Consider the following 72,089-nt stretch of genomic DNA (forward strand, 5'->3'; position numbering starts at 1 on the left):
AAATATTTTTAAAAACAAACTTAATTTTTTTTTGGAGTCGAGGGTCGCTGGTAGGGATGGGGTGAAAAAATAAAAATTTAAAATTGGAAATATTTTTTAAAAATAAACTTTGATTTTTTTAGGGGTGTGGGGGATGGTAGGGGGCCGGCGAGGGGAGGGGGTTAAAAAATAAAAAAATTGAAGTTGAAAAATATTTGTTAAGAATAAGCTTTAAATTTATTTTTTCAACAAAAAAATTGTAATTTGAAGTTGGAGGAAAGTTTTGGAAAATGTTTTCCTTAATTTTTGAAGGGAAGTCATTTTCCTTAAATTTGTGGAAAGTAAGTTGGAAAATATTTTCCAAAACATTCAGCCCAACCAAACATGAGAAAATTGGAAAATATTTTCCTTCATACCAAACACACCCTAAAATAAGAAATTGAAATGTTTAGCTTCTTTCAACAATAAAAAACAACTTTTGCTTCTATCTAAAAATAATTGTATTGATTAGCTAAACCCCTTCATTTGCCAAAAAAAAAAAATACTTTTTTTTATTTCAAATTAAATGCTTGTGGCCTCCCGCAATAATAATGTCAAACAAACTGTTAGTAGTTACTCGTATATAATGTACTATTTTTTTTTGTTGCATAAATCGTAATGTAGGATTTGATAAGATATTTATAATTAAGTTTTTAAATAATTTCATCAAATTTAGTGGATAGAATTCAATATTGACGAGAGGGAGTTACTCGAATGGTAAGCACCCTTTACTTCCAATTCGAAGATTGCGAGTTCGCGTTATCAAGGGAGCAAAAAAGGTGAGAGTTCAATATATATTTTTTTTATTCCCAGAGATTCAAATAGTATTAAATTGAAAGGATCAAAAATGTCTGTAGAGATTATTTTGAGGTTATCCTCACATAAAAGAGCACTTTTGTTAAAGTGCTTATTTTCTAAAAATAAAGCCCTAAACCCTAACCAAAACCTTTCATCTTCCATAGCCTTGTCAATGGAGCATAATCAGCAGCATAACAAACGGAATCAGCCGGAGGACATGACAACGACGACGGCGACGGCGACCCAGAAGAGAAAACGAAAAGAAGTTGCTGTCTTTGGCAACTACAGAAACTACTATGGCTATAGAGTAAGCTTTTCTCTGCTTTCTCATTAATTGTTGGATTTATTGGTGCTAATGGATCATTTTTGCATCTAATATAAGGAAATGAATGTGTATTGGGTTGTGGATTGAGGTACCCTGTATATGATAATGAGCATGATAGGCGGACTTACCCCTTAGGTCGCCGGTTGGGGGGTCACGGCCACCCGGTAACCCTGGAAAAATGTATATAGGAACTGGTTGATTTAGTGGGCTCACCCGTCTTTAGCATTTTCCCAAAGTTTTAATTTTTTGATATTTAGTAGTTACAAAAGTTCTTTTTTTTTTTGGATTGCTTTTTTTGGTTTTAGTTTTAAGAGAGTTTCACTCCAAACTTTGTAGTAGTAAGTAATTGACATATGTATGTTATTGAAGAGAAAGAATTAACCTCTATATATTAAAGATGATAGTGGTGTGGCACTTTCAATTCTTGGGTTCGCCTCTGCAGGGTTGGAATAGTTAAGGTGGTTATAACTATTAGGTAATGGTTGATGTGATTATGTCTCATGACTATAGGGAAGGGAGCTTTTCTTGAACCGAGGGTCTTTTGGAAACAACCTCTTTGCCTCCACGAGGTAGTAGTAAGGTCTGCGTACATTCTACCCTCCCCAGACCACACTTGTGGGATTTCTCTGGGTGTGTTGTTGTTGATTATAGGGCAGGAAGAATGCAATGCACTCGTGATTTTGTGTACTGAAAGTAGAGTAAAGTATATAGGATACAAGCAAGGTAATAATACTTGGGGCTGATGAAGAGATTGAAAGCTGAAATGAACAATAAGGAGCTTAATTCTAAAGAGAAGATAATACTTATTCGAAGAAAAGTTAGTTTTTCTCCTCTTTTACCAACTGATCCTCTCTTTATCAGAAGGATGGAAGTTATTCCGAAGTATCTAGAGTCTCTTACAAGTGAAGAATGAGAAGGTTAAAGTCAATTAGGGGCAAAATTGTTAAGTTACCCTTATCTCAAAAAAAAATTAGGGGCAAAATTGTTTTACAAAAAAATAGAACAATAGTGAAAGTTACATTGGGTATGTTGTTGTACGTAGGAGCAGGGGGAAGGGGATGCTATCTATGGGATTAGAATCCTCCAATTACAAGGTGAAGTGTGCTCATCAAGCGAGTTGATCCTCATGAGAAGTTTGCATTCTTTGCATAGGCCATAGGGGCTGCACTTCTCTCTAAATCCTTGTATGAGTAGAGTTAGCCGGTTTTTAGACTCCAAATCTCTATTTCAGTGTCCTATCAAATCCCATTTATAGTGTTTTGAATTTTGTTGTATAACTTTTGTGGTCTTTTTGATCCAATTATTCTGTTACTCGGGATATTCGTTTGTGTTACCTTTAGTTAGAATATTCATCTCCTCCATCTGCCGCTATATTTTAAAATCAAATATCAGCAGTGTAAACAATTAATCACAGTTTATTTAAACAGAAATAATGAATCAAGTTTTCCTCACACAGTAATTTTTTGGTGGTGGGAGACTGAAGATCTTATCTATTTTTTTGTTCACTTCCTACATATTATTACATATTATTTCACTGGGTATGTTGTTGTTGTTGTTGTTCCTCTATATTATTATATGGAAGAACATCTGTAAGAATTGTATGGATGTATTAATGGAAATGATGTTGTCTCCAGAAATATTTAGGATAGCCTCCCATGTTCTCAAGAAAATCTTACTGCTCCCAAGTTGAAACACTCTTGGGAGCAGGGCAGCTCAGAATTTCATTTTGTTTTGTTCCCCCCCTTTAGATGGACTCTCACTGTTTGGTATCTCTTGTGCACAGATAGGTCAGAATTTGGAGGAAGATCCAAGATTAAAAGCTATGAAGAAGGAGTGGTTTGAAGGCAAGGATTGTCTTGACATTGGCTGTAACAGTGGAGTGATCACAATCGCTATCGGTACAACTTTTTGTTAATTACATAGCTGATTAATTCGGATATCTGTTTTAAATGGGATCTGAATTAGGATTTCACCTTATTTTTACTCGCATGCGGAACTTTTGCTTTGATAATCCCTGAAACATTGTCCACCAATAGATATTAGGCCTTTCCCTTTTCTTATCTTTTGTTAATATCAGTTACTTTTTTTCTTCCAGCACAAAAGTTTAACTGTCGAAGCATCCTTGGAGTCGATATTGATGATGGTAAGTATTTGAACTTTTCATTCGTCTATATATGTGTTTCACATTAGTTGATTCTGGCATGAAGAAATGAGGAACTGATTATGATGCTATAAATTTTCATGCAACTTGTGATCTGCATAAATTACTTTCACGGAGAAGTCATATTAGAAACTAATAATAAAAAAAAAGAAACTGTTATTGGGTTTTGAACACAGTGCATTTTGTTGATTTTTTTCTATAAAATTGGCTGGATCAAACAATTGTTTTTTCCAGGATAACAATGTGTGGTTGGATTATGTCATACTGTTTTGCATAAACTTGGTCTCTGGATCTCTTTTTGCTACTTATTGTCATAGTTGCTGATAATTTCATATTTTGTTATCCAAATAGTCATCTTAAGTAATACATGATGATGAATCTATCATTTGACCAAGAGTTGCTAGAATGTAGTTTATAACTTTGATTATCTCTGCTCACCTTTTAGCAAGAATCCAGGATGCCTATTGGACTCTCAGGAAAGCAGTGAGGAGTACTGGAGCTGTGCCAGCAGGGGTTGCCAAGTCGACTGAGTCAAAGAATGTTACTGGTATTGAAAACCATGAAGCCGAGTCACCTAAGAAGCCTGCAGGCATTGATTGTACAGAATCTCATCATGTGCAAGAGGCAAATTTGTCTGACATAGTCTCTTTCAGGAAGGGAAATTTTGTTCAGAATTGGCATCCAGGGGAAAATACATCTTATGATACGATTATTTGGTAAGTTCTCTTTTCCTTGAGCGTCATCTTATTTGTATGGTTACAGATATATGAAGAAATCCTTCTTGTTGATTGCTATCATTTTATGAAAATGGTAGCGAAGATATGATATGGTTAGAAATTGTGATTCCTTGCCAAAATCACCCAAAATAAACTAAAAGTTCACCTCTCCTTTTAGTGGTTTAGGCAAGTCATCTGAGTAGAAACAATAATACAAGAAAGGTGCAGGGTTCTCAATCTTTGGCTTTCCCGAAAATTGAGCGCACGAATGAACTCCAGAGGTTACTCACAGAGAAGATTAGACCTGGTTTTCTGCTTTTCTGTATCGCATAAGTCATATAATCTTAAGCAATGTAATATTAATATAAAGTATGTTTGCCTTTACTATTGTGAATTTCTGTAGTATTAGTGCTAGAAGATTTTGTTTTAATTCTATATGTATGTGTGCATGATCAATTGAATTTCTGTTGATGCAGTTTAAGCGTGTCAAAATGGGTGCAATTAAACTGGGGTGATGAGGGACTTATAACTTTATTTTCAAAAGTCTGGAGGCTTCTTTCACCGGTAAATATGTTACGTATTATACGAGAAGCATCTTTTTGGTTCTGGAAATAATTTGCTGAATAACACTTTTTGTCTGTATTTTTTTTGTAACAGGGTGGTGTCTTTATTTTGGAGCCTCAGCCTTGGAGTTCATACTACAGTAATCGTCTTGTATCTGAGGTATTCCCTTCCGTATTGTTGCTAGATTCAGATACGCTTTTTTTAACTTATAATTTGTACAGCCAATACCATATTTTGGGTTCTTTTCCTTAAAGCTCGAGCGTGTGGACAAAATTTTCATTTGGAGCATATTAATGTTTTCCTCGTTATGCAGACAACAAGAATTAATTATCAAGAAATTAAGATTCGTCCAGAAGATTTTCAAGATATACTTTTGGACAAGGTACGTAGCAGAGAATCTTTAGCTTATGAAACTTGGAAGATAAATATTTTATGATGCGTTAATTTTTAATCTGAATGCAGATTGGATTTAGAATGGTAGAGGACATAACATCCAGTGCGTCTGGTCGCAAACCTGGGTTTAATAGACCAATTTTTGCATTCTGGAAGTGATGCATTAAGGTTATGAAATTGCTTTATATATTTTATATCAACAACATATGCAATGTGATTCCACAAGTAGGGTTTGAGGAGGATATGATGTATACAAATCTTACTTTCTACCTTTGTGGGGTGTAGAGGTTGTTTCCGCAAGACCAGCAGCTCAAAAGGGATGTTATCGAAGCAAGATATCGAGCTATTGAATATATTCCAAATCTTTCTTCGTGTACTGGGGGTGATAATTTATTTCACCTCATTTGTAATTGGATGTATATGTATATTTTGTCTAACTGATAATTAGCCATGCCATGGTTTAGTCAAAATTTTGAAACAACAGGTCATCAAATACAGGTAGGTATAGAAACTTATGAATGTTCTATTCTAAGCATATAAAATACTATTCCAGGAAAAAAAAGAGTATGCTCAGAAAAAAATTGGAAATTCAAACTTGCACATGTTACAGAATTGGTATAAAAGAATCGAGAAAACGGCTTTTACATTGATGTTTAACTTTCTTCAAATCTTTTACAATCATTATTTAGTAAATTTTCAAGTATTTTCTGGTAGAATAGCAATAGTTTGATAAGATTGATCAACAAAGAAAAGAAATATAAAGATATCGACTCCACGTTAAGTTATTCTATTTTTTTAGCATACTATATATTTTTGGGTTTAGTGGTTTGAGTTTGGGACTTTTAAACTCAAGTTTGAAATTCCTTGCCAGTGTAAATAAATGGTTTGCCTTTTGGATTGAGCTCATCGCACAGAGTTTTGTCTGTGCGGTTATCTCTCCTATGTGGTTTGCAAACTATTGCATAAGAGCGGAAATTTTATCTTGTGCACACTCAAAGAATATCAACTGCGAATTTTCCTTATCATAAAAAAAAAATTTAAAAATCCTAAATATTTTTCGTGTTTTATCCCAACTCCCCACACAAAAACAAACAAACTATACGTAGTCTTTGATGTGGACCGTGGAGTATAATTTTGACCAATTATGTAAATGAAGAACAATCTCTAAATAATAATAATCCACAATGACGACATGCAGCTAAGATGACCTCATCTACCCAATTGGACTTTAAAAAAGATATACTAATGGAATAATCCCTATATTCGAGATTTAACTCAATTTATGGGACAATGAACACTTCTAAGAAAATATTTATGGACATAATTTAAATTATATTTTTTATTATTATTCTTTGTAAAATTATAAATTAACTTTGTAAGTAGCGTAATTCCCTCATCTTCCCTCTTCCCCTACCCTAATCATGACTCCAAAAGATTTTGTCAAACAATGGTAGTTACAAAGTTTTTTGGTCACATTATCCAAGCATCAAATTTCTTTAATCATTTAAATCACAATTAGCATTTCAATCAAAATTGTGTCACAAACTACAAACTAATTTCCTCCAAAAGATAAGAGATGGTTATACTCTTTTGCACAATTTCCTTTGTCGCCAAATGCCGTCCAATTTTTTGTGTTGATGTTGAGTGATGCAGAAAGTATAAATATATACATGAATTTCATTTATTTCTTTTGTATTTTGAATTAGCTTACCAAAAAAATTGATTTTGTCACTAAAATATTATATTTTTCCTATCTCAATTTAAGGAGTGTCTAGGACCTATTTGGCCATAGATATTGCAAGTACGTTTTTGAAAAATCTTTTGACAATTTGTTTGCCCATAAAATTTGTCAAGTTTTGGATTATTTATTTTTTTGGGCAAAAAACTCAAAATCAAAAATCTAAGAAAATGTACTTTTTGCCCAAAATTGTTTAGTTTTCCAAACAAAACTTTGAATTCTCACAAATCACATTGAAGTACTTTCTGAAAAAAAATAAATCAAATGTATATTACAAAAATATTACACAAATGCTTTACATCAAAAGGAAAAATCAAAGACTAACATAATAAAACAAAAAAAATTAATAATTCAATTTGCATATATAGATTTCTATTTTTTGATCCTCTATTTTCTATTAATATGTTATTTCAGAAACATACAAACAAATAAGTTAAGGAAGATTATTTGTGTGGCTAGGTTAGGTTCCAATGGTAGACCACCCAAAGTGAGATGTTACATAAAAAACACATCAAGGTATTATTTGGTTCACTCAACTAGCTATAATATATATACTATAAAATATATAGGAATTGTTTATGTGGTGAAAAAATTTTACCCAAAATTTTATGTTGATTCCTCAAATCATTTTTGACTTGTTGGTAAAATTATCTACAAAATTCTTTTATTGGTTAATTCTTAATTAGATTCGTTGGTAATCTGTTAATAAATTACACTCTACATTTTTTTTTTATCATATTTATCAATCAATATACACTCCATTGGTAATATTACCAATGAAGGTGTTTATTAGTAATATTTTTATCGGTAATTCATTAATAGAAAGTTGATAAATTAAGCGGTATAAGTAGTCAACATTTTTTATTAAGATTTTTGCCATACATGCAAACAACAACCTCCTATAGTAATACTTTATTCTTGTATTGATCCTACTATTTTGTATTCTATTTTTTTCCTAACATATTTACCAACTACATTATTTAGTTAGTAAAATTTTAGTTGGCATTTCATTAGGAATCCATTGCTAAATTCTGAAATATATTATAGTAATTTGTTACTAATATACTAACAAATTTGGATTGTTGGAAGAATTCGTTGGCAATTCATTTTCATATTTATGCAATATTTGCTAGCAAATTATTCTTAACTTTTTCATTGTATTTTATTTTTTTTCATTCGATATTTGATATCTCTAGAATTCAATAATTTGAATTCACATACACATCGAGTAAGATTCATTAAAATGAGAAACATTTTTTATTATGAATATTTTTTGTATCAAAGACAAAATTTAACACCTCTAATTAAAGATATATAAATTTATATTCATCTCATCACTATGATGGTTGGTACTTTTTCACTTCATCTCATCCCAAGTAATATCAACACAATCATGTGAGTTGGAAAACACAAGAATTGATTCAAACTTCAAGTATCACAATCACATAAGTAACACAAAAGAAATTCTTATTGAATACTCTCTATACACAATATGTAATATACTTGACTTTGAAGGTACAAAAACTTAAAAGGATAATATTGTCTATTCACAAAATCTCTTCTACATTTATATTCTTGAAAGTTAGTCTTGGATTCATATATTATAAAATAGGATAAACCATGACCAACAAGATGTTTGTACACTATATATACATACATAACATAGTAGCACATTAAAATATTCCAAGTGATGACAAAGTGACCTTCAACAAGCTCTTTATCGCTTCGATTCGTAATTTTTCTTTTTAGCAAATGACACATGCATTAGGATTCTCTTCAATGCTATGATGATGGACTTGGTAATATGTGTGCATAGGAGGAGGATGATAATAAGGTCTATATGGCATTACCATACCTATTGGTACCATTGGCTTCTTCTCTTCTTCTTCCTTTTTTGTTTCTTCTTTCTTGTCTTCTTTTTCTCCTTCTTTTTTAGGCTCTTCTTTCTTTGTTTCTTCTTCTTTCTTTGGTTCCTCTTTTGGTCCTACTAACATCATTTCTACTGCCCAAAACTTGCGCAATTTGCTCACTACGCTCACCGGATCAACCGTCCCTATTATTGTTAACGTCTTACCTTTCATATCTATCGTAATTTCATCAATCCCTACAAAATTTCAAAAGTGTCAATTTCTTTATACAGAGACGGATTCAAAATGTAAATTATTTAACTAGGTTAGATCTTTAAAGTTTCTAAAATGACCTTGTCATATAATAGAAGTATTTGTTACTTAAATTCTTGGTGAATTTTTACATATAAATTTATAAAGAGTTACATTTGTAACAACATTTTCATTTATTTTGTTCCAAATTAGTTACTATATTTCGATGAGGCCCTTCGCCAAGGAAGAATTGACAATACTAAGAAATTATATAGCACCATTAATAAAATATACTTTTAATTAAAATTTTCTTTAAAAATATGTCAAATTAATAAAGGTTAAGTAATATGATACGAGGAGCTTTATATTAGGGCAAAATGAGTTGCTGACGTTTAGAGAAGGACAACTTGGTAAGTTGTAATTATGGAGGACCCATTTGACGTGGCATCATTCAAGAATCGACGTGTACAAATTATTTCCCTATTTTATCCGTTTCAATTTGTTTGACATATTTTGACTCAACACAAAATTTAATAAAGTAAAGAGGGTTTGCATTTAGTCTCAAATTAAAAACGGGTAATGCTAAATAGCCAGAAAATTTGGCCAGTATTTGGTCAGAAATTTAAAAAGCCTATAATATCCTTTTTATTTTAAAATAAACTGATCGTTTTTCCATTTTTTAATTAAAGTTATTAAAGTTAAAAGGACAAAAATGTTCAAAAAGATAAAATTACATAGTGTGAAATATGTTATTTTACCATTATATTTTGGCCAAATTTTCTGGCTAAAATAAATTTTCCATTAAAAACATATGAAGTATACTAAAATGCTGTTAAATTTTATGATTTTAAATATGTTATATGAAAAGTTGAAATTAACAAATTGTTAAAAAAAAACACTTTTGAAACATGCTTAAAAAAAAGTATGACAATCAAACTGAAAGAAACGAATTTTTTTTTTCTTCTTTTATCCAAAAAGCCAAAAACATATCAATAAATTCAACCTAGTTGCCATATTAAATTAATATTTCCACATCAAGTTTACAAATAATATTCACTACTTGATTCTCCTAACCCGTTAACAGTTGGACACTAATAATAAGCTATATGTAGAACTAGGATATTGTAAATTTTAACTTGTAATAGAAAATTAATTATTTTTTCTGCTTAGAGTTATTTATCATAATTACTATTTAAATAGTAAAAAAATAATTTCTAAATGAGTAATTTTTATTGCAAAAATATTAAAAATTTAATATTTAAATTTACACCATACTTTAGTTAATTTGATAATTGTATTTCGAATCAAATCAAACAAATTGAAACCGTGGAAGTATTAATTACCTGGAAGAGCAGCCACTATCTTCAAGGCCTTCCTTTTTTCTCTGTCATCTCCCAAATCCAATTTCAAGATAAATTTCTACACAAATCAAAGTTAAAGAAAGAAAGCTTAAAATAAGGAACCAACAAAATTTTACTAAATAGATAAAATTTCATGTTAATTCTATTTAACTAGATTAACAACTAATAATATGAAAATTCAATTAGTTGAGAACATTTTAATGATAAATTAGCTAGATAGAGATTATCGATAAATTTCATAACTGAGTCTACGTTTTTTTAGTAGTAATCCAATAAGAATCTAGGAAAGAAATGTTAAGGCACTGATTCAGTAAACTCAGTAATTTTGGTTTCTATACCGAAAGTAGAAAAAGTAAAACACATGTGCAGTCCAAAGCCACATGTAAGTTACCGATTTAGTGAATTCAGTAACTTTAATTCAGATTTTATATTTATAATAAAAAAAGAATTTATTTGATTTATATAAATAGAACCCCGTAAATAAAAATTAATGATTTAAAATTCATAAACTAAAAATACTGACTCGATCAAACCATGTATATGGATGTACAAAAGAATAAAAGAAATGAAACAAGATGAATGAAGAATATCATACCTTCATTGTACAATAAGAGTGAATGGAATAAGAAGAAACAACAACTAACAAAAAGTGGAAAATATAATGGCAAAGTAGTAGAGGATGAGAAAGAGACAGAAATTTGTACAATTTTATAATATATGGTTTGTAGTGACGAGTGGAAATAAAAAGACATTGTACTTTTGAAGTTGTATTTCTTGTAAGAAGCTTTATTTCTAGCCAAGCAAGTTTTCTGCCTAATTGCTAATGCATCGTGGCATACAACAGGACCCCCCACCCCCACCCCCACCCCCACCCAGGTAGTTGGTCAGTATTTCCTTCATCTCAATTTATGTATCATTATTCGAATTTTGAGATACATAGAAAAACAAAGAAATTTCGATAAAAGAAATGACACTTAAAATAGTAGTTGTGCCACATAAATTAAGGCATGTGGAGTCTTATTTTACAAAACGTTCATATTTGTTAATGAAATAAGTGAAATTGCCTAAATTTATCTTCTTCTGTCATATTTTTGTATAACAGTCATTTTTCGTATAGCAATATTCATTTTATTATAACAGTTAAGTTCTAATTAAGTTATATTATATGTTTTCTGTAATAACATGTCTTTATAGCAATCAGAAAATATTTAGACAGACGAGCTTTCTGTTCCAATTTCCAATATAAGAAGCTTCACAAACCTTAAGCCAAAACAATGTACTAAACAACCTTATAAGAAGACGTCAAGCATAGGCATATATAGGTATTCACACGAATTCTAAACAACCTATAGATCAGAAGTATAATTCAAATTTCATGTTTGTTTCATCTATTTATTATTTTATTTAGAACATTAATATTCTTATGAAATTTTGTATTATTTAATTTCTTGTTTGATAGTATTTTCAACTTATATATGCATAACTAATACACGCTCTACCTATTTGTAACGATCTGATTCCATCGTTAGGGAAAAGCCAATGGGAAAAGAATTGAACCGGAAAAACTTTTTGTAGTAATTTGGGATTTTCTAGCCTAGTCCAGATTTGGACGAAATCTGAGTCAATAAGGTCTAGGGAGGTGAGTAGAACTCTCGAAACTGATCTTAGCATGAACGGATATTTTTCGAGTGTCTTGGGATGAAGGTGTGTTGTGAAATGGCGGTTTGGAATTCTTAATTTTGCTCACTGTTTCCGTGCATGCCGCTGTGGCGGGATTACTTCCGCCAGGGCGGGACCGCTGCAGCGGGGTGAGGACTGCTGTGGCGGGACAATCGCTATATAAGTCAAATAAACCCCAAATCGCTTTATTCTGCACTTTTCGACTTTGAGAGATAAATAATGACCCTAGGTGTTTTCTTAACGGTTTTCCACCATTAGCTTGACATAACTGTATATCTTGAGAATTATGAATTTGTGCGTTGTTTGTAAGTGATGACTAATATTGTATATATATATTCGGTAAATGCATGTTCATTATTGTTGTAATAACTTATATATGTTTCACCTTTTGGGATAGCCGCGTGATCCTACCAGTACACGGTGGTTGTGTACTGATACTGCACTTGCTTGTTCTTTGTTGAGTACAGGACATCTTCAGGCGGCTATTGATAGACCTCAACTAGGTGACTATTGAGCGTGACCGGATTCAAGAGTGAACCAGTTCTTTCAGGCTGTCATGGATCTTTCTTGTTTAAGTCCACTCTTTTCAGACTCAGACTATTTGCTTAAGGGGTTTGTTTAGTTTCGGGGTTGTACCCCTTGCTCTTAGACTTGTCGTTCGTAGAGTTTTGGTACAATGACTTTCAGGTTCTAGGGGTTGAATTTCCACATTAGTTTGGTTAGTTAATTGTTTAAACCTTTGGAGTTCATGAGGACTCCATTGTTATTGTCATTTAAACCTGCTTCCGTATCTTTAAATGCCTTAGTTTTTAGTTAAGTTGTTAGTTAGGTTGTAGTAATGATTCTCCCACTGGAGGGTTAGTGTGGGTGTCAATTACGACGGTCTGGGTCGTGACACTATTCATGGTATTTAAAGCGTACATAACTGAAAATTAAGCTAAAGAATGTGGAGAGTATTTTTTATAAGAAAATAACTTTTTTAGAAAATATGTCAGACGTGTTATTGTTAATAGACTAATTCAAAATAATAATAATAATAATAATAATACACTGTATTTCAATTTAATCCCTTAATATTCTACACTATAAACTTGATTATATATTTCTAGTCCTTTAATTGCCTTTTTTAATTCTACACTATAAACTTAACAATTTTATCCACTTTGTAAATTATTAGTATAAAATTCTAAATTCTAAATTCTAAATTCAAATTCATAATTTGAACTTCAAATTATGAATTCATGTGTATAATTGTAACTAATTAATGACATATGAATTTTTTTCCAACACGTGATAAACCGAAATGTACTTTAATTATTTGGTCCCCAGGCTTGCGGCTATTAATGACTACTGAGTAGCACAAAAAGTGTTATTTATATCAGCTATAAATTAATTATAAATAAAGTTCTTATGATAAACATTAATTAGTACCTAACATGCTAGTTAAATTACTCTAATTGTCTCTCCTTGTGTGTATATAATTATTAAAAACAATAATTTTTCAGGCTAACATTTCGATTTTGCATGTTTATATGATTATGATTAGGGTGTTATGATAGTCAAGTGATTCATTTGCTTTATTGCTTACACTTGTCATTAGTTTAAAAAAGAACAACTACTTGACATAAAATTTAAGATGATAAAGAAGATTTTTTAATTTTATGATCATACATTAAAGTTATGTTAAATAAATATTTTTTAATTTTATAACTTTAAATATATAGCATGAAAAAATTGAAATTAAAATATTATAATGTAAACTATAGGAGAGGAGAGTGTTATAGAGCTAAACCTCGAGGAAGATCTCTGAAATTATCCTTAATTTTTTTTAAAAAGGAAGGAGTATTATATATTGCATGTGGGGGTCGGGTATACACGTAAACTACCTTTTTTGAACAATAGTTTTCTGTGGTTTGTTGTATTTGGTGGCTGACAAACCTTCACCCAATTGGTGTCACACCACTTCACTATAAAGTTTACTTATACTACTCCCATATTTTAATTTATGTGACACTTTTCGTTTTTCAAGAGTCAAATAATTTAAGTTTGATTGAAATTTTGCTCACAAAATCTTTAATTTTTTTAAAATGAAATTTATATATATTTGTAAACTACATAAAAAGTAATATAAGGCACAATAATTGATAATTTAAAATGTTTAAAAAATTTATGAAAAACTTAAGGTCAAAGACAGACTTGTTTGAATCTCGAAATTCAAAAAGTGTCACATAAAATGGGACGAAGAGATTAGTAACTATTTAGACATAAAATAACATGAAAAAAATAATATACTAGTATTGGTTAAACTAAATATAATAAATGACACTTGTTAGATTGATAGGTCGAACAAAAACGAAAATCCATTATAGTGATTTTGAATTTCGTATGAAAAGGCTTTCGCTCAACGAATCAAAGGTACATTAATCAGGAATCATTGGTTGCGACGAGAAGCTATTGGATATATTCTTTTGGATCGCGGAATCTTAGTAAACTCATTTTTCATTTTTAATACATAGTTAGCCTTTTAAATTTATCATTAAATTTAATTTAGATAATAGAATTACGATTTGTTTCTATTGAGCACATAAACACACAATAAAACATTCCTATTGAAACACTTTCGATTCAAATTTTGAAAAACTTTTGTGTGTATTCTTAAATGACCATTATATAGATAACTTAACTATTTAAAATATGTCACCTTGTTTAATTATATGTATTAGCCTCAATAACTATACAACCTCATCTTGTTCCAATTGAAGTTGATGTGTAGATAATATAATTTATGTAGTTAACTCGTCTACCGGCCTATTATAGATATTTGAGAACACGCACAAAAATTCTTTCAAAATATTGAACGAAAATTAAATATCTAACAAAAATATTTTATTATATATTCAGGTGTTCAATTAGAACAAGTCATAAGTACTTCAAAAAAATTTGATGTGGAAGACGAAAATGATGACAATATTATATATATTTATATATAGAGGTACTTGCTCTAGGGTCATCAATAATCTTTTTTTTCTTGAAGAATCAACATCATATTTGTCTATCCCTAACAAATTTACGTGTAAAGTGCACCTTGCCATTTTGATAAGGGACTTCATTATATATATGCGTTCCTTTCATATGACTAATTGTGTGGTTTGTGTTACCAAGAAAATTTAAAAAGACAAGCAATCATTATATATTAAATTTTGGGGTAGCAAAGGGAAAATTGCCCGGGGGGGGGGGGGNCACGTAAGTTACCGATTCAATGAATTCATTAACTTTAATTCAAATTTTATATTTATAATAATAAAAAAAAATTATTTGATTTATATAAATAGAACCCCATAAACAAAAACTAATGATTTAAAATTCATAAACTAAAAATATTGACTCGATCAAACCATGTATATGGATGTACAAAAGAAGAAAAGAAATGAAACAAGATGAATGAAGAATATCATACCTTCATTGTACAATAAGAGTGAATGGAATAAGAAGAAACAACAACTAACAAAAAGTGGAAAATATAATGGCAAAGTAGTAGAGGATGAGAAAGAGACAGAAATTTGTACAATTTTATAATATATGGTTTGTAGTGACGAGTGGAAATAAAAAGACATTGTACTTTTGAAGTTGTATTTCTTGTAAGAAGCTTTATTTCTAGCCAAGCAAGTTTTCTGCCTAATTGCTAATGCATCGTGGCATACAACAGGACCCCCCACCCCCACCCCCACCCCCACCCAGGTAGTTGGTCAGTATTTCCTTCATCTCAATTTATGTATCATTATTCGAATTTTGAGATACATAGAAAAACAAAGAAATTTCGATAAAAGAAATGACACTTAAAATAGTAGTTGTGCCACATAAATTAAGGCATGTGGAGTCTTATTTTACAAAACGTTCATATTTGTTAATGAAATAAGTGAAATTGCCTAAATTTATCTTCTTCTGTCATATTTTTGTATAACAGTCATTTTTCGTATAGCAATATTCATTTTATTATAACAGTTAAGTTCTAATTAAGTTATATTATATGTTTTCTGTAATAACATGTCTTTATAGCAATCAGAAAATATTTAGACAGACGAGCTTTCTGTTCCAATTTCCAATATAAGAAGCTTCACAAACCTTAAGCCAAAACAATGTACTAAACAACCTTATAAGAAGACGTCAAGCATAGGCATATATAGGTATTCACACGAATTCTAAACAACCTATAGATCAGAAGTATAATTCAAATTTCATGTTTGTTTCATCTATTTATTATTTTATTTAGAACATTAATATTCTTATGAAATTTTGTATTATTTAATTTCTTGTTTGATAGTATTTTCAACTTATATATGCATAACTAATACACACTCTACCTATTTGTAACGACCTGATTCCATCGTTAGGGAAAAGCCAATGGGGAAAGAATTGGTCCGGAAAATTTTTTTGTAGTAACTCGGAAAATATCCGTTCACGCTAAGATCAGTTTCGGGAGTTCTACTCACCTCCCGAAACTGATCTTAGCGTGAACGGATATTTTCCGAGTGTCTTGGGATGAAGGTGTGTTGTGAAATGGCGGTTTGAAATTCTTAATTTTGCTCATTGTTTCTGTGCAAGCCGCTGTGGCAGGATTACTTCCGCCAGGGCGGGGCCGCTGCAGCGGGGTGAGGACTGCTGTGGCGGGACAGTCGTGATTTAAGTTAGAAATAAATCCCAAATCGCTTTATTCTGCACTTTTCGACTTTGAGAGCTAAAGAATGACCCCAGGTGTTTCCTTAACGGTTTTCCACCATTGGCTTGACATAACTGTATATCTTAAGAATTGTGAATTTGTGTGTTGTTCGTAAATGATGACTAATATTGTATACGTTCGGTATATGCATGTTCATTATTGTTGTAATAACTTAAATATGTTTCACCTTTTGGGATAGCCGTGTGATCCTACCAGTACACGGTGGTTGTGTACTGATACTACACTTACTTGTTCTTTGTTGAGTACAGGGCATCTTCAGGCGGCTATTGATAGACCTCAACTAGGTGACTATTGAGCGTGACCGGATTCAAGGGTGAACCAGTTCTTTCAGGCTGCCATGGATCTTTCTTGTTTAAGTCCACTCTTTTCAGACTCAGACTATTTGCTTAAGGGGTTTGTTTAGTTTCGGAGTTGTACCCCTTGTTCTTAGACTTGTCGTTCGTAGAGTTTTGGTACAATGACTTTCAGGTTCTAGGGGTTGAATTTCTACATTAGTTTGGTTAGTTAATTGTTTAAACCTTTGAAGTTTATGAGGACTCCATTTTTATTGTCATTTAAACCTGAATCTGTACCTTTAAATGCCTTAGTCTTTAGTTAAGTTGTTAGTTGGGTTGTAGTAATGATTCTCCCACTGGAAGGTTAGTGTGGGTGTCAACTACGACGGTCTGGATCGTGACACTATTTATGATAATTAAAGACGTACATAACTGAAAATTAAGCTAAAGAATGTGGAGAGTTTTTTTTATAAGAAAATAACTTTTTTAGAAAATATGTCAGACGTGTTATTGTTAATAGACTAATTCAAACAATGACTACGAAATAATAATAATAATAATAATGATGATGATGAACAATGACTACGAAATAATGATGATGATGATGATGATGATGATGATAATAATAATAAGGGCTAACCCATCGGTGGCCCCCTAAACTTGGCACCAACTTTCACTTAGACACCTTAATTAGACTTTGTCCATTTTAGACACCTCAGGTAAGTTTTCGTTGTGTCATTTTGACACTTTTTGCATACACATCATAGAGAGTGTGATACACTCATTTATAGCGCGTGAAAAGCTTATTTAATCAATTTTTAATTATTTTTTCTTCTTCTTCTTCCCTATTTTCAGCCTCCATTTTTCAAGCTTAACTCTATCCATGGTGAATATTTTAATTTTTTTTAAAAAGACCTATTTTCAAGATTTAAATTTGAAATAATCATGAAATTCTTTTTTGGAGAAATATTGTAATGGAGAAGTAGATTTGATTTTTCTTCTTCCTTCACACGGACTTTCAAACTTTTCTTTCACTGTAAGCACTCTCTTAATTTTTTTTTTCCAGTTAATTTTAATGATTTCCGTTCAATTTAACTGCTTTTTATTGATTAAGAAGAATTTGAATCCATGATTTAGTTTTATTCTTCTATAATAAAAGGATTGGTGTGTGATTGAGAAGGTCGGGGGCGGGGGTCAGCGTTTCTGCAAAATAGTTAATTTGGAGAAGACACTGAGAAGGCTGCAAAATAATTTTTGTTAATTGATTAAATATTTTTTTAATTATGTGGGCAAAAATGCCACATGTCATCGATTCATTGGCTACTTTTGTTTGTTTCTCAAAATTTATTATTTAAGAATGATTTTGGGCACAAATGACAAATGTCTTCATTTAATTGGACACTTTACACGTCATTCGCGAGTGCATTACACACATTACATATTTTCGCTGATTGTAAAAAAAGTGTCAAAATGACACAACGAAAATTTACATGAGGTGTCTAAAATGAACAAAGTCTAGTTAGGGTGTCTAAGTGAAAGATCGTGCCAAGTTTAGGGGGCCACCAATGGGTTAGCCCTAATAATAATAATAATAATATATATTTCTACACTATAAACTTGATTATATATTTCTAGTCCTTTAATTGCCATTTTTAATTCTACACTATAAACTTAACAATTTTATCCACTTTGTAAATTATGAGTATAAAATTCTATATTCTAAATTCTAAATTCGAATTCATAATTTGAACTTCAAATTATGAATTCATGTGTATAATTGTAACTAATTAATGACATATGATTTTTTTTTCCAACACGTGATAAACCGAAATGTACTTTAATTATTTGGTCCCCAGGCTTGCGGCTATTAATGACTACTGAGTAGCACAAAAAGTGCTATTTATATCAGCTATAAATTAATTATAAATAAAGTTCTTATGATAAACATTAATTAGTACCTAACATGCTAATTAAATTACTCTAATTGTCTCTCCTTGTGTGTATATAATTATTAAAAACAATCATTTTTCAGGCTAACATTTCGATTTTGCATGTTTATATGATTATGATTAGGGTGTTATGATAGTCAAGTGATTCATTTGCTTTATTGCTTACACTTGTCATTAGTTTAAAAAAGAACAACTACTTGACATAAAATTTAAGATGATAAAGAAGATTTTTTAATTTTATGATCATACATTAAAGTTATGTTAAATAAATATTTTTTAATTTTATAACTTTAAATATATAGCATGAAAAAATTGAAATTAAAATATTATAATGTAAACTATAGGAGAGGAGAGTGTTATAGAGCTAAACCTCGAGGAAGATCTCTGAAATTATCCTTAATTTTTTTTAAAAAGGAAGGAGTATTATATATTGCATGTGGGGGTCGGGTATACACGTAAACTACCTTTTTTGAACAATAGTTTTCTGTGGTTTGTTGTATTTGGTGGCTGACAAACCTTCACCCAATTGGTGTCACACCACTTCACTATAAAGTTTACTTATACTACTCCCTCATTTTAATTTATGTGACACTTTTCGTTTTCAAGAGTAAAATAATTTAAGTTTGATTGAAATTTTGCGCACAAAATCTTTAATTTTTTTTAAATGAAATTTATATATATTTGTAAACTACATAAAAAGTAATATAAGTCACAATAATTGATAATTTAAAATGTTTAAAAGATTTATGAAAAACTTAAGGTCAAAGACAGACTTGTTTGAATCTCGAAATTCAAAAAATGCCACATAAAATGAGACGAAGAGATTAGTAACTATTTAGACATAAAATAACATGAAAAAAATAATATACTAGTATTAGTTAAACTAAATATAATAAATGACACTTGTTAGCTTGAGAGGTTGAACAAAAACGAAAATCCATTATAGTGATTTTGAATTTCGTATGAAAAGGCTTTCGCTCAACGAATCAAATGTACATTAATCAGGAATCATTGGTTGCGACGAGAAGCTCTTGGATATATTCTTTTGGATCAAGGAATCTTAGTAAACTCATTATTCATTTTTCGAACATAGTTAGCTTTTTAAATTTATCATTAAATTTAATTTAGATAATAGAATTACGATTTGTTTCTATTGAGCACATAAACACACAATAAAACATTCCTATTGAAACACTTTCGATTCAAATTTTGAAAAACTTTTGTGTGTATTCTTAAATGACCATTATATAGATAACTTAACTATTTAAAATATGTCACCTTGTTTAATTATATGTATTAGCCTTAATAACTATACAACCTCATCTTGTTCCAATTGAAGGTGATGTGTAGATAATATAATTTATGTAGTTAACTCGTCTACTAGCCTATTATAGATATTTGAGAACACGCACAAAAATTCTTTCAAAATATTGAACGGAAATTAAATATCTAACAAAAATATTTTATTATATGTTCAGGTGTTCAATTAGAACAATTCATAAGTACTTCAAAATAATTTGACGTGGAAGACGAAAATGATGACAATATTATATATATATATATATATATATATATATATAGGAACTTGCTCTAGGGTCATCAATAATCTTTTTTTTCTTGAAGAATCAACATCATATTTGTCTATCCCTAACAAATTTACGTGTAAAGTGCATCTTGCCATTTTGATAAGGGACTTCATTATATATATATGCGTCCCTTTCATAAGACTAATTGTGTGGTTTGTGTTACCAAGAAAATTTAAAACGACAAGCAATCATTATATATTAAATTTTGGGGTAGCAAAGAGAAAATTGGGGGNTACGAGGAAGAAAATCGAATTATCGCTAATAAAATAAAATTGAAATATGTCAATCAACTGAGCTACTAAGATTTTCCGAAAAACAATCAATTCATTTGTGGACCTGAGCATTAATTTGCTTGGTGGTTCCTAATGTCGTCTCCTTTCTGTTTTTGGAATATTCCCTTTCATGTAAGGCATTTCTTCCTTCCCACTACCTCGTTTGTGATACATATATATATATTGAGACTCAATATTGGCTAAGAACACTTACTTTAACATTTAATTAAAGTACCAGTTTGTTGGGTTTAAGTCGTGGTGTGAATGGAAAATAAAGAGAAATAAAATTTTGAAAAAAGTCTTTTTTTTCAAAGGAACTTTATTTTTTATTTGATAGGAAGAGGAAGATTGTTGAGCTTATATATTCTTGGATAACGTTAATATTCTGTTTATGATAGGATTCAAGAGAGGATTGGGTGGCTAGAATCGTAGTTATGATTGAACATGATGTTTGTTTGCTGGATATAGTTAAGAGATCATAAAGTTACGTCTTTTCTATAAGTTATAACTTTTGACATAATAAACTCTTTTTTAGCTCTTAAAGAGTTGAGAAGAAAGCCAATCCTGAAATCGTTTGTTGTTGCTCGGCTCGACTTCGACTTCAAATTTGAAAAGAAAGTCTACCTTCACACGTCTAGGTTCTAGATTTTGAATTTGGTCAAATGAACTGATTGATTAATAAATATTTTTGTAGCAAATTTATTTTCCTTTTATGTTATTTCTTTTTTCAATTTTTGATATTTTTTTCACACAAAATTTATTTTAAAATTTGTGGCCTTTTTCCCTTGGTATAGGGAAATTCCCTAACAGTAATTTCCTTGAACAATAATTGCCAAATCGATTCTGCCTTTTATGAACAAGCGTTGATTCTCTAACTCTTTATGACTACAAATTCAGAGAATTCACCTTAGTTTCAAAACACAACGGTATCTGCAAACTTTCTCTCCTCATTTTTGAATAGATTTTAAAATAAAAGTAAGTATCACGTGATATGCTCTAGTTATTGAGTTTGTTGTAGTTTTGCAAGCTCAATTGTCAGTATTGCAAAATAGTGTTTCGTTTCATCCTAAAAAAAATTAATTTAAACCATATAGCAAATTGTGATTGAATCAAATTTATTAAGAAAACGCAATTTTCTATTAGGCTAAAAACTTATATCTTCTAAGTTTGTTGGTTATTATATTCTTTCTTTTACTACTACTAGTACACACTTATCTCAAGCCACAAGTTAAATTCCAGCCAATGAATTATTAGTGTTGATAAGTAAAATCATATGCACTTTCTAGGAATCAAACAGGCCGGATCACACAATATTCATGGGCTTGAATAGGTTGGCCTTGCTTGTGTTGGGCTCCATTTTCACATAATAAGGTAAGGAAAATCACACCATACATATATTTAAGGCCCTATATTATAATACATAAAAATATTTATTATTATTTAGTATAGTTTACTTATACCCCATAGGATTAAGAGCTAATCACGTTATTTCCCTACTCTTTTTCAAATTACAAAAATTTCTTAAAATTTATGAATTTCGGATACATCATTGGACTTTCGGATACATCACTGGACATCCGGATACATAGGCGATAGATGTATTAGAGAGGGGATAGGACATCCAGATACATAGGAGAAGGATGTATCCAAGAGGAGATAGGATCCAGATACATAAGTTCCTCTACCAACTTCTTATCAATTCCTTTAATTTTTATCATCAAAAATATCTTTTAAATCTTGATTTCGATATGGGTTTCAGGGTTTTTCCCCCTAAGTTGGAATATGGGTATTTTCTTGATTTGGAGCTCGTTTCTTGGCCAATTTAATGAGTTTTTCAATTATGAATCCCTCTTGACTTGTAGAACTTGATTTTCAACTAAAAATCTAATTTTAGCCTTTCAATTTCTGAAGTGATCTTTGGACTAATTTACCCCCGGTTTCAAATCCTACCAATATGAGTATCATTTGACTCCTTTTGATGAACTCTTTTCATTCTTGATAGTTGAGGATCATTGTGGTGATTGTGTGGTTGAGGAAGTGCTCTGATAGGATTGATAGAGTGAAGTTTTGATATTGAGGTATTTTTTTACTATCCCTTTTTAGACTTAAATGAGTAATTAACCTTTCTAAGAAGTCAACTGTGAAATGAGTAGTAACACGAGTCTTAGAAGTTGATAAATGTTGACCTTCTTGTTTAGTTCGTATGATGTCTATTTGTGATGCTTAGTCTGTGTCAAGTCTTGTGTGATATCTGTAATTATTGTGGAAATTCTGTGATATTTGAGTTATTGTCCGAACAAGGGTCCGTGTGATCTATCTTTATATTTGATATTGAGATGTCCGAGTTAGGGATTTGAGTTTATTTTTGAACATCTTAAACTAAAAGAAATGATTTTTAAGTGGTAAAGATCGAATTCAAATAGTTTCCTCCACTATCTCTATCATTTGAGAATATATTTCATGACTTGTTGAGTTTGGGGACTTATACTATTTGAACCTTTGATGAACTGATTATGCCTTGTGTTGTATGTGTTGTAATGCACTCATCCTTATGCAACATATCATTGTTCATGGAAATATGAGAAAGTGGACAAAAACTATCTTTTTGAGAAAGAAAATGTGATACCTTACTTATATCCTTGACCACGAGGTAGGTGGCAAGTTGATGAGACATTGAGATTATGAGATTGGTTTATGGATTGCCAGTCCCCATGGGTTCTTGTCTAGAAGCTAAATGTCGGCAAGGTGTATACGACAGGTTATGTGACGACCTTGGTATCACCACATCATCCCATCGTTTCATCATCTCATTACATCACATTGGCGAACTTTGTTGTGTTGTGTAATTTGTTTATGTGTTGATTTAATTATTATATGTAGCCTTGTGTGTTTATTTTATTCACGTCATTCTATATATGGCGGCGGCATCGACTACGTACTAGTGAAAGCGTTTCATAGTTTATTTCTTAAGTTTGTTTAGTTATTTATACTCAGTCGGTCTAACCTCCTAAGTACAGGTGGATTGTACAAAAATTTTGTGAAATTCTTTGTTGTTTTCTATTGTTTGGGGCCTGACTTCCCTTCGAGAGTCTCATATGTGTTATTTCTTTTGACTTACACATCATTTGAGATTCTTGAGATGTGTGTCATCATGACCTCGTCTATTGGATCATGATAATACTACTACCAAGAGTTCAAATAAGATAATAAACATGTAGAACACAAGTTATACAGTGGTCACAAAGACCAAACAAGAGAATGGCCTTATATGTGATTGATAAATTGCGATTGGAATTCTCCTTTTTATTTGGCCAAGTAAATTTGTCTTAGCACACAAAACTACTTAATTAAGTGATTTCTTAAGGTGAAAATATATTTTTATTATAATTAGATATTAAAAATTATATGTAAACACATGTAATCATATCATACATTGGGGTTGTTTGTTTGGTATGGAAATGTGATAAACTAAATTATTCTATGGATTGAAATATCTTATATGATGAGTTATCCAACATGTTTTTAAGATAACTTGTGTTATAATAAGGTTATAGTATAAATAACTTGAAATTAACTAATAGTTTTAATTAAATGCACAATAAAATAATTCTATATTTAATGTATGGTGGGAATATTTTCTCTTTATCTTTCATATACCAAACTACCTCAAATAATTTGGTGTAAATTTTGGATGGATATAAATTTATACCGACATGTATAGATGAGTATCTATGGATTAATGTTTAGCACGTGAAGCAAAAGACAAATTTGGTTTGTCCTTACTGGGATGAAGTAGGAGAGCAAGTTAAAAAAAATATATATATAGTACATGAATAAAGTGATAGGGGAGTTTGTTCCAAGAAATCTATCGATATGATGTGATTGGTAAAATGGAATTATATGATAATGTCAATAGCTTTAATAAGAACCAACAAATTTAAGAAGAAGTGATGAACTATCAAGTGTTATTGGACAGATTTGATGAAGAAGACAAGAGGAAAATACTTTTGATTACTTTAAATGTGTTATCTATCATTTTTAATTCACATATTATAAAAGTAGGTTTGTGATTGATAACTTAACTTTCTTCTGAATTGTATATTTGTGCTTTATTAAAGCATTTTCATTTGTAATATCATTATATAGTGTATTACAAATTCTGTGATGATCATAGAATACTTAATTCTATCTAGCTTTTATTTTCTTCATGTTTGTTGATTAGTAGAAGTTCGTTTTCTCGTTGGATTGGTAGGATAAGCTAACCCTCTTTTATTTCTCTTGAAGATTTTTATTTTAATAAAAAATTGATAGACACTTTGTTTAGTGATCTATTTTTTTTAAAAAAAGGAGCAATTAGTAATTTATTTTGGAAAATTGGGTCCAGAGGTTTAAGCGTTCGAAACATTAGCAATTCGACACTCGACAGACACTCTGAAAAAAGTGTTACAACATGGCTAGAAAAAAATTCATGTACTATCAAAGATAAAAGCATGTATCACAATTTCTTGGAAAATGATATCACGTATGTAGATTAATGAGTTTTTTTTTTTTAATCATGACGTGCTAGGTAAATTGAAATAATAGCCCATAAACTATATAAAAATAAATAAATTATATTAGATAAACTCTATACAATGAGCTCGAACCTCCTGGTATAACAAGTGAGGGATTTGAAAATATCAAATTTATATATATTCGTTGAAAATAGAATGTAATAGCTCATCATATAACTAATTTCTCTATTTTCCTTTTACACAACGTTTCTTAGAAATTCTACTTCTCTAAATTGACTTGTAACTTATGTAGTGGTATATATTTTACACATAATTGAGACATATTATAAATAAAGTAACATAATGCAGTTACCTACGAATAAATAAATAAAAAAGAGGTGTGCACTTGAAGGCCACTAATGGGCAATATTGGGCTAATTATGAAAATGCCATCATCACCTAAAATTGTTGTCTATATATAGCAATTAATAATGTGAGGCTGTTAATGGGAATGAAGTAGAAAATAAGATATGCAATCAGAGAGAGCACAATGGATTTATGGTCATCTAGTTTCTACGCATGCTAAGTGTAATCATAGTTTATATATATATATATAACCACTCTAATTGGAATATTTTCCATGACTCAACATAGCATTTTGGTATGTGACTATGTTCTCAAAAGTCTAAAACCTAAAAGAGAATATCTTTCCACAAATAATATTTTTTATCGCTACGGATAGCTAGTTTGATTGTTGGTTAGAGTTACACAACAATTAATTACGTAGAGCTTAGTTCTGCAAAAATTAATTTTCATTTTAATGTTTTTATTAGTTTATTTTATAAAATAATATATAAATCTACTGATAATTTAGACTTGTTTATGTGAAATTACAAAATAATAATCAAATACCATACATGATATTCTTGTTTTATCACATAACTAAATAGCTACCAAAACGTGACATTAGTTGCTCATAAATACAATCGAAAAAGGAGTAACATGTAGTAAAAACTAGAAAGAGGTCTCATATTAAAAAATTGCTTTAGTATATATATATCTCAATCTCAAATAAATTAGTATCAACCATATATATGAGTCTCAATATCCTGCTACATTCATATTCATCACTGTTAAAAATATATTAAGAAATGATGTAATATTTTTTTTAAATCTTATTAAAAAATGATGTAATTTTTTTTTAAGCCTTAATATTTGAACTGTATCACTTAAATTGAGACCAATAAACGAAAAATAATATAACTTGGATGTGATATGGGAAGGCCTAAAAGGGAAGCCCGTGAAGTGGGACGGCAATAGTGCGGTAAGGGTCACGAGAGTGAATTAATGGCTAAAATCCAAAGACAAAATGGGAACCCACTAAAACAACTTTCCAACTGAAACGGCCAAAAAAGTTGGTCACAGACCCACAGTTTCTTACACCCCTCTTTGACCCTTTTGTTGCTGTTTCAAATATCCAATGTTGTGCACCATCAACAATGTTACTTCATCCGTCTCACGCCTTTCATCGGAAGATTATATAGTATCTATATGATTAAAGTAATTTTTTGTGTATATATATAATAGATATCGAACCTTTTTTGACTAGTTTGTATGTCTACTTCTTCAGATTTTAAATCTCCCTAATGAAAATTCTGACTTGTGTCAGTGTGTGTAGTTCTTTAAATCTTATAATCTTAAACTTGTTAGGTATAATGTAAAAATTAGAAATATTATTGAATATAAAAAAGACATTTTTTTGAAACAGATCAAAAAGAAAAATAAATACTTATATTAGGAAGGAGATATATACCATCCAATGTTGTGATAGGATGGTTAAGTATTCAGATATTTTAAATTATAGATTTCAGATTTAAATTTTGGGAATGAAGTTATCTTTGGTAGTTGTGTCCCAAGATGCATTGGGTGGGAAAAAAACAATGTTATGATTACATCAACGAAGGTTGTGGCGATATTGGAATACTTTTAATCATTTTGTGAGGTTTCGAATATGGATTATGAGAATGAAGAATTTCTTAATAAAAAGTTTTAGAATTTGAACTATATGGTTTTGATTTTGGAATTTTATTATAATTCATTTGATTTACTGAATTTGAAATTAATTATTTATATTGATTTAATGGATTTTTAAACAAACATATATAGTTCGAACGAATATTATTGAGTTTAGATAAATTCATATTCCTATGTCTACTTGCTATTTACTTTCCTTATTAGACCTAAATTACACGGTGCAAAGCAACATTCAAGTAGGGGGTTCATACAATATCACTTATTGCTCAGAAGAATTGCTTATCATATATATATATATATATTACAAGTCAAAAACAACAAAATGCGTGATAATTATAACATTTGAATCTTCTTGATTTGAAATACAAGCTTGATATAGTTTATTTTTATAAAAATTGAATTCTCCAGTAAAATTCTTGACTCCATCGCTGATCTGATCCGGATGGTTATTCCAAAAAAAAAAAAAACAAAAAAAAATATGCATATGAACCTAATAATGTGGAAACCCCTACGTCTTTACTTGGTCTACAATCGAGGATTGACACCACTAAGATAATATAAGAATATTAATTGATGAAGTATACTTAACAAGTATATGAAACGTATGCATTTTAACTTTATCATGAAACTTGTTTGGACTATGATAATAGTGATAATTGAGTAATCAACTTTTAGTTGATGCGTTTAACTCTAGTTTGAGTGATCAATGAGTTTTCAAATGTCTTAATTCTTTATATAATTTTATTAAATAAGTACAAGTTTATAAAATCACATAATACACTATCACAAATATATTCTTAAAAACACATTACTTATTGATCAAGCTTCAATTCAATAAAAAAAATTAAACATAAGTTACGGTGTACTAGTTTTTAATATAATCCTCCCACATAGTACGAACATTAATCTTCTCACATTTAACTTGCATTTCTCGTTCATATGATTGAGAAGACGAACCAACATTTTTACTTTGAGTCATTTGTTAGTCAATTTGGTTGGTAAATATACTTGATAAAAAATACTAAATTTGGTGAATATAAATGGTAGAGTAGAAATTGATTTGATGATTAATTCTATGCTAGTGAGAATAATCATTATATGAGATATAAATGGTTTAAAAAGTAATGATATGAATTATAAATTTTATTACATATAAAATAAATAATTAGTAGATATACATGTGGTTTTTTTTTTACAAAATATGTTAATCACATAAAATTAACATATCATCTCCTTTAATTATATGCATCAACTTCAAGTAGAAAAGGTTTGAGGGAGGAAGGACGAATTATGACTTATTGAGGCAAATACGTATAATAAGAGAAAATGACATATTTTATGTGGTTAACTTAACTACCTAATAGACGAATAACAACATAGGTGAAAAAAATATATCTAGTTGAAATAGTGTATTAGAAGTTAAGATGTTCAATTGAAACCTGACTCAGTTTAATTATGTATTAAGTCTTTTAAAATTGGTATGTGTACGCATGTAAAGCAAATAAAACAAAATCAGAAAGTGGAAAAAAGGTGGAGGAAAAAATAGTCCATTTCAGAGAATCTTTTACATCAATCCAAACACAGCAACATTTTAAAATTAACCATTTCAGTTACAAAATTTTGTCTATATAATACTACACCAAACTAATTCCATATCATATATTTCCACCAAGCAATGCACATAATTCCACTCTCATCTCAAGTAAGAAACTATTTACTCCTAATTTCTCTTTCTTTAGTGCAGTATAGAAAGCAATAACACAAACAAATGTTCCTTCTTTCTTCTACCAACTTTTATACTAAATCCTTCTTTAAATATCAATTCTTTCCCTTGAAAATGTCTAAATGTGAAATATTTTCTAATATTTGTGTTCTTGATCATCACGAAGCGTAGTGGGATGGATATGATCCTTTTATCCTTAAATAGAAGCTTTGAGTTTGAGTCCTAGAGCGGAAAAACTCTTGGCATGGGAATATGATCCCTCTTTGGTGGACCCTACAAAAGGGCATCTCGTGTTCATGTAGGGTCTAGGGAAGGGTTGCATTCCATCAGGATTCAGGGGTATGATGTAGATAGTCTACCCTGACACAAACATCAATGACTGATTTCACAGCTTAAACCTATGACCTCATAGAGACAACTTTACCGTTACTCTCAGCCCCTCGTAGAATAGGTCCAATGATTTTGCACACTAAATGCACATAGAAAAGGGGGGGAAAGAGCAATTCTGAGTCAAGACTCAAGAAACATGGCCTTAAAAAGTTCATTTTTCTTAGTGTTGTATGTTTAAGTTTTTTCTTAATATGTGTTCTTGCCTCTTGTTATGTTTCTGCAGATGGAAAAGACAAGTTGGTTGCTGGTAGTGGTAGTAGGGGTGGTGCTTATAAGTTTACTAGGAGGAGCTGAGGGAAGAAAATCAAGAATTCTTGATGAATCTTCTTACTATGATTTAGAATACTCAGCAATAAGTTGTAGAGCACACAGTGCATCCATAACAGATTTTGGTGGAGTTGGTGATGGGAAAACACTCAACACAAAGGCATTTCAAGAAGCAGTGAATCAGTTGAGCAAGTATGCATCAGATGGTGGATCTCAGCTTATTGTCCCTGCTGGTCAATGGCTCACTGGTAGCTTCAATCTTACTAGTCATTTCACTCTTTTCCTTCATAAGGATGCTGTTCTTCTTGCTTCTCAGGTACTCACTCTCATTTTTCACTTCAGTTTCACTTTTCTTAGTCCATTTTAAAAAGGGAAGTCCGGTGTACTAAGCTCTTGCTATGTGCGGGGTCTGGGGAAGAGTTGGACCACAAAGGTCTATTGTACGTAGCCTTTGCATTTTTGCAAGAGGTGGAAACCCGTGACTTCCTGGTCATTTGGTAGCAACTTTACCAGCTACGCAAGGCTCCCCTTTGCGTTTCCCTGTCCATTTCAGTTTATAAAAGGCAGTCTGATGCACGAAGCAATGCCATGTTCACGCAGAATCCAAGGAAGGGTTGCATTCCAAAAAGGGGTGTGACATAGGTAGCCTATCCTGATGCATTACTGTTACTCCAAAGCTCCCTCTTCCAATCCATTTCAATCTATAAAGGGCCTTCAATTCATTTCACTCTATAAAGAGCAACTCCATGAACGAACGTCCCACGTTCATGGGTTCCACAAAGGGTCGAATCCCAAGGGTTAAGAAATAGGCAATCTATCTAATGAAAGCATCAATGATTGATTCCACGGCTTGAACCCGCGATCTATAGGTCACACGAAAAGACAACTTTACTATTGCTATAAGGCTCCTCAATCCATTTCACTCTATAAACTTATTACTAAAAGTTCAATGTTTCGCCTTTAAAAAAACAAGCATATTATTTTGTATTAAAATGAAATAGACCTGAATAGATCGGAACGGATACATATGATTTGTTTCCCTCCCAACTGATTTGAAATTGAGGCGTAATTGATTGACTGATCGAATTGATTCAGGATATAAACGAGTGGGCTGTTATAGACCCATTACCATCATATGGTCATGGGAGGGATGCAGCAGGTGGAAGATACATCAGTCTTTTATTTGGAACTAACCTCACTGATATTATCATCACAGGTAAATTATATGCCTAAGCTATTAATTTCTCAAACTTGTAAGACATTTTATAAATTTGTGATTCTGTTTTTTTATAAATGATTAGGTGAGAATGGGACCATAGATGGACAGGGTGAGATTTGGTGGCAGAAATTTCACAGCAAAAAGCTAAAATACACAAGGCCTTACCTGATTGAAATTATGCATTCTGATAATATTCAGATATCAGATCTAACTCTTGTCAACTCTCCATCTTGGAATATCCATCCTGTTTATAGCAGGTGATAATAAGCCAAAATCTTCAGTCTGACACTTGTTATCTATTACTATAGTACACAAAAAGCTTATCAAGAATCTTGTTACTTATGAAATTTCAGCAATATCATTGTCCAAGGCATCACTATTTTAGCTCCAGTAAAATCACCAAACACTGATGGGATCAATCCAGGTTTGCTTCTATTTTTTTCCTATGCATATATTGTCCGATTTTTGACTTTATTTATCTTTGGTTCTGTACAGATTCTTGCACAAACATGAAAATTGAAGACAACTACATTGTATCTGGAGATGATTGTGTTGCAGTTAAAAGTGGTTGGGATGAATATGGTATAAATTATGGGATGCCAACAAGTCAACTGATCATCAGGCGCCTTACCTGCATTTCTCCTTATAGTGCTGCAATAGCATTAGGAAGTGAAATGTCAGGTGGGATTCAAGACGTTAGAGCAGAGGACATCACGGCTATCAACACAGAATCAGGGGTGAGGATCAAGACTGGTGTTGGCCGAGGCGGTTTTGTTAAAGATGTATATGTCAAAGGGATGACATTGCACACCATGAAATGGGTATTTTGGATGACAGGCAACTATGGACAACATGCTGACACTCACTGGGATCCTAATGCATTACCAGAGATAAAAGGGATCAATTACCGGGATGTTGTGGCTGAAAATGTGTCGATGGCTGCTCGTCTTGAGGGGATTTCAGGGGATCCATTCACCGGTATCTGCATTTCAAACGTGACGATAAGTATGGCAAAGAAGGCTAAGAAGTATCCATGGACTTGTACTGATATTGAAGGAATTACAAGTGGTGTGCAGCCTCCACCTTGTCAGTTGTTGCCTGATCAAGGTCCAGAAAAGACAGAAATGTGTAGTTTTCCTACAGAGAATTTTGCCATTGATAACATAGAGATGCAAAGATGTTCCTATAGATTGAATTACTGATAAGCTATCCAAAATGTATTAGCAATATAACTGTAATGAACTATCTGAAATTTTAGTGCTTTCATCTTCAATGTTAACTCTGGAACATCCAGTAAAATGTGCATACAACAGCAACAACTGCTACACCTCAACTTCAAACAAGTTGGGGTCGGTCATATGAATCAACTCTGTCAGTGGTGTTATGGAACAACAGTGGTAATAAGGAACTGACAATGTCACTCTATTTAAGCTCATGACAGGTACTAAAATGATATATTTTCTACTAGCATATAGATATATGACATGGCCAAAAGACTTCTGTCCCGAAAAAGAAGTGTATGTTATATAAAAATTCCAAGGTTTTCATGTGGTGCTACAGCAGCTTCATTAATAAGAAGGCAAATTATGGATAAAACACAGTGATACATAGACCAAGCAGAGATTCTTATCAACATGCAAAACACTGCAATAGGCATACAACTTCAAAACTCGTTTGCTCACTGTCCATTCTAACATGAACAATTTTCCATGTTATGTCAAACCACTTGAACAGGTAAAATGTTCAGTTCTATAAGCCAGAGAGAATCTGGCATCAAGGAGGAGTCAGTATTTAGAACCAACTGATTGCAGGCTACTCTTTAGGTTCTTTATACAACACCAATAAACCAAACACAACAAGAGAATAAGTATCTGACTTAAGCCATTAACAATTTCTTGAACCAAATAGCTCCACCATATTTATTCAGTCATCTTCACTGGGGAACATTACAAATCGAATACACTATTTTAGAGAAGTTATGTCACCAAACACTTATTGTATACATCATATAACCACGTCTCTTTCAATGAGTTGGATCAGGATTAAATTTTGCAGCTTCCCTCCAGATGAGCTCCTTGATATTATCTTCAGTGAGAGATGGCTGCTCAAAATCCAAACTGAAAGGCCTCGGACAAACAGGTTCTTCGTTGATTTCATGAAGAGGTGCCAAGTATGGGTGACAGAGAGCTTCATCAGCTGCAATAATCCAGAAAAAGGCCATTAACCAGAAAATCTTGTTGTAGTCTTCTTTTTCAAATTTCACTAGCATTTCAGTAAATTTAGAAAGATTTTGTGTGGAGATGAGCCTTAATACTCAAAACTCCATTGTAAATTCTTTACCAGTAATACGCCTGCTTGGATCAAAGATGAGCATCTTTTCAAGCAAATCTACAGCTCGAGGAGATGAATTTGGGAATCTGGCAGCAAATTGTTGCCTTGGGTACCTTGGAAGTTGTCTAACGTATCTCCGGGCATTATTACTCCGGAGAAACCCAAGGCTGGCATCATCTGGTGAGCCTATGAGCTATTGAAAAAGCCAAATAGAGCATGTCAGTTGAACTGGTTCAGCTCCAAGCCAAAAGGAACTTCTAAATGCATGCAAATTAACAGAAAATCCTGAATAAGTAGATAGAAAAGGTGCACAAAGTTCAACAAACAAACAAAGATCAGAAGGAGAGATCAAACATAGCGCTCTTCTTGTTCAAAGATTCCATCATTATTCGACATACTCCTGCTAAAGCTAAGGTATCTGTTAGGATGATGCATGAATTCAGAAACTACAAATGCTATCTACTAGTATACCTCAGTGATAAGTCTCAACTGGTGTACGTAATCTCTGCCAGGAAAAAGGGGTTGTCTTGTCAATATTTCACCGAGTATGCAACCCACTGACCAAATATCAATTGCCGATGTATATTCTGAACAATTTAGTAGCAACTCTGGTGCACGGTACCAGCGTGTCACACAATATTCCATCATGAAATCTGTCTCAGTTGTCGTCCTTGCTAGCCCAAAATCTCCAATCTTTAGGTCACATTTTGCATTGACAAGCAAATTGCTGGGTTTTAAATCACGATGCAAGATATTGGCAGAGTGAATGTACTTAAGTCCTCGCAATATTTGGTACAGAAAATGCTACAAAATCAAAAAAGGCAACCACACAAAATGTTGTATAAAAATGACGATAAGTTCCAAACAAATGCACATTATTATGGGAATATGAAACAACAATAAAATTTGGCTGTATATATTTGTAATTCTTAGATCTGATGTACAATATGTGGACGATATGCATATTGTCAGGTAATTAAATACGAATATACAACCGAAAACCTTAAAAAAATGGGTGAAGCAGCCCATGATCTTTTAAACCCTTTAAGATCCATTATATTATTCATGTGGAACACTATATAACTCAGCAAAGGAGACGACCGTCAGCTAGAAAATTTTTAAGAGCAATGTGCCTGGGAGGGATAGGATAATTCATACAGAATATATCATTCAGGGTAAGCAAAATACTGCCAGATTGTTCCTATCAGTTTCGAAGAACAGAGGAAGGAAGGAAGGTTAAAACAGGCCATAAGAAAATTCTCTTCCAAAAATTTCTTGTGATTCTGAACCAATCATCAATATTCTATATCTTTACATGCATCCTGGAAGAGAAACGAATATTAAGAATCTGCGCAAGATGGGAAGTCGTATTATAAAATAGTCTGTTTGGACACCATACAAGTGTTTATTGCTTTGAAATCTAAATAAAATCCCGAAAGGGTGTATCAAGCCAACAATTCAAAGGTTCATTGCTATGAATTAGATTCTAATTCAGAACTACACACCAAATAATAAATCCAGCTAGCTGGTTAGATAATAAGAATCACAATTATGGAATTAGTGCACGACATGAAGTGTAGCTTACTCGACAGTGTTCATCAGTCAGCTGTTGGCTGGAATGAATAATCTGATGAAGATCAGTGTCCATCAGTTCATAAACAATGTACACATCATTAAAATTCTTCTTTTGAGGAGGCCGTATAACATCTTTAATTGCAATCACCTGCATATTTGGAAAAAGTTGCATGTAAGTGGGATTCTGTATCACCTTCCACAAGATCTTAAAATATTAAGCATTCCAAAAGTACAAGAACAGTACTCAGAGATAATCAATTAGCTATGATAAATGCACATGCTTCCCATTTTTCAAGTGGCAAATCTTACAATTAAAATAAAAATAGATCATCTTAACCTTAGCAAATGGGTTGAACTTGACAATGAAATAGAATTTGGAAGAAGTATTCACTTCAAACTTGTACTTTCCTAACACTAAAATTATATACTTATACCAACTTCCCTTTCATTTCTATGCCTCTCTTTTCCGACTGAAGGCAGTAGATGGAGAGGGGGAGGCGACAGTAATATTCAATTTTATTGCCTAGTCTACCATTTCAGAGTAATATTCATTATGTTCTTGTTTCTATCTGTTTCTCTTTTCCGCCAACATTATATACATGAAAGGTATGAATATAACTGGTGATACCAATTCTCACTGGTATCAGAACCTCTGAAAATAAGATAGATTCTTTAGAGGCCTTAAGTTCTTCTTTTCACATTGCCCTTCATAGCCTGCATCCTTTTCTTCAGCCTACTCTAGTGATATAGCATACACCTCAAAAGCCCCACTCCAGAGAAAAACAAAATCAAATCCATGTATATTACATCCAGTAAGAAAAAAGGGAAAAACCACATGTAAAAGGACAAGAGGGAAGTAGTGATACATGTCAACTATTTAGTGAATAAACAAGGCAAAGACAAATGAAGATGAATTGGTCGAAGGGGCACGGGTGCAATATTCAGATTTCTGGAAAGGTACAATACTCACATTCTCATGATCCATGTGACTGAGAAGCTTTATCTCTCTTAATGTCCTTTTGGCATCTATTACATTATCAAATGCATTCCCAATCTTCTTAATAGCTACTTCCTCACGTGTCTCTGAGTTCACAGCAGCACTGCAGCAAAAAATTTTAAAAAATATATATTAATATGCAATTTACCGTCACATAGTAATAAAATAGAGGAGACACAATTTCATAGAGGATAAGTGCAACATATAAGATCCTAATTGCAACACAGGAAAAATTTAATTAAATACTCTAAAACTTGCATAACATAGGCTTCAACAAAGTCACATGATATATCATGTATATCATGACCATAATGAACAACTTCCAAGAGCTTACATTAGATTGGTGCGACATGCATATACAAGGAAAAGTGAGTTTGAGCAGGTAATAGTCATACGAACGGAAACATAAAAGCAACCATACCCATATACCTTCAGTGTCAAAAAGACGAAAATTTCATGGAGAAGTGACCATCATTAAGCATCTTTCTATCACTTTATCTCTCTCTCTCTCTCTCATAAGATAGAGATATGGCTGAGCATGATCTGATTCATAGTTTTCACTTATCAACTACACAATCTTACAAATTCACTGGATCCAACTTCAATTATCGATATTTTGAAAACTTCCATGTTTTTACTAAATAAAACTCCCTCAATTTCACTTTATATAATCGTGTTCAACTAGGGACAGAGTTTGAGGAAGAAAGAAAGATTCTTTAGCATGACATTTCCACGACTACAGAAACATATCCATGTCGTAAAATGAGAAGTTTAAAGTTAGAAGAGTTTTGATATCATTTTTTTTAAGATAATAAAAATGACACATTGAAATATAAAACAAAACAAAGGGAGTAATTTAATAGTTTGGACACCCTTAGACAACAATCACAAAGAGCATAACCTCAAGATAAACAACTCAAATCTCCATGCAGGGTCAAGCTTTGCTCCTCATCAGAGAGCACTATTTATGTAAAACACACAAAAATTCACATACCTGTATAACTAATAAGAGAGAAAAAAGAGATATTAAACCTAAAAACAGGACAGCCGGTGCACTAAGCTCCCGCTATGCCCAGGGTCCAAAAAATACACACAGCCTGCATTTCTGCAAGAGACTGTTTACACGGCATGAACCCCAACAACTTTACCAGTTACGCCATTAAAACCTATGCATATAAAAAGATGGAATTTTTATTATTTTCTTACCAAACCATTCCATTAGCTCCACGACCAATAGGTCTAATAGGAGGAACATATTTTCTTGAAACTTCAAACAGAGAGCCGTGCACATTATACTGAACATAGCGACCCCCATGAGTTGGAACCCCTCTTATGTTACTGTGCCCACCATGATCAGCTGAACTTGAATCAAGAGACATCTGAAAAACTCAAAACAAGAAAAGGGGTTGAAGAATCTTGAACTATAACACTCTAAATCAAAAAAGCCCCTTTTTTGCCCAACAACAAGAAGAGAAGAAGAAGAAGAAGAAGAAGAGTAAATGGATATTTGGTGTCTTTTCCTTTTTGGGTGGCTAAATTGTGATTCTCTTTTCAATTTTCTAGAGAGTCCCTGCTTGATCATGTGGGAACTTTTGAACTGGAACGCTGCCATTGTTGTTGCCCGTGAAGAAAATTGACTTTGCTTTTCTTTTTGCCTTCTCTTTATTGTTGTACTGGATGAGTCCTCTTCAAATTTTCACCACACAAGTGTGTAAAGATTTGACTACATACGATGCTCTTCCATATAACTAATATAGAAAAAAAATAATTGTGGCAACCATTTTGTTTGCCATAATTCTCATTTTAAAGTATAGTTAGGGGTCATTTGATTCATGAATATTTGGAATAATAATTAACACTACTTTTGATACACAAGCAGTCTTAAATTATGATCGAAATTTTAGACATACACTTTAACTAAATTAAGGTCCTATTATTCTAACAGTTGATTCATTTGTTTTATTTTTGTAATTTTATACACATTTGGCTTACGTGACACACTCCATGACTCCACACAATTGAGGTGCGTGAGAGATGTTTGAATGTCACGTAAGGCAAAAAAGTGTACAAAATTACAAACAAAATGCCACGTTGTCACACACTTTTTTTTTCCTTAAGTTTTGTGTCAAGTTAAAATATGACAAAAAAATTGAAACGCAAAGAATATATGCATCAAAACTTGTATTCATAACACATTTTACATAGAGTATAGAATATGAAATGAATCTACTTACATTAACAATGTAGGAATAAACTGTTTAAACACAAAAATCTCATTATTAATCAGTGCATAATCATCTATGTACTACTTCTCCAATAAACAACCATTATACTATAATGTGAAATACAACTAGTATGTAAATCAAACAAACTATGAAAATTATTTGAAATATCTATAATAAAACATTGATCTCATATTAAAGATATCAAGACCCAAATTCAATATACGTAACGGTACCTACAAAACTGCGTTAAATGAACCGTTCCAATCCAAAATTCAAACCAAACCAAATTCAAAATTAGTATGTCATTCTTAGTGTATTAGTCAAGTATAATACAAGTTTCAAAATGCTTAAACATATCATGATAAAACAAAGAATTTGAAAATTAATTTTTAAAAATCACAATTCTGTTTTAGGTACAGGCCATGGACCTCACAACATTTACATGAAAATGATAGCAAAAAAGAGGTGAAAGACGACTAGCAACCAAGGGTGTGGATTAGTGATCGATAAAGTGGATTGACCACCATGACATCTCATGTTCAAATCTCAACGGTCAACAGAGACAATATATATATATGTTTGTATCTGACTCCATTTGCGCCTTATTTTCTTTCACATTGTGAGTTATTCATAGACACCTAGAGAACAAAAGTACAATACTACATAAAAAATGATCTTTAGCGGCAATTAATTAATGACAATAACTTAATTGTCACTAAAAATGTATTTTTAGTGGCATTTAGCACTCTTTGTAAAAAAGCCTATAGCGACACTGGATCCAATAGCATTTAACTAATGCCGGTAAAGACTTTATCACTCTTTGTTAATATGTATATTTATTGCCGCTAAAGATTGTTTTTTGTGTAGTGAACTAAGTATATGTTAAAGATTTAAAGGTTCAACTTCATTGGATGTGCAATAGAAATGAAACAAAGTTGCTATTAAAATACACAATAAATTTGAAAACAACAAGGATATATATATATATATATAAACATAACTTGTTTTAACACTACTAAATAACAAAGTACAGATATCTTAAAATAACATGTTGAGCTGAAATAACCTAATTTTGACTATTAAAGACAATCAAAAGACTCTGAAACTTAAGTGGAAGGGCTAAAGTGGTATGTGACTAAACTTTCAAGCAAAATGGAGCTTTGACAACAGGTAGAGCAAGAATAGATGCTGAAATTCCCCACAATGAGTCACCACATATTAGACCAGAAGCCATTGCAGGTCCAAAATCTTTAGCCTTCTGCTTGTTATACATTTGTCAACCAAATAGAATCAATGAGCCTTGACACATGTCAATGGCATAGTAGCCTCCAAGGTAAAATGGTATGGCCATGCACATTGGACTCAGAATGAATCGATAAATTCTATACCTGGTCTCAAACCCTTCAGCAGTTGAGTCACTAGGTTGATGAGAATAGCAGCGACAAAGAAGAAAATAGAGAGGTTGAGGCAATTTTTGGGTAGACTTGCAAAACCTTCGACGCCAAGTAGGGCAATTCCACCATACATGAGAGCATATGGTGCAGGGTATGAACATTCTGGATCACCTAATCGATATGCACTGTTGAAAATCCAGAAGACAAGAGGGGTTATGACAGTTCCAACGAGTTGGCTAAAGAACATGGAACGCGGGGATGTAAGGGTTAAGTAACAAGGCAGAAGTTGTGTCTAGTATGCTCATCATCAAACCACATCCAGCTATATATCACTCCACTATTCTCCAAACCAACCCAATAACTGAATGTAAGGATTGCAATTTTTCCGTAATTAATTTGAGGTGAGGGACCAATCAGTGAGGCCACCAACATGGAAAAGACCATCACCAAGCATCATGGCAATTGCGATAAATACCATGAAAAGTTGTTGCAGATAAATGGGCAGAGTACCAGTCATTTTTCTTTGTTTCAATCGTTGGCCACATGAAAGCCCACGAGACTATAGCATCCGTTAGCAATGATATGTTGACCATGTAAGGGAAAAGCATATATACCAACTCCAACATAGGTGGATGAGAAATCAAAATATAACCTTTTGGCATATGTTTGGGAACCAAATGTAGCAAATCCACAACCTTCATCACGTGCAAATATCCACTGAATACCCCCAAATATAAAGCTGAACCCAAACGATTTGGACCAACTTGTTTCTTTGCGCTTTGCTCCAATCCTTTAAGAGTGTGGAAACAGTTGATAAGATATGCACTTGTCGTTCCACTTGGATACGTACTTCACTATCAGAGTTAATAACTTTTATCAATTCTTTTCACAGAAAGTCAATCAACTTTCATTTTTAATTCAAAAGTCACTCAATTATGACTTTTTTGCACATAAAGTCATTCAATCTATTAAATTGGTTTTTCATTAAAATTTGCTGACATGAAATTTTAATTTTTAATCAAAATTTTAAAAACCAAATATATATCCATTTAACCCGACCCGCTACAAATATAATATTGAACTTTTTATTTTACCATTAATTCCATAAATCATTCTCCCTGGTCTCCCCATTCTTTCCCTCTACTTCTTCTTCTCTTTTCTTTTTTAATTTCTCAATTTCAACTTCTTCTTCACATATTAGTTCTTTTGGAATTTGTTTTTTTCGTGGGGATTTAATGCACAATATATGTTATTCTGATTATAATTTTGCCGTGTAGGTAGAAGATATTCGGATAGTTTTCACTTTTCAACATCGTCATTCACTCTATATATCCACCATTATAACAAAACAATTATGTTAAATTCCTTAAGAAAATGCATCTGGAAACAGAATAAATGTAAGATTGACTAGGTTTCGAGGCTTATAAAAATTGTGTTTAGGAATTTAATCCTCTCGCAATTACCCACGGTTTGAATTAATTAATTACTCTCAGGATAGAACGGAACAACATATAATTGCTAGCTTGATTTTAAAGCAAAAGTTGGGATGCAAATGATTTTTATCCATTTGTTATTCATATCACATTGATATATGAAGAAGAGGTTGAAATTGAGAAATTAAATAAGAAAAGAAAAGAGAAGAAGAAGTAGAGGGAAAGAATGGGGGAGACAACGGAGAGTGATTTAGGAAATTAATGGTAAATAAAAAGTTTAATATTATATTTTTAGTGGAGCGGGTTAAATGGGGCGGGTTATTAAATGGTTTAAATGGATATATATTTGGTTCTTAAATTTTTTGTTAAAAAATAAAATGTCATGTCAACAAGTTTTAATGAAAAAAACAATTAAATAGGTTGAGTGACTTTCTGTGTAAATAAGTCATAGTTGAATGACTTTTGAGTTGAAAATGAAAGTTGAGTAACTTTCTGTGAAAAGAATTGATAGTTGAGTGACTATCAAAGTTATTAACTTTTCATTATCATCATCTTTCTTAGTGCAACAAATGAGAATAAACCGGCAAATCTAACAAAAAGAAGATAAGGAAGCATCCATTGAGTGGTAAAAGATAAACCAGCAAAGCTAACAATAAGAAAACTTGCACACAAGGAATGTGATATAGACAAGCCAGGATACATTGAATTGAGAATTATTTAAGTATTAAATTTAAACAATGCAACAACAACCTAACTAATATCTTCCCGCAAAAGATAATTAAAATAATATTGTCACACCCCGAGCTGCCCCCGAGACGCGGACACGAGACTAGGACCACAAGTGATCCTAAGCTAACCCTGCTGGCATGATCATGAGCATACTATAGAAAATAAATTGATGCGGAAGTTAAATCATAAATAACATGAAAAGATGGGGAATACCCATATACTATAACTGAGACATATGAAAAACTGAAGAAGATATTAACTCAATACTAAGCTGAATCTAACTATGTTTGAAAATAAGCCTCTAAACTGACTAGAAATGTTGGGACATGCCCCAACTAGGTCTAGCAAAACTGAAAACTAAAGACTAAAAACGATAAAGATAAACATGTCACTAGTCCTCGAAGAATGAGGACTCACCACTGATGCTGCTGAACTAAAGATCGGGAATCGACCTAAGCGTGATCTGGATGCTGAGAACCTGAACCTACATCACGAGAAGATGTAGCGCACGTATGCGTCAATACTTGAAAGGTACTAAGCATGCAAGATAGAGTAAAGCTGAAAGAACATATAACTGAACAAGTAATAAAGCAATGAAATAATCTGAACATGATATAGATACTGAATACTGAGCTAACTGAATGCAATGACCAATTTATAACATGTTGACTGAATATTGAATGAACTGTAAATGTGGTCAATGCAATAGAGTCTGATTGAGCAGTAAGAGCTACTAATAACCGACAATAAAACCACATGAGCTAAATGTGGAGTCCGATGTATACGCCTCATCGAGAGGACCCAATATACCCTGCCAGAGGTATAGAGGCATGCTGGCGTGATCACTAAACTGATGTTGCCCACAGAGGGGACTTACACCTATGTGGCTCGTAGTTCTGGGACTATATGGGTACGCTGAACCCTAGTCCAACTCGGTATTATGTTACTCCTAATGAATTAAGTAGTTAACTCGTTATGACTAAATTTTTGTAAAATACTGGATAGCTCAAAACTGAACATGCAAACTGAGAATGCAACAATTAATTTAATAATGATGCATTAATAATTGAGGCATGTATAATTGAATAACTGAGATATTTGACCTAGCATGTGTAATTCAAGAACTAAAGAAATACATAGCTAGGGTTCTGAAATTCATGCAATAAACTGAGCAATAACATGATAATCTGATTTTGAACATTTAAATAACTAATTCACGATGATCTATTGAAATTCTAGAAACCCTAAGTCTGTTCATAATCATGGAATCAAGAATCTGACTGAATTCTAGGGACCTAATGGGCGAAAGGAACCCACTAGTGAAATCCCACTTACCTGGTGACGAATTCCACGGAGAACTCTTTCAATTTTGGGGCTTGAATTGATGGAACCTTGTTGCGTTCTTGAACTAGGGTTCTTGACCTTTTTTCTCCTCTCTTGCTTCTAATTTTCTAAGTTTTGATTAATGATTTGACTTGGATAAGTTCTAGTTATGTTTCTAGGCTTAAATTGACTAAAACCTCATGATTTAGGGTCTAAACGACGTACCTTAGTGGTTAAACGAAATAGGAAAAGACCAAAAGACCCCTGACTTAACTGTTGTCGGAGTGACCGACGGACGGGACTGACAGGCCGTAGGTCAATCGACGGTCTGTCGATTGGAGTCGTCGGTCGAGTCTGCCCAACAGGGCTTCACTAAAATGAGCATAACATTTTATTCGGAGGTCGGAGTTTAGCAATCTCGGTGGAGTTAAAAAGAGGATTAAATTATCTATCATATCATAGGTAATGGGACACATAATTCCTTTTGTGCTAAAAGTTATGACCATCTGAAGTTGACCCACTCGATAATTTTCATCAAACTTTCTGCTGACTCTAACCTACGGTCTGTGTTGGTCAACCGTCAATCAAGACTGAAGTTAGGCTTTAGGGGTGTTGATCCACGGACACGAACCACGATCTGTGACCTGACTTACGGACCGTAGGTCCGACCGTGGGTCAACACTTGGCCGATTTCTGGCTGAGTTCTGGGGGAGGTTGCTGACACGAACCACGGACCTGCAGGACGGACCGTGGGTCCTCCTACGGTCCATGGATGGTGCCCGTAAGTGCCACCTGCAACACCAGAAATCTGTAATCTGGTCTATTTTTGGATATGAGGTGTTACATTATTTCCCCCCCTTGGGACCATTCGTCCTCGAATGAAGACTAAATTAGCTGAAATTGAGGGAAATGGCTGTAATCCCTACCACTAAACACTGAGAACTAAATTTCTGACTGAACTGAGTTCCAAGAAATACGCTAAAAATGCAAGTACAAACTGAAGGAACATGATTCTAAGACTGAATTTACCCATGAATGGCTGAAAAACTGAAGAGGAACTATTACCTCAAGCTGGAGTGGAATCGAAAGGAAAGAGGTGAGGATACTTGGACTTCATGGCTGCTTCTGCTTCCCAAGTAGCTCCCTCTACGGACTGATTCCTCCACAAAACCTTGACTGAAGCGACTTCTTTATTTCTCAACCTTCTAACCTGACGATCGAGAATCTCTACTGGTATATCCTCATACGAGAGACTATCTTTCACGGCCACACTCTCTAATGGCACTATAGATGCTGGATCACCCACACACTTCTTCAAAAGAGAAATGTGAAAGACTGGATGCACTGCTGCTAAGTCTGTTGGCAACTCTAACTCATAAGCCACTTTACCAATCTTTTTCAAGATCCGGTAAGGGCCTACATATCTGAGACTGAGCTTCCTTTTCTTGCCAAATCTCAGCACCCCGTTCATAGGTGACACTTTCAGGAAAATCCAATCATCAACTTGGAACTCTAGTTCCCTTCTTCTCACATTTGTATAAGACTTTTGGCAACTCTGAGCAGTCTCAAGTCTATCTCTAATAATTTGCACTTTCTCCATAGCTTCATAAACCAAATCTAGCCCAATCAAGGCTACTTCACCTACTCATCCCCTAAGGAACACATAATCAACCCTGGTAGCGAAGCACACCATCTCCCCCTTGGGAGAAAACCTCAACTCTCTGTTGGTGGACTGCACCCTTGAGTTTAAGTAATATTCGATCGTTGTCTTGTTTTTCCTTAACTTTCACTACCAAAGAAGATTCTGCCCCATTTTGAACCGTTACACCACCATCTGATATGCTCATAAGACGAATTCCTAGGCAAGCAAGTCTGTGAACATCCCTTGCTAGCTCCTTTCTTTCTTTCTCAACATGTGCTACACTACCCATGGATAATCTGCTAAGAGCATCTGCTACTACATTTGCCTTACCTGGATGGTAATGCACGCTCATATCATAATCTTTGAGGAACTCAAGCCACTTTCTCTGGCGAAGATTCAACTCTTTCTGGGTGAATACATATTGCATGCTTTTATGGTCTGTGAACACATCTACATGAACAATATAGAAGTAGTGTCTCCAAATCTTGAGTGCAAACACCAATGCTGCAAGCTCGAGGTCATGAGTCGGATAATTCTTCTCGTGCACCTTCAGCTGTCTGGAAGCATAAGTTATAACCTTACCTAGCTGCATCAACACACAACCTAGGCCGACCCTGGATGCATCTCAATAGATCACATAACCATCTGAACCCTCTGGTAGAGTCAACCTAGTTTTCAATTCTGTGAAGCTTTTCTCAGAAACATCTGACCACTAAAACTTGATTTTTTTCTGAGTCAACTTAGTCAACGGAGAGGCTATGGATGAAAATCCTTCCACGAACCTTCTGTAATAGCCCGCTAGACCTAAGAAACTTCTGATATCTGTAGCAGAGGTAGGTTTGGGCCATTGTTTCACTGCTTCTATCTTCTGGGAATCTACTCGAATTCCTTCACTAGACACAATATGCCCAAGGAAAGCAATTGATTGTAACCAAAACTCGCACTTGTTAAAATTTGCAAATAAGTAGCGATCTTTGAGAGTTTGCAGAATAACTCTCAAATGACTTGCGTGGTCTTCCTCATTCCTAGAGTAAATGAGGATATCATCAATAAAGACGATAACGAACAAGTCCAAGTACTGCTAGAACACTCTATTAATCAAATTCATGAAAGCTGCAGGAGCACTGGTTAGTTCAAATGACATAACTACAAATTTGTAATGACCATACCGAGTTCTGAAGGCTGTCTTCGGAATGTCACTATCTCTGACTTTAACCTAATAATAACCTAATCTGAGGTCTATCTTTGAGAAATGACTAGCACCTTGAAGTTGGTCAAACAAGTCATTAATCCTGGAAATGGGATATTTATTCTTGATTGTGACCTTATTCAACTACCTATAGTCAATGCACATTCTTAGATAACCATCTTTCTTCTTTACGAACCATACTGGTGCACCCCATGATGAAATATTAGGTCTGATGAAACCCTTATCTAGAAGGTCTTTCAACTGCTCTTTCAATTTCTTAAGCTCAGCTGGAGCCATTCTGTAAGGAGGAATAGAGATATGTTGGGTATCTGGAAGGAGATCAATTCCAAAGTCGATTTCCCTTTCGGGAGGAACTCCGGGAAGATCATTTGGAAACACTTCTGGAAACTCACTGACTACAGGAACTGACTCAAGAGTTGGGGATTCGGAACTAGAATCCTTAACCCGAACTAGATGATAGATATAACCCTTAGAGATCATCTTTCTAGCCTTAAGGTAAGAAATAAATCGACCCATAGGCGCTAAGCTACTACCTTTCCATTCTAGGATTGGTTCGTCTGGAAACTGAAAACGAACAATCCTAGTCCTACAATCGACTGAGGCATAACAAGAATGTAACCAATCCATGCCTAGAATGACATCGAAGTCTACCATTTCTAACTCTACAAGATCTGCTGAGGTGACTTTCTGAGAGACTGTGACAAGGCAATTTCTGTATACCCGTCTAACTATAACTAGGTCACCGACTGAAGTAGAGACTGGAAAGGGTTCTAATAGAGTTTCTGGACTAACACCTAAGATTACTGTTATAAAAGGAGTCATAAAATATAAAGTAGCCTCTGAATATTTCCACTGAGTGTACCATATCTGAGCCACATATGTAAACTGGTAGGATGCCAACTCAACCCTACCATTACTAGTCACTTGCATCACTCAAAAGATTTTTTTAGCCTCATCAATGAAATTTTGTAAGTCTTCACCAACTTGTGACCCTAAAACTCAGGCGGATTCATACTTAAAAAAATCTCAAACTCTAGCTGCCACTCATCCACCATTTCTATTAGTAGGAACTGGAACTTGCTAATTGTTCTTGTTGGTCATACTCTGAGCCAATAGTTGGATCGTATTCTGAAACTCTTCATTCTTAACCTCATGGTCTGGGACTAGAGGAATTGTGTTAGCATTCCTGGCATTTGCATTCCTAGTGTTAGCTCTACGGAGAGGCATGATCTTAAGCACATAACGACGAATTAGAAAAGAGATCATACCAACGCACGATAAAAATAACAAAGAAAGTGAAGTTTTCCTAAAACACCTCGTATCCTCCCTCTCATTAGATGTGGTGCACTTCAAACCCATGAAAAGGAATCTACTTAGTGCAGCTTTTTAGACATCCTAAGACTCATAAACCTAATGCTCTGATATCAAGTTTGTCACGCCCCGAGCTGCCCCCGAGACACGGACACGGGACCTAGGACCACAAGTGATCCCAAGCTAACCCTAATGGCATGATCATAAGCATACTAAAGAAAATAAACTGATGCGGAAGTTAAATCATAAATAACATGAAAAGATGGGGAATACCCATATACATAACTGAGATATATGAAAAACTGATGAGTTTAATACAAAGAAGATATTAACTCAATACTAAGTTGAATCTAACTATGTCTGAAAATAAGTCTCTAAACTGACTAGAAATGTTGGGACATGCCCCAACTAGGTCTAACAAAACTGAAAACTAAAGACTAAAAGCAATAAAGATAAACATGTCACTAGTCCTCGAAGAATGAGGATTCACCACTGATGCTGCTGAACTGAAGATCGGGAACCGACCTAAGTGTGATCCGGATGCTGAGAACCTGAACCTACATCACGAGAAGATATAGCGCACGTATGCATCAGTACTTGAAAGGTACTAAGCATGCAAGATAGAGTAAAACTGAAAGAACATATAAGTGGACAATCAATAAAGCAATGAAATAATCTGAATATGATATAGATACTGAATACTGAGCTAACAGAATGCAATGACCAATTTATAACATGCTGACTGAATATTGAGTGAACTGTAAATGTGGTCAATGCAATAGAATCTGACTGAACTGTGGGAGCTACTAATAACCGACAATAAAACCACATGAGCTAAATGTGGAGTCCGATGTATACGCCTCATCGAGAGGACCCAATATACCCTGCCAGAGGTATAGAGGCATGCTGGCGTGATCACTAAACTGATGTTGCCCACAGAGGGGACTTACACCTACGTGGCTCGTAGTTCTAGGACTATATGGGTACGCTGAACTCTAGTCCAACTCGGTATTATATTACTCCTAATGAATTAAGTGGTTAACTGGTTATGACTGAATTTCTGTAAAATACTGGATAGCTCAAAACTGAACATGCAAACTGAGAATGTAACAATTAATCTGATAATAAAGCATTAATAACTGAGGCATGTATAATTAAATAACTGAGATATCTGACATAGCATGTGTGATTCAAGAACTAAAGAAATACATAGCTACGGTTCTGAAATTCATGCAATAAACTGAGTAATAACATGATAATCTGATTTGGAACATTTAAATAACTAATTCACGATGATCTGTTGAAATTCTAGAAACCCTAGGTCTGTTCATAATCATGGAATCAAGAATCTGGCTAAATTTTAGGGACCTAAATGGCGAAAGGAACCCACTAGTGAAATCCCACATACCTGGTGACGAATTCCACGGAGAAATCTTTCGATTTTGGGGCTTGAACTGATGGAACCTTGTTGCGTTCTTGAACTAGGGTTCTTGACCTTTTTCTCCTCTCTTGCTTCTAATTTTCTAAGTTTTGATTAATGATTTCACTTGGATAAGTTCTAGTTATGTTTCTAGGCTTAAACTGACTAAAACCTCATGATTTAGGGTCAAAACGACGTACCTTAGGGGTTAAACGAAATAGGAAAAGACCAAAAGACCCCTGACTTAACTGATGTCGGAGTGACCGACGGACGAGACTGACAGGCCGTAGGTCAATCGACGGTCCATCAATTGGAGTCATCGAACGAGTCTGCCCAACAAGGCTTTATTAAAACGAGCATAACATTTTACTCAGAGGTCAGATTTTAGCAAACTCGGTGGCGTTGGAAAGAGGATTAAATTTTCTATCATATCATAGGTAATGGGACACATAATTCCTTTTGTGATAAAAGTTATGACCATCTGAAGTTGACCCACTCGATAATTTTCATCGAACTTGTTGCTAACTCTAACCTAAGGTCAGACCTACGAACCGTGCATCGAATGACGGTCTGTGCTGGTGAACTGTCAATCAGGATTGAAGATGGGCTTTAGGGGCGTCGATCCACGAACACGAACCGCGGTCCGTGACTTGACTTACGAACCGTAGGTCCTGCCGTGGGTCAACACTTGGCCGATTTCTAGCTGAGTTCTGGTGGAGGTTGCTGACACGAACCACAGACCTGCAGGACGGACCGTGGGTCCTCCTACGGTCCGTGGATGGTGCCCGTGAGTGCCTCCTGCAACACCAAAAATCTGCAATCTGGTCTATTTTTTGATACAGGGTGTTACAAATATAATAATTATATATTATATTAAATACATAAAATTTTAAAATGGTACAAGATTTGATGTTATGTTATTTTTTAAAAGAAAATAAATAGTGGTAAAAGATGGTGGAGAAGAAATCAACTTACAGGTTTGTGCAGGAAGTCGTTTCTTTATGGCATTTAAATACAAAAATTTAATGATTAGCAAATGTGAGTTGATTGAAGTTTGAATGCTTTTAAGACTTCCGCATGGATCTGATCGAATCGAATTGAATAAGTGGCGAAATCTTAACAAAAAAACATACTTTATAAGTTAAAATTTGAATAATTCAGATTTAGACCTCTATTAAATGCAAATGAATTAGGCATAAATCAATGACAAATTAGCAAAAGTCAATTCATGTTAAATTAGTCAAAACTCGAAAAAAATTATAAAACGAAAATAACCCATAAGCTCATAATTTCTATGATGTAATCAAGTTTGATTTTGACTTACATTGTTAAGTCAAATCTTTTTCTTTCTTCTTTTTCTTCATTTTTCTAGTTAGGCCAAAATTCTCCCAATTTCACCTTTGGAATCCCATATATTTTATGGTTTGAACTAAACTAAAATAATTACTATTTTATATTTATAGGTAAAAATTTCTTCATTTAATATTATTTATGAATAGTGGTGAATTTAGAATTTTCATCAAGAGGATTCAAAATATGAAGAAGTAAACATATAAAGAAATTGAAGGAGCTCAATATCTACCATATATTTATTAAAAATAATGGTAACCATGTATAAAAAGTGTAATTTTGCAATTAAACCATTTTTTCCATTCCTAATACAATGTGTGCCAAATTGGCCAATGCTATGATCAATGCATTTCTTTCAATTTATGAATATTTGGAGCTCGTGTGTAGGGGTGGAACTATTAAAGGTAATAATCCGCATCAAATTTGAGAATATTTTCAATACTTCTCTCTTAATTTAAACAAAATATCCATGAAACAATTATTCTTGTGTCACTATAAATAGGCCCTCCAATAAGACTTGATGTCATGGGTGATACATGACGTTCTCAATCAAATTTGTTTGGGATGTTGTTCTCTAATTTAGAGATTATATTTTCTTTTTCATCATTTAATTAGTGAATTTATCCGTGCTTCATGTGGAGTAAATGAACTACGTCACCCGTCTTCTTTCTGAAAGAATTTTTATTTTATTTAAAAAATAATTCTGACCATGATAATTTCAAATTAAACTTGAAGTTGAAATCTGAATTTGAAAAACTTTGCAACTACCTTCATGTTTAGAATTTCAAATAAAATGTTATTTTGTCTCATTTGTGGAAAATATAACAAAACACAACACCAATTTTAAAAATTTCTAGTAAAGTGAAAAATATTTTTTTCTAATTATATATGGCCAAATGTCCACCAAATTCATGATCTATTTTTTTTCTTCTAATACTCGAATATTAAAATAATCAAAACATATCTTTTTATTAGAATCAATTTTATTTTCAATATTCTGTTCAAGCGTATAATCTAAACAGAAGAAATCATAACATACATACAAGTCTTTTTCGAAACTTAAGTTTTCAAATTCTAAACTAAAAGTTACATAAAAACATCATCTATATTTTGTTTTAAACAAATATGAAAAAATATGTATAAAAATAGCTTGTTAACAGACCTTTGAGTACCTCCGTAATAAGTTGGCGAAGCATTGTGTATAGTCCCACCATTTTAAGACATGTTTTATCACTTACGAGTCAACTTTCAGGAATTAGCTGACTTTCTTGGTTTTTAGTGTGTTAATGGCCCATTGATCTAGCGCCTTTGAGCATCCAAAAAATAATTCTAAATTTTTTTTATGAGGACCTCCGTAATGAGTTGGGGAAGCATTGCATATAGTCCCACCATTTTTAAGGCATATTTTCACCAACGTTTAGAAATTAGTTGACTTTCTCAGATTTTGGTGTGAATTAGCCCATGGATCTGGCACCTTGGAGCACCCAAAAAAAAATTCTCAAATTTTTTTATGAGAACCTCCATAATGAGTTGGGAAACATTGCGTATAGTCCCACAATTTTTAAAGGATATTTTCACATTTACGAGACAACTTTTAGGAACTAGCCGATTTTCTCTATTTTTCGTGTGTAATACCCATGAATCTGACGCCTTGGAGCACCCTAAAAAAAATTTTGAAAAAACTTTATGAGAACTTCTGTAATGTGTTGGGAAAACATTTCCTATAGTCCCACTATTTTAAAGGTATATTTTCGCATTTACAAGCCAACTTTAGGAATTAGCCAACTTTCTTGATTTTTCGTGTATATTAGCACATGGATCTGGCGCCGTGGAGCACCAAAAAAAAATTTTCTGAAAAAAAAAATGAGGACCTTCGTAATGAGTTGGGGAAGCGTTGTGTATACTCCCACCATTTTTAAGGCATATTTTTGCATTTTTGAGCCAACTTTTAGAAATTAGTTGATTTTCTCGATTTTTCGTGTGTCCCATGGATCCGACGCCTTGGACCACCCAAAACATTTTTTCTAAAAAATATTATGAGGTCCTCCGTAATTAGTTGGTGAAGCATTGCGTATAGTCCCACTATTTTAAGGCATATTTTCGCATTTACGATCCATCTTTTAGGAATTAATCGATTTGCTCAATTTTTCGTGTATATTAGGCCATGTACATAGCGCCTAGGAGAACCCAATTTTTTTTTCTGAAAAACCTTTATAAGGACCTTCGTAATGAGTTGGCGAAGAATTGCGTACATTCCCACCATTTTTAAAGCATATTTTCGCATTTATGAGCTAACTTTTACGAATTAGCCGACTTTCTCGACTTTTCGTGTGTATAAATCTTGCTCGTTGGAGCACAATTTTTTTTTAATGAAAAAATCCTTAATGAGGACATCCGTAATGACTTGGGGAAGTGTTACGTATAGTCCTTTCATTTTTAAGGCATATTTTCGCATTTATGAGCCAGCTATTAGGAATTTGCTGACTTTCTCGATTTTTCATGTGTATTAGCCCATGGATCTGGCGTCTTGGAGCACCCAAAAAAAATTTCTGAAAAAACTTTATCAGGACCTCTGTAATGAGTTGGGGAAGCATTGCGTATAGTCCCACCATTTTTAAGGCATATTTTACATTTACGATGGAACTTTTAGGAATTAGCCGACTTTCTTGGTTTTTCGTGTGTAATAGTCCATGGATCTAGCGCCTTGGAGCACTAAAAAAAATTATCTGCAAAAATTTATCAGGACTTTCGTAATGAATTGGGGAAGCATTGCGGATTGTTCCACCATTTTAAGTCATATTTTCGCATTTACAAGCCAACTTTTAGCAATTAGCAGACTTTCTCGGTTTTTCATTTGTCCATGGATCTGCGTCTTGGAACACCCAAATTTTTTTTATGAAAAACTTTATGAGGACCTCTGTAATGAGTTGAGGAAACATTGTGTATGGTCCCACTATTTTAAGGCATATTTTCACATTTACGTGTCAACTTTTAGGAATTAACCGACTTTCTTGGTTTTTCTTGTGTATTAGCCCATGAATTTGTCGCCTTGGAGCACCCAAAAAAAATTCTGAAATTTTTTTATGAGGACCTCCATAATGAGTTGGGGAAGCATTGCGTATAGTCTCACCATTTTCTAAGACATATTTTTGCAAGAAACAAAAAGGACTAGTGACTCAAAGTTTGTGATTTTGTGCCTACATAGGTGCATCTATGGAATGAACTTTGACATTGTGTAAAGATTGTCAAAGGGAATTGAAGCACTATAATTCTTTCGTAGAATAATATTTCAAATGAGGTTTTTTGTTTCCAATGGCATTTTGATAGTATGGAAAAAAAATATTTGAAAATATTTTTGAGATCATAATTAAAATGTGGAGGTTCTCTGCTTATGATAAAGATAAAATTAGACTTAGTGTTCTATTTAAATTTGGAGCACAAGATATGAGATTCAACGACATTCTTATATTGTGTTTGACCTACAAAATTCTTAGAATATATTTGATATTGTGGTCGTTGAGTTTCTCTTTTACTAGTATATGGTATGACTAGTATGAAACAACCAAATTATATATATATATGTTCAAAATAGTTGTGTTCTTTTATGAAAAAGTGTTAAAATGTGATTTTTTTATGAAAAGATTTGTCTATGAAAATACAACCGTTTGTAATGCACACAAAAAAAGGAAGAGAGCCGTGTAATTTCTAAAAGTTGGCTCGTAAATGCGAAAATATGCCTTAAAATGGTGAGACTATATGTATTGCTCCCCCAACTCATTACGGAGGTTCTCAAAATTTAAGAGCCCCAAGGCGCCAGATCCATGGGCTAACACACGAAAAACTAATAAAATCGCGTAGTTCCTAAAATATGGCTCATAAATGCGAAAATATTTCTTAAAATGGGGGAACTATATGTAATGTTTCCTCAACTCATTACTGATGTCTTCATAAAGTTTTTTGCGAAAAAAAAATCGGGTGCCCTGGGGCGCCAGATCATTGGCCTAATACACACGAAAATCCAAGAAAGTCGCGTCTTTCTAAAAGTTAGCTCGTAAATGTGAAAACATGCCTTAAAAATAGTGGGATTATACGTAATGTTTACCCAACTTATTAACAAACTTCATTTAGGGTCTGTTTGGAAAGCCACGTGATAATTGGATTTGGCGTAATTACATAGTATGACGTGTTTGGTTGGCCATGTAATTACTTGGTCAACAGATAAGCCAAGTAAATTACATATTCAATTTAATATCATTTATAAAGTTTCTTATTTGTCTAATATAAATTTTAAATAATTAATTTTTATTTTTAAAATTTAATAGAATTGTGCATCCAAACAATACATGTGTAATTACAATGTATTACACTATGACAAACAAACTAGGTTAGTGTAATTACTAGACTGATAATTACTATCCTAGTAAATACACCAATTTCAATTATCAGATGACTTTCCAAACAGACCCTAAAGATAAGGGAAAATATGAAAAAATATGAAAACATCCATCCTGAACTTTGAACAATTCAATTATTTTGAACAATGAAAAAAGTTCAAAAATTAAGTTAATATGGAATAGAGGGAGTATATTTCTATTTATAATGTGAATGTTGTGATTGGACTGTCAAGTATGTAATGATATTGTTTCATAGAGCTTGTTAAATGTCTGTAAATATAAAAATTGTTTATATGCATGTTGCAAGTTATAATCTATGAGTTTAATTTTTATCACTCAACATGTTTATTATAAAATGATACTCTCTCCGTTTCTTTTTATATGCCATCTCTTTTTATAAATAGTTGGTCCATAATACTTGTTATTTCATAAAATCAATGTATAAATTATCATATTGTTTCTTTTTTACCCTTTTGAGTTATTAGCCTTGAAAACATACATTTGACCAACTTAGAAAAGCTATGTAAATGATTCATCTTCATTGGTTAAATTAATTAATCAAAATAAATTAATTCATATTTGTAACACCCCAGAAATATTTTCGAATTGAGACTCGAACCATCCTTCGTTGTGAGTAGTATTTTTACCTAGGAATTTAAATTTCTTGAGTGTTAAGGTCACTAGATGTAGAACCTTTAGTTCCAAAAAGAATTAAATTGGAAATAGCAAAATCTGAAATTTTGCAAGTTATGCTTAAGGTATAAGTTTTGGGTGAACTTCAAACGACCATAGCTCTTAGTACAAGATGAGTTAGGTGGGGATACAAGATAGATAATGAAAGGTCTTCGAATCCTCTTTCCAACTCCACCGAGTTTGCTAAATTTCGAGCTCTAAGTAAAAAGTTATAAATGAATTACTAACGACACTCCAACCTGGCAGCAGCTCCGCGATGGCTCCGCGTTATGGAGCCAATACGGACCTCACTGCCTAGTGAAAAATTATTTCAACTCCCATCTCATTTTATTTATTTCTTAAAGGGTATTTTGGTCCTAAAAACCCTTAGGAGGGCATCTAAATTACCCTAAACGAGTAGAAAAATTAGTTTTCTTAAATCAAACCCTCTCATCCACTCCAAAAATTCTACACTCAAGGAATTCAAGAAACACTAAGGCTAGGATTCATCTTTCAAGATTTTTCCTTCAAATTGCTTTAAGAAGATGATTTTTCAGGTATGTAAGCTTCTATAGTGTTGGGTTTGTTCACCCACATGCCAATCATGTTTATTTCAGCGAAATTCGTTCTAGAAAGTTGAAAGTTTGATGATTTTGAATTGTGTTCTTGAAATTGGTTGTCGTTCTTGAGTTAGGATGGGATTGTTGAGTTCTTGAGGAAATCGTGTTGATTGTAGAGTCATTTATGAGTAGATTATTGTGTACATAGATTGGTATCTGAATCTAAAGAGAAATTGAGCAAAAAAGTCAAATCTAGGTGAATTGGGGTTAGAAAACGAAGAAGGAAAAAGTCGAGCGAATCTGGCACCTTGCTCCGTGTCACGGACCTACCTCTCCTTTCACATAATTTTTTCTTCGCGTCGTGGAGTGGTCACGGACCCCTCTGCCTCAAAAGTTATTTCACGACCAAATATTAAAATGCACCTCTGCGTCGTGGACTTGCTTCCAGACAGTAATTTCTTAATCGTTTCTCATGTTTAACTATCTAAAAACACTCCTAAACATCACGAGATCTTTCCTATCACAAATCACAACCTTGAATTCATAAATCAATTCAAGGTAGAGTTTAGAGTCAAGTTTGAGAGTTCTTTCGAACATTTTTTAGAAAGTCCCTTTGAGTCTTTTTTAGGAGTCTTCTACAACTTCTAGTAACTTGTTTCAAGACTCGAGCAAGTGAGTATGAGAATGAGAAGAATGTATTCATGAGTCTACTTTACCATCACAAGATCCTTCATATCATGAATCATAACTCTTGAATTCATAATTCACGTTAAGAGTAGAGTTCAAGGAAGCCTTTGAGTTCAATTGTGAATCCTTTGAGATCCATCATCGATTTAAGTTAAGTTTTGAGTAAGTAAGTAGAAGAGTCGTATACATGAGTTCCTTATTGATAATTTGACCCTTGAGTTGAATTGTTCATGCCCATAATTTCGCATGAACCCTATAAGTCGAACACTCTTGAGATGAGAAGTATCTTTGAGTCCTTGAGTTGAGTAGTTCATGCTCATAATTCTGCATGAACCCTATGATTTAAGTTATAAATTTTAAAAGCTTTTCAAAGCCAACACTTGAGTTCTTAAATTGAGTTTTGAGAAAGTAAAGATGAGTTTTGAGAAAAGAGTTTTCTAAAACATGATTAGTATGACAAATATATCATCAATGTTTATGCAGTATGACTTTCCGAGTCATCAATGATCATATTATAATATGATTTTGAAATGTTTTTGAGAAAGAGTAGAGTTGAGTTCATTTTATTTAAAATGATATATGAGAACTAAGTATTCCCAAGGGTAAATATTTTCACATTTAAGATGAGAGGAAACTGAGATTTCCAAAAGAGTTTTGAGCAGTTTGAGTACCATCTCTTCTAAGAGATAGATTTTTGGGTAATTATCTCAAATCATAGAAAGAGTTTTGTTTTTAAAACATATGAGTATATTTTGGGAGTAGTATTGACCACCGATATGGGAACACGAGTTCATAATAACTCAAGTTTCCATAAACCATGTATCTATCATGGGTAGAAAGGATCAAACTATTTAAATGATTCCTTAGTGCTTTTTAGCATAGACTAGTGGATCCACTTAGTTAAGACGTTCTATATGACGACAAAGTATATGACAGTTCTAGCAGTGTGGGCAAGACGTTGTATCATCACTTAGGCTCATAGTGGTGGTTGTTGGTTAGAGAAACTTCCACAGAGTTATATTGTATTTTTATATACACTTGAGTATTATTGTATTTTTCAATACATTGAGTTGCTATCTACAGTTTTACAGCTTTCCATATATATTGCATCTTTTACTATTGTTTTATTCTTGAGCATCATGGGTTGAGTCTTTCGAGTTGAGTATCTTGAGTTGAATACTTTCGAGTTGAGTATCTCGAGTTGAGTATCTTGAGTTGATTTATGCTTCATTGTGTCGAGTACCTTATTATTGAGTTTCATTGAGTTGAGAACCTTATTACTGAGTTGAGTATCCTATCATTGAGTACTTCTGAGTTGAGTAAGTTTGAGTAGTTTTGAGTATCCCTTGAGTTGAGTAAGTTTGAGAAGAGGCAAGTATGTTTCTTTTTTATCAAGTTTCAATCTTATGTTATGCTTTAGAATTCCCCTTACATACTTGTACATTCCATGTACAGAGCCATTTGGCCTGCATTTTTTCATGATGCAGATTCAGGTATTCGGGATCATCAACAAGAGCTTCGTTGATACCACATGGAGTTCGAGTTAGCTATGGTGAGCCTCCTTGCTTTCGGAGGATTTCATTTACTTTTCAGTTATATCAGTTGTTAGGATGCCGTGGGTCTTGTCCCGACTTTCATCTTTGTTAGTTAGAGGCTTCATAGATAGATAATAGAGTTTCAGAAGTTTGTTTCATTTATCTTATTAAATGTATTAAAGACTTGAGTTGCCTATTGTTGGCTAGTTGAATATTCTATTTTTATTCAGAGTTATTCATTTGAGTTAAAGATTTGTAAGTGTCATGAATTTTATTCAGTTTTTAAGCTTTGAGTTAGTCTTTCGCTTGTAGTCAGCCAGGATGAGGGTTCGCTTAGGGACCAACAATGATTCTCGAGTGTCGGTCATGCCCAGGGTGTAGGCTCGGGTCGTGACAATATTCATTGATTGAAAACTTGAGTTCCAAAAAATTAAATAAGGGTAGAATAGTAAACTTACTTAGTTTCTTAATGCACATGAAATCCAAAATTGTGACATATAAATAGGAACGGAGGGTGTAATATAAACTTAAGGATATTTTTAACAGTTTTCAAAACTTACGGATATAATCATATTTCTTTAAAAATTCAAATATTTTTTTCAAAAACTATGGTCAACAAATGGTGCAACTTCCCGAAAAATAATTTGTCAAAAATATTTTAGAAATCTATGACTATATTAAGTGAATTGTTGGGAATATTTCAAAATAAATGAATTGTTCAAAGTTTAAGAAGATTGTTGAAACATTTTTTCCATTTTATTGTTCATTTAATAAAGTTCTTAACTACTTTACATTTTCTAGGAGACTACTAGTACTCCCTCCGTTCCTTTTTATATGTCACATTTTTACTTTGCACTTGCATTAAAAAATGATATAACTTTACCCTTCTATCCTTATTTATTTTTTTGGAAACTCAAGTTTTCAATCAATGAATATGAATTAATTTATTTTGATTAATTAATTTAACCAACGAACATGAATTATTTACTTAGCTTTTCTAAGTTGGTCAAATGCATATTTTCAATGCTATTAACTCACAAGGGTAAAAAAGGAACAATATGCTAATTTATGCGTTGATTTTATGACATACAAAAAGGAACGGAGAGAGTATATTCTTAAAGGGAAAATTCTTTTGGCCATAAAAATTTAGCCATAATTTGACCAGAATGGTAAAAAGACGTGTACACACTACAAACTACTCACTCCATCCAACAATAATTGTCCACTATTAACTTGACATACACCTAAAAAAATAATAAATAACAGGGGTAATATTACTATATTTTCCTTTGACTTTATTATATAATGTTTGAGAAATGTGTTACTCCCTCCGTCCCATTTTATATGTCACTTTTTTACTTTGCACTTGCATTAAGAAATGATGTAATTTTACCCTTCTACCCTTATATAATTTTTTTGGAACTCAAATTTTCAATCAATAAATATGAATTAATTTATTTTGATTAATTAATTTAACCAATGAACATGAAACATTTACTTAACTTTTCTAAGTTGATCAAATGTATATTTTCAAGGCTAATAACTCACAAGGGTAAAAAAGAAATAATATGGTAATTTATACATTGATTTTATGAAATGACAAGTATTATGGACCAACTATTTATAGAAAGGGATGACATATAATATGGGACGGAGGGAGTAGATGATAAATAACATTTAATAGCAAGGGTAAAATAGACACAAAAAAAATAAATTATCTCTTGATTTTTTAAATTGAACAAGTGTTGTTGGACAACTATTTTTAATATAGTGGACAATTATTGTTGGATGGAAGGAATAGTTTATTTTTGGACATTTTTGCCCTTTAACTTAAATATTGAATATATTCTTCAATTATATTTCCAGTACATTGAAAATGATTAATGAGATTAATTACTAATAATTTCACAGTTAAACATGAAAAAGGAACCACAAATCCACCAAAAAAATATAAGTCTCACCCACTCTTTTCTCTTGAAATTTTCAAGATCTAAAAAGAAAATTGTTTTACAAAAGAAAAATTAAAAATGTGACAGTAATATTTGTTTACTTCATTTGTGTCTTCTTCTCTTTTTCTTTCAAAATTTCATCTTTTTAGTTATTTGTTTATTGATTTTTCATTTCTTATTTCTTAAATGATAAAAAAAAAAAAAAAGAGTAAAGTGTAGATTATCTATTTTAGTTTATAATTTCTAATCGTGAAAAGATAAATTATATATAAATTTAAATATTAAAAATTTATATCTATAATACTCAAAATTAAAAATCTGAAATTAACTGAATTGACAAAACAATTACTCCTACTTATTTAAAGGAGTTGTTGTTACACACCGATTTTCTAGAAAAAAGTTAAATAATAAAAAAATATTTTATCTGATTATACTTAGAATGTATGTGAGTGAAATATGAAGAAAACTGAAATTACCATCATGTTTCCTCTATTATGTGATTATCTTTATATTCTTGACCGTATATGAATCACATCATACATGGATAAAGACTCATTAAAATTAATATTTTATTTATTTATTTTAGTACTAGAGACATATACAAATATGATTTAGATTAAAATGTTGATAGAGTTTTATTGAAAAATTATAATAACACGGAAAAGATATAGAAAGTTCTTTATGATTTCAAAATAAACTTTTATACAAAAAATGAAAGAAAAACATTTTCATAATTCTCCAATGATAATGACAACACAAATTTGTTAAGCATGAACTAGATCAAAGTTTCGTCACATATATTTTTTTCTTTATTAGTATTATTTTTTGTTTTATATATATATATAGTTGTAATTAAATTATATGTTAAAATATTAAGTATGCATAGTTGTAGTCACAATATTATTATTATTTTTTCCTCAAATTAGAATTTTTTTTAAAACTGATTAAGAATTTTAAAATTAAGTAATTTTGTTGTATTTATTATATAAATAAATTTAAAATACATTTTAAATAATTTTTTAAAAATATAACGTAAGTAATTGATAGATATAGACACATTATAGAAATAATAAAAATCATATGGTTCATAAGTGTCGATCCTATTTAACGACAACCCAAGATAGTTACACATTAATGTTGTAGGTTTGCATATTTGTTAATTATTATGTTTTAAAAAATTAAATCACATATTTAAATAACTAAGTGATATCCCTAGTTAACAACAATCTAAGAGAGTGCTTAGCATTAATGTTGTAGTCTTGCGCCTCTATATTATGCCAACTTGATAACTTATGAATTATTACTGATATTTGTTATTATTATGAGCTCTAGTTAAATAATTTTATGAATTATTGTGTTTAAAAATTTAAATTATGAATTATTTTCTTAAAAAAAAATAATTTTGAAAATATACAATAAAAAAAATTAAAAGTCAAAACACTTTATACATGATAGAGATCAATATAATATAGAAATCATAAAATTATATATCTTATAAGTATCAATCCTAATTAATTACACTAAACATTTTTATACTATATTCAGTTAAAGATAGACCCCTCTCTCTCTATATTTTTTTAGCACCCTCTGTATTTTGAAATCAAACATTCACATCTTCTATATTATACAAATCATACAAGTTTCATCCTTCAATAATGTTATTTCTAATTTCCTAAAAAATCTAAACATTGTATAGATTGAATGTTCTACCTAAATGAAACTCTATCTAAATTATATATAAATAATTTTAAGGCAAAATAAATAAATAAAAAGAGATTACGTATAATAAATGTTACATTTTTTTTTTATATATAAATAATGTACGTATTTAAACTAAAAGAAAGTTACTACTAACAATTGATATATTTTATTAGATAATTGGTGTCACTTAACATTTTTTAAAGAATATTAATTATTTTTAAATCAAATGCATGAATGAAAAATTTATTTTCATTTAAAATTTTGTGAGGATAACTTCACATTTTTTATAATTTAATTTATTGTTTAATAATTTTATTTTAATATATTTATTTATAGATAAATTACATTGAAAGTGTAAGTATAGAATTTTCACAGTACATAATGCGTAAGTGTTTTATTTTAAAATCTAAATAGTATTTAAAATTGAATTATAATATAAAAAATTTTAATGTATTAATTATTTATATACAGAAAATGTGAAATTAAATTTCATAAATAGTGTTTTTTTGTGATCTTATAGAATTGCTTTATTGGAGATCTAAAGTAGATATTTATTTCTGTTAGTTTCTTTTTTAATTTACTCCACAATTTTATTTTATTTTATTTTTTTATAAAAAGAGTCTGGAGAATTTTAAAAAAAGGTAAGAAAAAAGAAGTAAAATGACGAAGAGAAGAAAAATGAATTGAAGAAGAAACAAAATTGTTAAATATTTTGACAGGTGGAACGCAAAAAATTAATCTTATCAACACAATAAATAGGGACAAGGGTCTGAAAAATATCCTAACTTTGGTCGGATTTGCTATTGCGATACTAAGCTTTCATGAGGACCTATTAACTCCCTAGACTATTTAATACCGTATTTTAAACATATATATTAGCCCACGTGGACATAAAAAATAATACAAAATTATAAATAGTAATGTGTCCACGTGGGCACATATATAGCTTTAAAATACACTATTAAATAGTTCAGGGGTAAAAAATACGGTATTAAATTGTCTAGGGAGGTAATAGGTCCTTATGAAAGTTTAGTATCGCAACAACAAATCCGACCAAAGTTGAAGTATTTTTCAGACCCTTATTCCTAATAAATACTATATACAATTTACTAGAAAAGAGCAAAATTTAATTTTATTTTGAAGGAAAAAAGTTATAATAGTCTTTTCAGATTTCTGGTCAAATTCTGGCCAAAATTTGATGGTTGTTTAGCATCTCTCATTTTTTTTTTAAAGTGTGTCATTTACTGTTTTCATTCCATATTAGTTGATTATTTTTTATACGCTTATTAAGAAATCATAAATAAGAATATGATTTTATTAATTTACTCTTTAAAAAACTTCTTGAAAATTTTACAAATAAATGTAAACACTTTTAAAAAATATTAATTGCAAGAGTAATATAAAAAAAATAATTAATTAATATTTTTTTAAAAAAAAAATTTAGTAACATGGGTAACTAATATATGACAACTATTTTTAATAAGATAATCAACTAGATTACTTAATTATGATTACATGGAGTACTATATTATTATTATTATTATTATTATTTCATAATACCACCAATTCCAAGTACAAATTTAAAAATAAGCTTCATTTATGTGTTTGATTAAATTAAAAGTGGCTTAGACCCTTCGGGGTAGCTAGTGGTTTGGGCATGAGAATTTCATGTTGGAGGTCTCAAGTTCGAAATTCTGCGCTGGCAAGGGATTTGTCTTTTGGGTCGAGCTCGTCGAATCGGGCTTGCCTAGTGCGGATTACCTTTCTTATGTGATTTGCTCCTATTGCGGAGCGGAAATTTTACCCTGTGCGCACCCTAAAAATAGCGATTGTGGGTTTTCATTAAAAAAAAAAGTTAAAAAAAAAAAGTGGCTTAGAAAGTTTACTAGTAAGTTTTTTCTCTTTTTGCTCACAAATTCTTGAAAAATGTTATTTTTTCATTTTTCAATAAAAGCTACTGTTTCATTTCTAAAATTGGCATAGAAAAAAGGGGGAAAAAATTAGTTCTTCCTTCTCCCTGAAGAAGGGAGGAAGGCAGGCGAGTATTACTAGAATTTCCCAAAAATTTACAGCTAAAATCCCTTGCTAGATCCGTATCTTTCCGCCTAAGTTTTTTCTCTAACTGGTACACTTGTTGGAAAGAATGGAAATGCTTACTACGTGTTGGAAATTCTCTGTTTTTTGGTAGTATTTTTGTTTATATTGATTCTGCATTTTTTTTCATTCTGAAATTGGTAATCAATGGCAGGATGGTCGAAAAGAGTTGATGGGTCAAATCTAACGAGCTTCAGAAAACCCGAAAACCCAAAAACTCTTGTGAAAAATGAAGTAGATTACGATAGTGCGAAACTGTTGTTCATAGAAGTTTTTACTCTATGCTTGGAAGAAGTTGCTGGGAGTTTGTGTTATAGGCCATTACCTCCGATGTTGGGTGATGGGAAACCAGTGGATTTGTTCAAGCTTTACTTGGTTGTGAGGAAAAATGGTGGGTATCCAAGAGTTTCTGAAAATGGGTTGTGGGGTTTAGTGGGTATGGATTGTGGGTTCGATTCGAGTTATGGGATGGCTTTGAAATTGGTTTATGTTAAGTATTTGGGTGTATTAGAGAAATGGATGTTGAGAGTTAGGGAAATTGATGGTAGTAGTGTTAAGAGTAAGGTGAGTAAATGTGATTTGGGTTCAGGTGGGGATGGAGTTCCTATGGATGTTGAGTTGGATCTGAAGAAGGTTCTAATGAAGATTTCGGATGAAAAAGCTAAAGATGGTGAAAATGGGAAATGTAAATTGAGGAAGAAAGGTGTTGATACTACAGATGGTGATGAGGCTCGGGATTTTGATGGGTTGAATGAAAGTAATGAGAAATTTGATGGTCAAAGTAATTTGGACAGCAATGTGATTACTGTAAAGGATATTGATGAAACTAGGAGTGTTGTCTATGACAAAGAACATTTGAAGTCTGTCAAGGGAAGGGAAAGTGTTAGTGTTCTGCATGGAAATGGAACAGATGAGTCGTTAACGAAGTCCACTATGGTTGAGGAAGATTGCATTAGTAGGAAGAGGAAGCGAGAATCTTACTTGGATATGGTGAAGTGGGTAAGTGAAGTTGCAAAAAATCCTTGTGATCTTGCCATTGGTACTTTGCCAGAAAGGTCTAAGTGGAAGGATTATGGGACTGAAGTGGTTTGGAAGCAGGTTCTGCTGCTGCGAGATGAAATGCTTTTGAAAAAGGATGTGGATCCATGTGCTCAGCAATCAGTATGGCAGGTACATTAGTTTCTTCCTGGAGATTGATACTTCATATCATTATGTATTCAGTAGTAGTTATTTCAGACAACTCGTATATATATGCCTTATTTATTTTATAGAATATCTTATTTCTTCAGTTCGAGTCGAGAGTTCAACTCGTTGATATAATTTGTTGCTTTTTGGTCATTTTGATGCACATGTATGTGAGTGATGGTGGTGGTATGTGGGTGGGTGGGAGAGGGGTAACTGCTTGGCATGTGATGGATATTGTGTGACATCTTCATCCATGTCTTTCAATTGTATCACTTTTACTTTGAATTTGTTCTAGAAGATCCAAGGCTGCACTAGCTTTTGAGCAATTCTCTTCTCATGAGATATCTTTTGGGATTGAGCTAGGCTCAACAGCCATATCTTCACATGGTATCTAAGCCAAACTTGTTGATCCATGTTGTTGTTTCTCAATGTTGGGTCTCTGTAATCTAGACTTCATTTGAGTCCTTAGTGTGTGAGGGAATGTCCCATATTGGTTGAGGGAATGAGTTGTAGCCCTCTTATATGGTCTTGGACAGTTCTTCCCTCGTGAACTAGGTATGAATGCGTATTGATACTTTATTCAGTCTATTATGAGACTACTCATAGACCTTACATAGTGGAATTTTATATCATTGGTATTCTTTTGGGTTGAGTTAGACCTAAGGGCCACATCTTCACCCAATATATAAAACTACCTTGCTTTTATATTCTATTATGAAGTTGACCAAGAAAGGCACAATTAAAGTTGCATTAAGAGGCATTATGAATGCAATGTGCAGGTTCTATAATCTATATGTAGGTTAATAGGGGCAGCTGTTTCATTGTGTTTATAATAGGATGAAATCCTCCAAATGAGGCTATAACAAAGTGTATTTCATAAGTTGATGAGATAACACATTTCTTGGAAAGCAACGACAGGTCAAAATATTGTGTTAAGGATAGGAGCCATATTATTCTGTCAAATACAGAAATAGTTGGCTTTTTTAGAGATATGTTATGGCTTTGACTCATCCGAATTGTGGTAGGTTGTTAAATAGACATGCGAAAGAGAAAAACACAGGACATATGTACTTCAACCTGGGTAAAGATGGTCTAGACATTTCCTGCTAGGACAATGAATAATCTTTGACTGGGTTATTTACCTTCAAGGCAAGCTAGCAAATACACAATCAATAGTTGGAAAACCTAGCCACACCAAGGCCCAAGTTTATTAGGAGGAGTTTAAGGATTTTTAAATGAAAGCTTATGATTATGCTGTCATCACTGAGACTGATATGTTACTGCTAATTATACTCTATTTGAGCTTCTGTGTTGAAATGTATTGAAAAACTCTATTTGAGCTTCTGATGATTTAGTGACATTAGAAATGTGTTTTTTTGACTGAATACAAAGTAATATTTACCATTTTCCTCTCAAAATACTCTTCCTTCCCTATTAGCATGCACCAAAGTGTTCTTACTTTTCTTTAATGAAAATTTTCACTTCACTAATTTTTGTTTGAATACTCTATTCTTAGTCATTTTTAAATTCAGTACAATTTTATACTTTGCTCTTGAACTTCGTGGTTTTAGGCCCATTGAAGTCCAGGATGCCCCAAAGAACGGTTACGGAATCCTGTAGTCTAGTTAGTATCCTTGTGGAGGTTTGAAATTGCTTTAGAGAGAACTAAAACTATTATTTTCCCGGTTACATAACATAAAATGTGTTTTTTGACTGAATACAAAGTTTAATATGCTAGTTTTACTTGTATTATATGGGTATTAGTGAGATAAAATTGTATAGAATGTTCATAGTGGAATGATTTCCGACATTTTGAACTATTCAAAATAAAATAATGTCACTTCTATTTCTGATAAAGTTGTTAGAAACATTATGAAGGGCTCTGGAAAGCAAAACGTAAACTAAGATGGCACTCCCTCTGGTTCACTTTAAGTGATTTTGTAACCTTCCAAATGTGGTAGATGAGTGAAATTTTTTAAAATAAAAGAAGGTATTAATTTTTCTCTCTCCAAATTTACTCTTGTCTAATAAATGATGATATATGGAAAAATTTCTTAAGGTCTTCACTACTTAATTAATATTGAAAAAGAGATACAAGTTAGTTTGTTGCCTCTTAAATAATGTTGCTGTTAAGTGGTTTCTTAATGGGTGGACGAATTTCTCAAAAATGACTTATTATGGATTGGAGATGGTATATATAATATACTTGCCATTTTTTGAAAAAATGAAAGTATATAGGTACAGATTGATGAGTTTCTTCATCGGTCATACTTGATTAGGTAGTGATAGCTATAAGATAGAATATATTTGAAGGAAAAGTGAAATGGTGAAACTATGAAATTGAAACCTGCCAATTGGATAAACGCTTGAGTTTGAATGGAGAAGCACCAAAGTACAATGATTTTGGCATCTATTGGATGAACCGGGAACCATATTCCACCTACTGTTATATATCTCTGAATTTGGCAAATTATTATTATTGTTATTTTCATAATCGTGGAATCTGAGCTAGCTTGCATGCACTTTGACTAATTTCACAGGGTACCTTCGACCTTTCACCATTTTCCGACCCACTTATTGACCACTATGCCACACATTATTATTGTTATTATCATCATCATCATTTCATCCTATTGGACAGGGTGAAATGGACTGTAAATTTTGCACTGAGGTGAAGAGAAATGGAAGATTTATGTCAATTTTCCAAATAGTATCGTATCATTTGTTTAGAATTGGTAGGTGAATTAGTAGAATTTGGAGAGGGTACAATTGAAAGGCTTTCATTTAAATTCTCATATAGAACATAATGATCTGCCAGGAGGTGGGTGTTCTTGATAGAGAAATACTGAATAATAGGTGTTCTGCAATTGCAGGCCTCTTAGATCATGTTTAATTGTTTAACTTTATTAGCAACTGAGATAGCATCCCTTGGTTTATGTGCATTTTTATGACTGAAAGTAAAACTTCCCCAATTGCACAAAGTTGCAGTACAGAGAGTTTTATCATTTACCCTTTAGCTTCTATTTTTATCTTTGCATTTCTGCTTATCTAGCAGGTCATCAGGTTTATGTGACCATCCAAAATTTATGGAAGATCAAAAACTTGGTCCGGGCTTTGGCTTAATTTAGATTATTTTTTTGTGCCATTTAGATAAAACAAAAGATGCATCCATCTATGTATGATGAGAATTCTGGTTCCGGAAGATTAAGATGCAGCCAGCGAGTACTATCTGCAAAAGATTATCTGAAAAAGAGGCGTGCACTGCAGTTTTCTGCGTCACCTTCAAGTTCTCATAATGACGAGGATCAGGCCGATGTACCAACCGGTTCTTCTGCAGAGTCGGCAATTGGTTTTTGGTGGAAGCAGCGCAGAAAGAGAATACCAGTTGGGCCACAGTTTCAAGCAGATATTCCCGAATCGATTGAGGAGATCTATGAAAGTGACTCTAAATGGCTGGGCACTGGAATCTGGCCGCTAGGCAAACCAGGGAAAAAAAGAGCCTTAGTTGACAGAGGTCCTATAGGTAAAGGAAGACAAGATATCTGTAGCTGCAACACTCGAGGTTCTTATGACTGTGTCAAGTTTCATATATCCGAGAAAAGGAGGAAGCTTAAGATTGATTTGGGATCAGCCTATTCTGAGTGGAAATTTGACTCTATTGGTGAAGAAGTTGCACTTTCTTGGTCAAGAGAAGAAGAACACAAATTTCAGGATATAGTTAAGTCGAACCCTTTGTCTGAGGAGAAAAGTTTCTGGAATGAGGTTTTTAAGTTCTTTCCAAACAAAAGCAGGGAGTCTTTAGTAAGCTACTACTTTAACGTCTTCCTTCTACGCCGCAGAGCCAACCAGAATAGGACTAATGCTGGTAATATTGACAGTGATGATGATGAATCAGAATATGGACCTAGATTTGATTGTTTTGGGCGTGATGCTAAGTACTCCATCTTTCGTTCCCCAAGTAAAAACACATCTGGATCGGAGGTAGTACCATGAATCTTGAAAGAGCGATCATGGCATTTCCCAGAACTGTATATTACCGGAGTTTTCTTGTGCTTTTGCTCTTCAGCAAGTTATTTCTTTTACAACTGCAACACATGATCCCATCTTGGAATTGTACAATTTTTGGGTCAGTGAATTTTGGTGTTTCAAGGATATCGATTTTTCTCTGTTTCTTAGCCTGCACAGCTTGTCCCCATCGTTTTGATCACAAACATGTGAACACGATCTCTCTTTAACAGCAAAACATTTTTGTAAGTTGATGTACACATGCTGCTACAGTTTCTGATATCCTCAGGGTATAATGAGATTACATTTTTGTGATGAGGATTGATTTCAAAAGACCTACTGTTTCAACTCATTATCTCAATTCATCAAAATAGGCATGAATCACATATATAGTCATTTAGGTCATTTGGTAGCCCGTAAGAGTTATGCATATATTAGTAATATAGAGATTACTTACAAGGGAATCTATGTATTATTTTATGCATATATTAGTTATATAGGATTAGTTATTTATGTATTAGTTGTAAACTATGCATAACAGAAACAATATTGAATCATATAATTAGAAATACATGATAAAACCTGAAATGGAACCCTAAGCATGTGAACAATGCTAATAACACTCACTAAGTAGTAAAGCATGCTCAACTAATTGGAGATTTTAAACTAATTTCAACTATATAACGTCACTCATATTACAATAAAAATCTCCAATTTCACACTTGAAATCTCATGTTACATTATCATATGAGTGTTGTTAGAATTGTTTATCTACATAGAGTATTCTGCTTAACTTACTTGATGTTTCCTCGGAGTCATAATTTTCATTAAGGAGTTAGAAATCTGAAAAAGTAAGTATAGGTAGTAGCCAGTCCAAAGGGTTTGACATCTACTATACATATACATAAAAAATTAATTTTAACCAGGTATAAATACTTTAATTTTCTGCCAAAGGGAAACCCTCGGACCACAAGCTGGCTCCACCCCGGGTCGACAATCCTCCAACCCAGAATCCTTTTGCCCGTTTGTGATCTGATCAAACTTCAAATCGTGACTTATACCTCTAAGTTAGAACCAAATATCTAGGGGATAAGTGAAGGATTTTCGTTATTGTAAATTATATCTTACATTCAAATGCTTCAATGGAACAATCTTAAATTATTCGATAAAATAGACACAAGACCAATTAAAGGTGAAAAAAAATAAATACTAAAATCCGACCTGCCGGATTCGAACCAGCGACCTAAGGATTTCAGCAAACTCACTACAGTCCTCCGCTCTACCAACTGAGCTAAGGTCGGAATATGACAAGAATTTGATGTTAAACATAAAAGAAATCTACTTTATTATTAACTGAAGTATATGGTCATTACTCATTACTTATCTAAGAAAATTATTACCTTGTAATGTAATTAATATATATTACAAATTTCTCTAGTCCTCTTTTTTCTTATAATTAATATCCTTATGGAAATTGTGCAGTGCTCTTGACACCAAAATGAAGCATGACTTTGTCGTACATATCAAAACTTTCTGTCTATGCATGGAGATTAAGGACAACATCCATAAGATATTTTAGCATAAAAAATCACCTTCAAAGACTGTGGATTTATATATACCCAAAGCCATTCGAAACTGAAAATTCAAACTTGTTCTATCCAATAACAATGCCTGGTTGAACTACCCAATGCAGCAGGCTAGCTATTTACAATAGAAGGTCGTCACTATCGCAATTGTTGTGTTAACAAACTCAATCATTTACACACTTGAACTTGTTCCACATGTATCTTTTAAATACAAGTATGTTTTTTTCCATATTGTCTTTCCTAATTTACGTAGAGAAATTTGAGTAATAAGATTAGCTCATTTATTTTTATTGTATGAAAAAAATTTAAAAAAAACTGCTAATTTTGAATCGTTGAGGTTATGTTCTTTTCATAAGAGTAATTTTAAGAAAAAATAGCGGGGAGAGAGAAATAATTGAAAAAATAGGTTAAACATTTGATTTCACAAAAGCCTGAGTTTCATTAATATAAACCTAAGTTATTTGTATAAAAAATAGACAGAGTCAAACATGATAAATTTTTTAATACTTAAAAAAAACTAAAATCAATTAGTGTAGAGTTTAGAGACTAAAATCGGTAAATATATAGTTAAGGAACCAAATTAATTTGATAAAATTTGAGATAGTTATAGGACTAAGTCTGGTAGATGTATAGTTAAGGGACCAAACTTGATAACACTTAAGATAGTTAAAGGACTAAATATAGTAAATGTATAGTTAAGAGGCTATTTCAGGCCCAGTCTCAGGACCATTTATGTTATTTTCTCAATTTTTTCATGCTTCATTTATGTGATATAATTGAAATTTAGATAACCATCCAAATTTTTATATGTTTTTAAAAAATTAATTTGCTAATCATTCTGATTTAGTCTACTTTTATAGAATTTTAACATAATGTATATTACTCTTGTGTCCTAATTAACATGGTGTAAAACAAAATTTCATGAGGACCTCCGTAATGAGTTAGGGAAGCATTGCATGTAGTCCGATCATTTTTTAAGGCATAATTTACGAGCCAACTTTAATTAGCCGACTTTCTTGGTTTTTCATGTGTATTAATCCATGTATATTTTTTAACTTAAAGAGTTTTGAATTATGATATTTTATTTATTGAATTCTGAATATATTATTTATACATATTAATATATTTTTTTATAAAAATATAAAATTATATCAAAGTTATTTATATGAACTCGTCACTATTATATTCCATCCCTTCCTATTATGATTCAAATGCTTCTTTGTTATACTATAAAATAAGATTACAATACTGAATTTGATACTTTCCATTCAAATTGGCAATCTACTAATCTACAGTTGTTGATGATTGGATCTTACATAAACTATTTGGTGAGTAACCAAATGTAAATCTGTATGAATACTATTAGAAGTAATACGTTGTCACAAGAATAATCGGGTAAATTTGAGGGGAGATTATTCAAATTTGTTTCTCAATTATAAAATTAACATGAATATTCAAACAAGTCGTCATTTCCAACTGAAATAATATTGCTCACTGCCATGTCACGTTAACGATCTTTCTTGTGTCTCGAGGATCTGCTCTACATTGTATGCAATGAAACGTGACAATTCAAGTAGGTGCATAAATTGAGATTGCTAACTTTGGAGTATTATCTTCTGCATTAGGACTAGCTAGATTCTTCACAACACCAGTGTTGAGCTGAACATTAAGGTGAGCAAGTGACTTAACATCTCAGAGTAAATATTTTACCTTTATCTAGAAAGATACTTACCTGAGTAAATATTTAATTCCCTTGAAGTGAAGCACCTATTAGACTTTAACATGAATATGCTATCTCAACAGATATTATACACATAACAACCCTAGGTACATTAATCTGGAAACAACTTTTCAAGTTAGAATAAAGGATATATCTTCCGAAAAAGTGATGAAGAAAAGCTGAAGTCATAAAGTGGACTTTAATAGTATTGCATTTGTCTTTCAGCACATGAAGATAACGCTATAGATATAGTAAATGTGTC

The 72,089-nt window shown here is 32.4% G+C and overlaps 5 protein-coding genes, 1 non-coding gene and 1 pseudogene across 7 annotated transcripts; 3 read left to right on the forward strand and 4 right to left on the reverse strand.

The window, feature by feature from the left end:
* Positions 1-929: 929 nt before the first annotated feature.
* Positions 930-5,501, forward strand: LOC125867081 (probable RNA methyltransferase At5g51130). Its single transcript, XM_049547501.1, has 8 exons — positions 930-1,123; positions 2,925-3,039; positions 3,237-3,284; positions 3,748-4,018; positions 4,495-4,582; positions 4,676-4,741; positions 4,896-4,964; positions 5,045-5,501. The coding sequence occupies exons 1-8, from the start codon at positions 989-991 to the stop codon at positions 5,132-5,134; spliced, it is 882 nt and encodes a 293-aa protein (XP_049403458.1). The 5' UTR covers positions 930-988; the 3' UTR covers positions 5,135-5,501.
* A 2,923-nt stretch (positions 5,502-8,424) lies between these two features.
* On the reverse strand, positions 8,425-15,480 carry LOC125867089 (heavy metal-associated isoprenylated plant protein 39-like). 2 transcript variants are annotated; one of them, XM_049547511.1, is made up of 3 exons: positions 15,311-15,480; positions 10,156-10,231; positions 8,425-8,817 (listed from the first exon to the last, which is right to left on the reverse strand). In XM_049547511.1, the coding sequence occupies exons 1-3, from the start codon at positions 15,314-15,316 to the stop codon at positions 8,459-8,461; spliced, it is 441 nt and encodes a 146-aa protein (XP_049403468.1). In that variant the 5' UTR covers positions 15,317-15,480; the 3' UTR covers positions 8,425-8,458. The 2 variants fall into 2 exon arrangements, with proteins under 2 accessions (XP_049403468.1, XP_049403467.1); XM_049547510.1 differs by lacking the exon at positions 15,311-15,480 and adding an exon at positions 10,769-10,941.
* Positions 15,481-28,769: 13,289 nt separating this feature from the next.
* On the forward strand, positions 28,770-32,068 carry LOC125867072 (probable polygalacturonase). The gene is made up of 6 exons (XM_049547492.1): positions 28,770-28,902; positions 29,537-29,896; positions 30,676-30,796; positions 30,882-31,056; positions 31,153-31,223; positions 31,295-32,068. Exons 1-6 carry the CDS (start codon positions 28,876-28,878, stop codon positions 31,999-32,001), a joined length of 1,461 nt encoding a protein of 486 aa, XP_049403449.1. The 5' UTR covers positions 28,770-28,875; the 3' UTR covers positions 32,002-32,068.
* Positions 32,069-32,525: 457 nt separating this feature from the next.
* Positions 32,526-37,383, reverse strand: LOC125867080 (mitogen-activated protein kinase homolog MMK2-like). Its single transcript, XM_049547500.1, has 6 exons — positions 36,909-37,383; positions 35,676-35,805; positions 34,716-34,853; positions 33,602-33,934; positions 33,140-33,323; positions 32,526-32,995 (listed from the first exon to the last, which is right to left on the reverse strand). Exons 1-6 carry the CDS (start codon positions 37,079-37,081, stop codon positions 32,823-32,825), a joined length of 1,131 nt encoding a protein of 376 aa, XP_049403457.1. The 5' UTR covers positions 37,082-37,383; the 3' UTR covers positions 32,526-32,822.
* Positions 37,384-38,933: 1,550 nt separating this feature from the next.
* LOC125868400 (probable metal-nicotianamine transporter YSL7) lies at positions 38,934-41,456 on the reverse strand (annotated as a pseudogene).
* A 21,763-nt stretch (positions 41,457-63,219) lies between these two features.
* Positions 63,220-68,816, forward strand: LOC125867068 (AT-rich interactive domain-containing protein 1-like). Its single transcript, XM_049547486.1, has 2 exons — positions 63,220-64,501; positions 67,667-68,816. Exons 1-2 carry the CDS (start codon positions 63,479-63,481, stop codon positions 68,507-68,509), a joined length of 1,866 nt encoding a protein of 621 aa, XP_049403443.1. The 5' UTR covers positions 63,220-63,478; the 3' UTR covers positions 68,510-68,816.
* A 920-nt stretch (positions 68,817-69,736) lies between these two features.
* Positions 69,737-69,822, reverse strand: TRNAY-GUA (transfer RNA tyrosine (anticodon GUA)). Its single transcript is given in 2 exon segments — positions 69,737-69,772; positions 69,786-69,822. It is a non-coding gene; the product is annotated as a tRNA-Tyr (tRNA).
* Positions 69,823-72,089: the final 2,267 nt, after the last annotated feature.

Source organism: Solanum stenotomum, chromosome 6 (assembly GCF_019186545.1).
Source record: "Solanum stenotomum isolate F172 chromosome 6, ASM1918654v1, whole genome shotgun sequence".
NCBI lineage: Eukaryota > Viridiplantae > Streptophyta > Magnoliopsida > Solanales > Solanaceae > Solanum > Solanum stenotomum.

Excerpts from the sequence above, each read along its gene's own strand:
- LOC125867080 (XM_049547500.1), bottom strand. The coding sequence starts at position 37,081 with ATGTCTCTTGATTCAAGTTCAGCTGATCATGGTGGGCACAGTAACATA. Across the intron at positions 35,806-36,908 it reads GGAGCTAATGGAATGGTTTG|TGCTGCTGTGAACTCAGAGA; the intron begins GTAAGAAAATAA and ends TTTTTGCTGCAG. Across the intron at positions 34,854-35,675 it reads GTCACATGGATCATGAGAAT|GTGATTGCAATTAAAGATGT; the intron begins GTGAGTATTGTA and ends CCAAATATGCAG.
- LOC125867081 (XM_049547501.1), top strand. The coding sequence starts at position 989 with ATGGAGCATAATCAGCAGCATAACAAACGGAATCAGCCGGAGGACATG. Across the intron at positions 3,040-3,236 it reads AGTGATCACAATCGCTATCG|CACAAAAGTTTAACTGTCGA; the intron begins GTACAACTTTTT and ends TTTTTCTTCCAG. Across the intron at positions 3,285-3,747 it reads TGGAGTCGATATTGATGATG|CAAGAATCCAGGATGCCTAT; the intron begins GTAAGTATTTGA and ends CTCACCTTTTAG.
- LOC125867072 (XM_049547492.1), top strand. The coding sequence starts at position 28,876 with ATGCACATAATTCCACTCTCATCTCAA. Across the intron at positions 30,797-30,881 it reads CACTGATATTATCATCACAG|GTGAGAATGGGACCATAGAT; the intron begins GTAAATTATATG and ends ATAAATGATTAG. Across the intron at positions 31,224-31,294 it reads CACTGATGGGATCAATCCAG|ATTCTTGCACAAACATGAAA; the intron begins GTTTGCTTCTAT and ends GGTTCTGTACAG.
- LOC125867068 (XM_049547486.1), top strand. The coding sequence starts at position 63,479 with ATGGCAGGATGGTCGAAAAGAGTTGATGGGTCAAATCTAACGAGCTTC. Across the intron at positions 64,502-67,666 it reads CTCAGCAATCAGTATGGCAG|ATAAAACAAAAGATGCATCC; the intron begins GTACATTAGTTT and ends TGTGCCATTTAG.
- LOC125867089 (XM_049547511.1), bottom strand. Across the intron at positions 8,818-10,155 it reads GATAGTGGCTGCTCTTCCAG|GGATTGATGAAATTACGATA; the intron begins GTAATTAATACT and ends GAAATTTTGTAG.